The following is a 72,089-nucleotide window of genomic DNA, read 5'->3' as shown; positions in this document are numbered from 1 at the left end:
GAGAGAGTTTTCCTCTCCATTTGACCCCCCTTTTACACCCCTTTCTTGACCATATAAACCAGCTGAGGGTTTTCTTCATAGAGGTTAGAAAAATTCATCTCCAAGGCTCAACCCTAAACTCCATTGTTATAACTCTCAAAACTTCAAAAAACCCTAACTCCTTAAACTTCATTTCTTCTACACCACCAAGCCCTACCACCACTATCTCATTTCCAGCAACAAAGAAGGGTTCTTGAAGGCCAAAGGAGCAGCAAATCCATCCAAGAAGCAACCAAAGTCTAGATCTTCAAGGGTAAGTTACACTTTTACCCTTTTGACCCTTTTTCTTAATCAATATGTAAGCCATGCATGCTTTTTGTGTTGAGCTTCGGCCTTAACTGAAAAGGGCCATATTTTGAGCTCATCTTCACTTCTCATCAAGGGCTCAACCCTGTTTGAGCCCTCCATAATACACTTGCTTCTTTGACCATCTTGTATGTCATAATTTTGCATGCTATTTTTGACCCATGAGAAATTTATTTTCGAGCATGTTGTAAACTGATATAAGGCTTATTTTGAGCCCCTCTTCAACATTGGAGAAGGGCTCAACATTGTTTGGTGTCTCTATGTGTCACTTGTAGTTATATCCCTTATTTGGCCCCATTCTTGCAGAAATTGGTAGCCCTCTTTGCTTCTGTTTTTGGACCTTGGTCCGAACTGAAAGTGACCTTGTTTTGGCCTATACTTCATGCTTCATTCAAATTTTTTTTCCGTTTGGTGATTATTTTGTATACTTCATGTTTTAGCACCTTTTGAGCCTCATTTTGCATCATATTTTTAGCATGTTTGTATACTGATTTTGAGGCTGCCATATACAGTAAATGTTCATATTTTTGGTCCATCTTCAGTGTTGTAGAAGGAAATTTTTCAGTTTGGGTTTAGCTTATACCACTTGCTTCATTACCCCTATCTTGGCCCCTATCCTTGTATGCTATTTTTGCCATACCTATATTTGCTGTTTGGCCATGTTTATAACTGGAAAAGTGCTTATTTTGGGACTGTCTAGCTTCTGTCTTTACATTGCATGTCCATGTTGTGCATGTTTAGTATGGCTATAGGCCATTTCGGATGCCTAATGTTGCATTTCGGGTCATTTCCTTGCATTTCATGTCATTTCGCTTCATTTCGGGACTGTTTTCCCCCTTATTTTGTTGCTGAAATTCCATTAGCATGCTTGCATATCATTTTTGCCATGTTTCATCGCGTATGCATTGCCTCGGTTTGCGTGCCCGTGTGCGCGCATTTCGAGGCACTTCATTTTCTGCCACCGGCATCTTATGTGAGTGTGGCTGAGGCTCACTCATGATAGTATAAGTCCATTTGTCATTTTCCATGTCATTTTCATCGCATTTTGCATTGCCTCGGTTTGCGTGCCCGTGTGCACGCATTTCGAGGCACCTCATTTTCTGCCATCAGCATCCTATGTGAGTGTGGCTGAGGCTCACTCATGTTGGTATAAGTCCATATCATGTTTCCATGCCATTTCATCGCATTTTATCACCGCCTCGGTTTGCATGCCCGTGTGCACGCATTTCGAGGCACTTCATTTTTATCCGCCGGCATCCTATGTGAGTGTGGCTGAGGCTCACTCATGTTGGTATAAGCCCATTTGTCATTTCCATATCATTTCATCACATTTTATCATTGCCTCGGTTTGCGTGCCCGTGTGCACGCATTTCGAGGCACTCCATTTTTATCCGCTGGCATCCCATGTGAGTGTGGCTGAGGCTCACTCATGTTGGTATAAGCCCCTTTGTCATTTCCATGTCATTACATTGCATTTTATCATTACCTCGGTTTGCGTGCCCGCGTGCACGTATTTCGAGGCACATATCATTACCTCGGTTTGCGTGCCTGCGTGCACGTATTTCGAGGCACATATCATTACCTCGATTTGCGTGCCCGCGTGCATGTATTTCGAGGCACATATCATTACCTCGATTTGCGTGCCCGCGTGCACGTATTTCGAGGCACATATCATTATCTCGGTTTGCGTGCCCGTGTGCACGCACTTCGAGGCACCTCATTCGCATTGTTTCTGCCATCACCTCGGTTTGCGTGCCCGTGTGCACGCACTTCGAGGCACCTCATTCGCATTGTTTCTATCATCGCCTCGGTTTGCGTGCCCGCGTGCACGTATTTCGAGACGCATATCATCGCCTCAGTTTGCGTGCCCGCGTGCACGTATTTCGAGACGCATATCATCGCCTCGGTTTGCGTGCCCGCGTGCACGTATTTCGAGACGCATATCATCGCCTCGGTTTGCGTGCCCGCGTGCACGTATTTCGAGACACATATCATTTTCTCGGTTCGCGTGCCCGTGTGCACGCATTTCGAGGCGTCTCATTTTCGTAGCATTCTGTATGTTAGGATTATATTTTAGTTGCATTTCATGCATATCATGCATATTGCATCATGTCCGGAATAGGAGTTAGCCCGGGCATGGGAAACGAGGTACATTTCGTACTCCGAGTGACGGAATGTGTTTCAATTCCCCAGTCACCGACACTCCGGATTATCCATGATGGAGTTAGGTTTTAGCTGTAGTTTCATGTGCATTCATTCTATATTAAGTCGTGCATTTCGATTCCTCGGCCATCATGCCTCAGTATGCGTGATTGGTGGCACGAAGATCGAGACATGCATATATCTGTGCAGATACATTGCTATGCCCCTTTCCTGCTCTCTGTTGCAGCGAAACAAAGGATCAACAACCTTTTGGAGCTTGGCACGCATTTCAAGAACAGGTGTAAACAGAGGCTAATTGGGGCATTCCGGTGGATTTCCGCGCGAGACAACCCGGACATGCATCATCCATCAGAAGCAAGGCAGTCCCTGGCTTGCACGCCAGTTTTATTTGCTTTCTTAGTTAATTCATTAATTAATTAGGATTTTGTAATATTTTGGACTGTAATATTCTTTTATTCGGGACTGTAATATTTGGACTGTATATTTATTCGGACCCTCCGAGTGAGGGCACAACCGTAATAAGTGTGTGTGAGTGTGATGTATGTCTTTCAACCCCACGTCTTTCTCCCTTTTATTTATCCGCTTATGATGGTTAGATTAGGGCATGTTTAAATTAGCATACAGTATGACAGCATGTTTGCATCATTCATCTGTATTGCATGCACCGGGCTCGGCACATCATACTAACTGCATTGTACTTTCAATTCTAAATTGAATACATGATAGTTGTAGCATTTCATATACCATCTTAGAATAGCCGAGCCTGCTATAGTTGCATTTTGCATGTGTTGCATTAGGCATTTTTGTATACTTAGGATCATGCATGATTTCTAATTAACTTCCTTTTTTTGGCTTGGAGTACTCGGTAAGTTTTATGCTTTAGCATCCTTGCATGCGTGTGAGTGACTGCCATGAATAGCATGCTTACCATGAGGCTAATTGCTAATGTGATATAACTGCCTGAATGCCTGTGGGTGAAGGTTGGGTTATCTGAATTGGAATAAATCATCAAATGTTTTAAAGCCTACCTGCGGGTAGCAAACCATTTTCAAAAAACGAACATGAAATGTTTTGTTCCAATTCAGGCGATCCAGTCTATACTTGTATGCTGTGCGCATCACATAGTAACCTAGGCTAATAACCGGAATAAGAACTCACAATGTTTTCAAAAATTGATATCATGGTTAGTAGAGGCCGATCTTTGATCGGGCGAGCGGGGGTGCTCACGAAGTGACCTTCCCCAATCGTACCCAAGTTCCCGAGCCGAGGCAACTTTGGTTATGACGGACACGTGGCCTTTTGGCACCGAGTCAGGGTTTCCTAAATTTCCCATTAATAAAACATTTAGGTGGCGACTCTGTATCTGGCAAAGCAGTCCATGTTTGGCACTTCTTTCAAAAATCTGTTTTCTCAAAACGATTTGCCGGATTTGGACTCTTTGGTTCAGATTTAGAACCGTGACTAACGAAAGTCGAGTCCGAGCTGTAGCGAGGTCCCCCCGCGGGCCATGTTACAGTTTCTGGCGACTCTGCTGGGGATTTAGAGAACTTGACTCGAACTCATGATATCTGTTTATGACTACACTTGTGTGATTCTTTGCATTGCATTTGCATTGGTGCGCCTAGGATACCGTGTTTGCCATCTGCTATTCCTGAACGGTTTGCCGGAGGCTTGTCTTGTCAAGGCATGACCGTAAGGCTGACCGGTTGTGGGCTCTGCCAGTATGGGAACACAAACCCCGGTTTTACCGGGGCACCCTCTTTGACCATTCGACCTAGTGCATATTCGGATCCATAGTGACCATTCCAAATTAGGACAGGTTGCTTACCCGTTTATAGGTTGTTTGAAACCGCTGTGTGCGTAGTGAAACCCTAGCTCCTGACAAAATAGGACAGGGAAACCCTACCCCTTCATAGGGGTGTTTTGGCTCTCACTTATCTGTTATGTGCTTTAGAGTGCGTCTCTACAGGAATGCATGTATCAGTGTATGAGTTTGGGCGTCAGGCCTGCGGGCACCAGTTTGCGAGTTTGGGCATCAGGCCTGCGGGCATTACTATCAGTATTTGGGAGTCAGCTTTACCTGTGGGTATCAGACTCAGATTTTGAGGCCGAATTTTGGGGCAAAATTCAGTAGAGGGCACACTCATTCAACTGTGTTCAAATCTGTTCTAGGAAATCAGGCTGAGATGCTACATGTTTTCTCTTTTGCAAGGTAGTCTGGGAAACATAGCTTCAGAAGGCTCCGATATCCCCTAAGGTTCATCAAACTTGTGCTGATAGACTTTGCTAGGTCAGAGATTCAGTTCAAGGGCAATCAGTGTTCTTTCGCTGAGGCAAGGTAAAGAAAAGCCGGTCAGGGCTCATCTGTTCATCTAATCCGTCAGTCGCCAGTCACATCATCTTTGTTCGGACTCAGCAGACCGTGATGGCACAAGGTTCGGAAGAATTCGCAGCCGTGACAGCAGCGCTAAATCAGGGAACTGCCATGCAGGCTGAGACCAGTATTGAAACGCAGCGCCCATCTGGGGCATCTGCCTCACATCCAGCCTTGGGACCCCAGCCGAACTTTGACCCAATTCCGCCAGTTGAAGACTTGCAGTGTCTGAATCCTCGAGAAGGGTTGGCTCAAGCTCAGGTGCTCAGAACCCTGGTGCAGCCTAATGAGAAAACTCAACCCTTTCATGTTGATGAGTTCAATCCGACTGCAGTGAAAATTGCAAACCTTGAGAAGCAATTCAAAAAGGCACAGGGCCTTAACTCCATTCCTGGCATTGAGGATGGGCACACCGAGGCTTCCATCCGGCTCCCAGACAGATTCAAAATGCCATATATCGACCGTTTCGACGGGTCTGGAGATCCAATGGTACATATCCGACTTTTTTTGGATGTCCTGAAGCCGATGGGTCTGACTAAGCCACAGAAACTCTCTCTGTATGGAAGAACCCTGTCGGGTGTAGCAGCTACTTGGTATACCAAACTGGAGGATACAGTAAAGCAAAACTGGGAAGAACTGGCTGAGGCCTTTGTCGATCAGTATTCCTACAATACCCAAGTTGAAATGACCATCCAAGAGCTTGAAGCAACCCGCCAGAACCCAACAGAGCCTTTTGTGGAATTCATTGCAAGGTGGAGAGCCAAGGCAGCACAAATGACAGATCATCGCCCTTCTGAGAAGGATCAAGTGCAGATGATGGTTCGAAACCTCGAGCATGATATGTTGCAAAAGTTGATAGTCGTTCCACTATTCACTTTCAAAAATTTGCATGAACTGGGGGTTCAAGTCGAGAATGCGTTCAACAGCGGGATCATTCCCAGGACAAGGGAACTGACAAGGAAGATAATTTCAAGGAGTACCAACGCTGATAGTAGCATTCCCAAACCCACCGAAATCAATACGGTCACCACAGCCGACCCTTTTGCCAAACCGAGCCTACAAACAGCTGGCCCAGTCCGAACTCAGGGTAGAACTTTCACCCCCCTCTATATGAGCCTGACTAGCACACTAAAAGCCTTGATGGAAAAAGGGCATCTCAAACCCCTCGATCCTCAACCTCTTCCCAACCCACTCCCAGCCAGACATAACCCCGCCAAGTACTGTGTGTACCATCAGCAGCGCGGTCATGGCACCGACCGTTGCTACCGCCTTCGTCATGAGATCCAAAATCTCATCGACAACCGGACGATAGCTCCACCTTCGGACCCCAATGACCAAACATCTCCTGCCTACCTCAATCACATCCACATACTGCCATCCACCTTTGACCCCAGCATATACATCACCCCGGCCCATCTACCCAAGCCTGAGGTGTTTATCCCAGAAAGCATGGACTTATGCATGATGGGTACACCCGAACCTCAACCATCTCAAACCCGTGAACCCACTACTTCTGAGTTGATGGGAATGATTAAAGATCTTCAAAAAACCGTGACGGATCTGGCCTCCGGAACATTGGCTCCATCATCGACCACACCATATACCGAGAACTTCATGTCAAGAGACTCCCCGATGTTGGGACGGGCTGCATTTGAGGAAAGCCAATCCCTTGGAGGAATGGAGGTGAGTGGGAGGAACAAGATAGCGGCGGACATGGAGCCCAATGAACATCTTCTGTTGGCTGTTGAGGCTTTGAAAGCCGAGGGACTGAACAAAGAGCAAGTCCTCGCAGTTGTTGCAAAAGCTGTGGATGACACTTTCGCTGTTCAAGTTGGGGGCGGTCTGAATCAAAGGGAACATCGGGAGAAGGACTGTCATACCAGAGACGATCCTGCTATCTCTAATCCTCTACTCAGAAGAGATCGGGAAACCAGGCCAGCACCTGCCAATCCCTTTGCTGGTGCGTCCAGTAAAAATCCACAAACCTCAAAATACCCACCTCGAGGCCAGAGGGTGTTCGCACCACTATACATGTCTCTATCAGCGGCCTTTAGGATCTTGGTTAGAGAGGGGGATTTGAAGCCCCTGGAGCCGCAGCCATTACCAAAGAACCTCCCTCTCTCGCACAACCCAGCCGACTACTGTGCCTTCCATCAGCAAACCGGTCATGACACTGACATGTGCTTTCGTCTCCATCACGAAATACAAGATCTGATCGACAATGGGGTCATCCCCGCACCAGGTCCTGCAAAGTCTATCGGCACTTGATCAGTGAACTTGTAGGGGATAATGTGATGTGATTGGAGGGATGAACCACCTGCGGGCAGCGCTCAGTTTACTCCAGATATGGTGGATGGCATGCACTGTTTTGAGCATTGGCGAATGCCGGTTTCCGACTCGGGTATTGGGTCAGTCTTGTTGTTTTGTTTTGAGTCTGTCTTTTTGTTTTGAGTCAGTCTCTTTTTATTTTGGATCTGTCTTGTTGTATCGAGTCAGTCCTGTTGTACAGGAGTCGGGTGATTCCGGGGGGTGTTACCTCGGGCGTCACCATTTTGTTTTGTGTTTGTCTTTTCGTTTTGTTTTGAGTCCGTTTCTGCCAGGGAGCCAGTTGTACCAACAGATTTGAATGAAACAGCAGTAATTTTTGCACTTCTATGTTCGCTTCTGCCGTGTGCTAGTTGTGACGGAATCTAAATGAAATGGCAGTACATTCCACCTGCTCTCTTCTGCACCCCAAAATCATTGCATTTAACCTAAGTTTTTCAAAACTTTTTGAACACTGCGGTGAAAACAAAGAGGAAGGAATTCCTCGGGTTTTGAAAAATTTGATCATTTGAGAGAAAGAGAGGCGTGCTAAGCCCTTAATGAATGAAATCATGCTTGTTAGCGTGAGTACTGAGAAGGACCCTGGCTTGATCCAAACTGGTTTCACACTATCTTCAGCGCGAGCGATTTGTCGCTTTCTTAAAAACTTTCAAAAACAAAATGTTTTGCGCGGTCCCGCGAAGACCTGTGTGGAATCACTCTTGAGATTGTGCAGCCTAGGATTACTCTCAGCCTCGAGACTTAACCCCTTTGCTTCCAAACCTTGGACTTGAATTCAGAAGGTTCAACGGTCAACTACGATGTGAGGCCTGTGTGGCTAGATTTGAAATAGCCCTCGAACAAGAGGCACCAAAGTCAGATCAAGAAGATCCGACCTCGTCAGAAGAAGCTTGCGAAGCTAGAACAGAAACACCCCTCGAACTAGGGGCGAAAATGTCCGATGTGCTCGAAGAACCGAAGACGGATCCTTCTGCAAATTGATACAGCAGTCACTCTCTTGGATACGGATGGCTTCGAGATCCTAAAACCATTTGGCATGGACTTGTTATACTTTTACCCCTTGAGAGGCTCGCTGGGCCGAAAACCCGGAAGGGCGACCCAGGCAAAAGTTAGAGCAAGAGAAAAATACAAAAAAGAAGCAAAAAATGCAAAAGAAAAGAAAAAAAGAATAAAAAAAGAAAGATGCAAAGAAAAGAACAAAAAAGAAAGAACAAAAAAATCGAAAAAGAAATGAAAAGAAAAGAAATGAAAAGAATCGAAAAGGAAAGAAAAACGAAGCTCGCAAGGTTGAAAACCTGCAACAGGCGCCTTGGCAAAAGTTAGAGCATAAAAAGGAGAGGTTAATACCCGAGTGTACCTTAACCCCGAACTACGTGAGGCTTGATTCCCATCTTTGGGATACGTAGGCAACTTCATTCTGAAGTCCAGCCGTAAAACACTTCTCAATCATGTCCATGTAATGGTTCTGATAATCTTTGCCTTCTCTATATCTGAGAGTCTGGTTGCGTTCGTCGCTCTGAGGACTGACTACATTGCACCGCGGTGTCATTCAAACAAGGGGCAACTTCCCGTTGCTGTTCAATGCGCTGCGGTGCTATCCAAACAAGGGGCAACTTTCCGTTGCCATTCAGAACGCCGCGGTGCCATTTCAAACAAGGGGCAACATTCCGTTGCCATGCAGTGTCCTTCAGACAAGGGGCAATTTTCCATTGCCATGGATCCGAGGTTGCGCATCTCAAGAGTAGGTCCCATGCTCGTTGAGCAGTGGTCGTTTGCGAAAATAGTTTTTGAGAATTTTTACTGAGGTTGACTAATCTTCTCGAAAAGTATTCCATTTTCAAAACTGGACCATTTCTTGGACCCAAAAAAGGAAAACTCTCAGTGCTCACTGCCTAACTTGCATGATTTTAAATCAGAAAATTGAACAAGTATGTTAATCTAACTCTCATTTTGGTCAAAATTTTTTTTAGGAGAAAACTAAAACTAAAAAATGGTCAAAATGATGAACTACGGGCACAGTTGAGTCAGGCTTCCTGTCTTTTCCCCATTGTCAACATACTTGCCAAGAAGGGCACTTTACCTGCCAGAATAGGGCACAACTGAAGTTAACAACAAAGGGCTGAAAGCTCTCTCATCCTCCAAGCAACGAGGTATCAAGCCAAGTGCGAAGCACGAACCGGACTGGGACAAGATATTCCACTCCCTTATCTGGGCAGATCTTATCACGTCCAAGCTCCCCAGCAAAGCATCATCAACTGATGTTAGCTGCGGATTTGCCACACACCCAGTTGTAGCGCAACCCTTCCGTGGGAGGAATTCACTAGCTGTGAGCGGAAGAAAGAGAATCTAGCAGAATGCTAGGGGCACGAGCCCACAGTTTGCTGTTCGTCCATCAACCACCCAGGGGAGGGATGAAAAATGAGAGAATGAAGAATAGAGAGATGTGCGATGAGAGGAAAAGTGAGAAGAGGGCTTTTTCAGAAAAACAGAGCTTGAGGGCCGAGTGATGTGAGAACCACAAATGAGAAAGGGTGGGAAACACTACCCGGTAAAACAGGCTCCCTGTGCACGTCTGAGTGTCGTGTCTTTTTGTTTTATCTCGATTCTTGTTTTGAGTCGTTTCGAGTGTTACTCGATGTGTCTAGGTTGTGTGCCTTTTATTTCCTTGTTGAGTCGTTTGCTGTGTTCAGTCGTAGGCTCGATACCCGGTCAAGAGCTCATTTATCAATTTCAAAATAAAATCGTTTTGCGCTCCGAGTGCCGTGCCGTTCTCCACATCTGTGCAAAACAAGATTCTTTCATAAAACCGCAGGGTTCAGCCCAAGTCATGTTAGAACAGCAAAACAAGGACCTATCTGAAGCTATATAAGTTCCGGACTACGAAGCAAAAGAAAATAAGGAAAATTTTGAGCATCTGAGTGTGTTTCACCTTCAGAAAATTCTGAGATTGCATTCCATATGTACCTCTTCAGGCCTTGCCAGTGCCCTGAAGAATGAGTGTGCCTCTACTCCAAGCTTAAGCATGCTTCAAGCCAGAACGGCAATTAAAGCAGCAGCAGCAGATGTTATCTCCCGCCAATATGAACAGGGTGTGCCCCTTTTGAGCTGAGTGTGTTGCAAAGTCCTCTAAGAGGTAAATCAGAGGCACCAGAGTACATATTTGATGCTTCTCTACTACATGGAATGTGAACTTTCATATACACTTCTGTGACATGCCTGCCGCACATCGTTATGATTCATGAATAGAATATGCTTGCTTTCGATTCTGCATAGAATTTGCTTTCAATATTGCATAGAATATGCTCCTGTTTCTTGCATAGAAAATGCTCATATCTTTTGCATAGAAAATGCACTCTTCCATACTTGCATAGAATATGCTCGTATCTTTGCATAGAAAATGCACTTTTCCATACTTGCATAGAATATGCTCGTATCTTTTGCATAGAAAATGCACCTCATTTGCATAGAACATGCATTCACTCGCACTATCTTGTGCACTTACACTTTGTATCTCACTAGCACTGTCTTGTACATCTTGTGGTTGTATCGCACTGTTAGTGCATTTCAATCGCGCTGTTTAGCGTATCGCACTGTCTAGTGCATTTCAAAATCAATCGCGCTGTTTAGCGTATCGCACTGTTTAGTGCATTTCAAATCAATCGCGCTGTTTAGCGTATCGCACTGTCTAGTGCATTTCAAATCAATCGCGCTGTTTAGCGTATCGCACTGTCTAGTGCATTTCAAAATCAATCGCGCTGTTTAGCGTATCGCACTGTTTAGTGCATTTCAATCGCGCTGTTTAGCGTATTGCACTGTCTAGTGCATTTCAAAATCAATCGCGCTGTTTAGCGTATCGCACTGTTTAGTGCATTTCAAATCAATCGCGCTGTTTAGCGTATCGCACTGTCTAGTGCATTTCAAATCAATCGCGCTGTTTAGCGTATCGCACTGTCTAGTGCATTTCAAAATCAATCGCGCTGTTTAGCGTATCGCACTGTTTAGTGCATTTCAATCGCGCTGTTTAGCGTATCGCACTGTCTAGTGCATTTCAAAATCAATCGCGCTGTTTAGCGTATCGCACTGTTTAGTGCATTTCAACCGCGCTGTTTAGCGTATCGCACTGTCTAGTGCATTTCAAATCAATCGCGCTGTTTAGCGTATCGCACTGTCTAGTGCATTTCAAAATCAATCGCGCTGTTTAGCGTATCGCACTGTTTAGTGCATTTCAAAAATCACTCGCGCCATTTTGGGCATCGCACTGTTTTGTGCAGTTTACATTTCGCGCTATTTTACGTATCTCAATCGCACTTTCTTGTGCATTTCGAATCAATCGCACTGTTTAGTGCATTTCAATCGCGCTGTTTAGCGTATAGCACGGTCCTGTGCATTTCAAATCACTCGCGCTTTCTTGCGCATTGCACTGTTTTGTGCACCTTATTTGCATTTTGCATGCATTCCATCGCGCTATCTTGCGCATCTCACCTGTACTTGTTAGTGCATTGTATCGCGCTATCTTGCGCACCTTATTTGTATCGCACTGTCTTGTGCACTCCCCGGTCTAGAAGACCTTAAATCCTCCGGTCTGCGGAGACCTTAAATCCTGCATCTTTATTCGCACTATCTTGTGCACCCCTGGTCTAGGAGACCTTAAATCCTCTAAAGGTGCAATTCCTTTGGTGTTTGTCGTGCCCGAACGACTTCCGGTGGCCCGGTATAGCCACCTGCCTGTGTTTGCAGTGAGTTCCTAGGAGACCAACTGCGACGGTGGAAACTAGAGTTCGAATGGCTCATGCCTAGAACACAAAGGTTCGGGATTTCCGTGACTAAAGTCTGGTTTAAATACCCAGAGGCGTGTCCTCGGCTTGAAATCTGTATGGAAGCCCCATAGGTTGAGATAGCGTGTATGCACCTCATTCTGGATACTGAACCAACCTAGTCTGTTACCCCGTTGGAGAATAGGGAAAGCTGCGACCATGGTCAGGGAAAAAAGTAGTACCTGCAGTTCAACCAAGAAAAAGCGAAAGATCCCCAGCAGCATGAGGTAAGTCATCGCCAATTACCCCTGTGAGGTACCTTTACCTCTAGGCCATTACATTGCATTTTAGTCACTACATTACAGTGCATTGCATGCATAAATCCTCAATTTTCAAACCGGCTTCGCGTAGCGTATAAGTCCAACTTTCAAAACCGGCTTCGCGTAGCGTATAAGTCCAACTTTCAAATCGGCTTCGCGTGGCGTATAAGTCCAACTTTCAAAACCGGCTTCGCGTAGCGTATAAGTCCAATCTTCAAAATCTTCTTGCATTATCATTTTTGCATTTTGCCCCCTGCCTGCGGGCATGCCTGCGGGCGCATCTCTGTTTATCCTGTGTGTTTGTCTAAGTCTTCGGCTTTGTCAAAAATAGGTCGTCTCTGGACTTTGACATTCACTCCCGTCACTTGTGACTTCCGAGTTCTGTCAAAGAGGGGCAACTGTAGACACCCCATTTTTGACCGACCTTAAGACTCAGACGTCACCAATTGAGCGCTTGGTGATGTTGCATAATGTGCTCGTTCAGAAGTTCCAGAATCGCGGCCGTGAGCCCTGCCTCCGGACTTCCGAACCCTCTTCTGTGCCTTGTCTCGGTTTGCGAACCAAACTCGGTTTTCTCTGTTTCTTTTCCTGAGGGGAGGGAGAGGTCCCGTAGACCATCTCTCAATGTCCGTAGGCTACATTTGGTGGCCATAGGCCATTTTTCCCATTTCGGAGTCCGGTTCCCGGTTTTCGGAGCCGTCAGGCCGTGTGCCTCCGTTCGGGACCGCTTAACCATCTCCTATTGCTCTGATTTTTGGCATACTTCCTATTTGCTCCCTTTTGAGGGACACTGGGGGCTGAGAAACCCACTTCGAGGTCGAATACAATTTTCGGTGCTTAACAGCCCATTTCCGGGACCCCGAACTGCGTGTTTTGGCTCCGGAACATTCGTTTTGCAACGGTTTTCGCTCATTTTTGGCAGGTACCTCTGTTTTATCCCGAGGAAGGTCACTGAAGGGTGGGAGGCCAGCAATTGTTGCAGCAACCAGTTATCTCTCCTCCCGAGCCTCCCGGCGCCCGTTTTTCGCACTTCCGGGCTAATGTTGAATACCTTAGAGCTAGCGTTGCCAACTTTCAACCACATATCTGTGATCTACACACCTGGGAGGCCACTAAAAGTTCATGGCCGGCCATTAAGGTCACCTGACCCTTTTGACCCTTTTCTTCCGGGCTAATGTTGAACCCCTTGGACCTTTTTTCTTGAACTTTGAACCACATATCTGTGATCTACACACCTGGGAGGCCACTAAAAGTTCATGGCCGGCCAGTAAGTCAACTTGACCCTTTTGACCCCCTCTTTCCGAGCCATTGTTGAACCCCTTGGGCCCACTTTCTTGGAATTTCAATTACATGGTTGTGTTGTACACACATAGGGCTACCTCCCCAATACCTGGCCGGCCAGAAAATCTGGTTGACCCTTTTGACCCCTAGCCGGCCGGCTAGGGGGTGTGGCCGGCCGGCCACCTCCGGCCAAAGTGAGCGGCCGGCCGTGCTCTCCTCACTGTGCCCTTTCCAGCTGTGGGGCAATATCCCCCAGATATTTTCTGTATCCGGGGGATATTTTGGGAGAGAGTTTTCCTCTCCATTTGACCCCCCTTTTACACCCCTTTCTTGACCATATAAACCAGCTGAGGGTTTTCTTCATAGAGGTTAGAAAAATTCATCTCCAAGGCTCAACCCTAAACTCCATTGTTATAACTCTCAAAACTTCAAAAAACCCTAACTCCTTAAACTTCATTTCTTCTACACCACCAAGCCCTACCACCACTATCTCATTTCCAGCAACAAAGAAGGGTTCTTGAAGGCCAAAGGAGCAGCAAATCCATCCAAGAAGCAACCAAAGTCTAGATCTTCAAGGGTAAGTTACACTTTTACCCTTTTGACCCTTTTTCTTAATCAATATGTAAGCCATGCATGCTTTTTGTGTTGAGCTTCGGCCTTAACTGAAAAGGGCCATATTTTGAGCTCATCTTCACTTCTCATCAAGGGCTCAACCCTGTTTGAGCCCTCCATAATACACTTGCTTCTTTGACCATCTTGTATGTCATAATTTTGCATGCTATTTTTGACCCATGAGAAATTTATTTTCGAGCATGTTGTAAACTGATATAAGGCTTATTTTGAGCCCCTCTTCAACATTGGAGAAGGGCTCAACATTGTTTGGTGTCTCTATGTGTCACTTGTAGTTATATCCCTTATTTGGCCCCATTCTTGCAGAAATTGGTAGCCCTCTTTGCTTCTGTTTTTGGACCTTGGTCCGAACTGAAAGTGACCTTGTTTTGGCCTATACTTCATGCTTCATTCAAATTTTTTTTCCGTTTGGTGATTATTTTGTATACTTCATGTTTTAGCACCTTTTGAGCCTCATTTTGCATCATATTTTTAGCATGTTTGTATACTGATTTTGAGGCTGCCATATACAGTAAATGTTCATATTTTTGGTCCATCTTCAGTGTTGTAGAAGGAAATTTTTCATTTTGGGTTTAGCTTATACCACTTGCTTCATTACCCCTATCTTGGCCCCTATCCTTGTATGCTATTTTTGCCATACCTATATTTGCTGTTTGGCCATGTTTATAACTGGAAAAGTGCTTATTTTGGGACTGTCTAGCTTCTGTCTTTACATTGCATGTCCATGTTGTGCATGTTTAGTATGGCTATAGGCCATTTCGGATGCCTAATGTTGCATTTCGGGTCATTTCCTTGCATTTCATGTCATTTCGCTTCATTTCGGGACTGTTTTCCCCCTTATTTTGTTGCTGAAATTCCATTAGCATGCTTGCATATCATTTTTGCCATGTTTCATCGCGTATGCATTGCCTCGGTTTGCGTGCCCGTGTGCGCGCATTTCGAGGCACTTCATTTTCTGCCACCGGCATCTTATGTGAGTGTGGCTGAGGCTCACTCATGATAGTATAAGTCCATTTGTCATTTTCCATGTCATTTTCATCGCATTTTGCATTGCCTCGGTTTGCGTGCCCGTGTGCACGCATTTCGAGGCACCTCATTTTCTGCCATCAGCATCCTATGTGAGTGTGGCTGAGGCTCACTCATGTTGGTATAAGTCCATATCATGTTTCCATGCCATTTCATCGCATTTTATCACCGCCTCGGTTTGCATGCCCGTGTGCACGCATTTCGAGGCACTTCATTTTTATCCGCCGGCATCCTATGTGAGTGTGGCTGAGGCTCACTCATGTTGGTATAAGCCCATTTGTCATTTCCATATCATTTCATCACATTTTATCATTGCCTCGGTTTGCGTGCCCGTGTGCACGCATTTCGAGGCACTCCATTTTTATCCGCTGGCATCCCATGTGAGTGTGGCTGAGGCTCACTCATGTTGGTATAAGCCCCTTTGTCATTTCCATGTCATTACATTGCATTTTATCATTACCTCGGTTTGCGTGCCCGCGTGCACGTATTTCGAGGCACATATCATTACCTCGGTTTGCGTGCCTGCGTGCACGTATTTCGAGGCACATATCATTACCTCGATTTGCGTGCCCGCGTGCATGTATTTCGAGGCACATATCATTACCTCGATTTGCGTGCCCGCGTGCACGTATTTCGAGGCACATATCATTATCTCGGTTTGCGTGCCCGTGTGCACGCACTTCGAGGCACCTCATTCGCATTGTTTCTGCCATCACCTCGGTTTGCGTGCCCGTGTGCACGCACTTCGAGGCACCTCATTCGCATTGTTTCTATCATCGCCTCGGTTTGCGTGCCCGCGTGCACGTATTTCGAGACGCATATCATCGCCTCAGTTTGCGTGCCCGCGTGCACGTATTTCGAGACGCATATCATCGCCTCGGTTTGCGTGCCCGCGTGCACGTATTTCGAGACGCATATCATCGCCTCGGTTTGCGTGCCCGCGTGCACGTATTTCGAGACACATATCATTTTCTCGGTTCGCGTGCCCGTGTGCACGCATTTCGAGGCGTCTCATTTTCGTAGCATTCTGTATGTTAGGATTATATTTTAGTTGCATTTCATGCATATCATGCATATTGCATCATGTCCGGAATAGGAGTTAGCCCGGGCATGGGAAACGAGGTACATTTCGTACTCCGAGTGACGGAATGTGTTTCAATTCCCCAGTCACCGACACTCCGGATTATCCATGATGGAGTTAGGTTTTAGCTGTAGTTTCATGTGCATTCATTCTATATTAAGTCGTGCATTTCGATTCCTCGGCCATCATGCCTCAGTATGCGTGATTGGTGGCACGAAGATCGAGACATGCATATATCTGTGCAGATACATTGCTATGCCCCTTTCCTGCTCTCTGTTGCAGCGAAACAAAGGATCAACAACCTTTTGGAGCTTGGCACGCATTTCAAGAACAGGTGTAAACAGAGGCTAATTGGGGCATTCCGGTGGATTTCCGCGCGAGACAACCCGGACATGCATCATCCATCAGAAGCAAGGCAGTCCCTGGCTTGCACGCCAGTTTTATTTGCTTTCTTAGTTAATTCATTAATTAATTAGGATTTTGTAATATTTTGGACTGTAATATTCTTTTATTCGGGACTGTAATATTTGGACTGTATATTTATTCGGACCCTCCGAGTGAGGGCACAACCGTAATAAGTGTGTGTGAGTGTGATGTATGTCTTTCAACCCCACGTCTTTCTCCCTTTTATTTATCCGCTTATGATGGTTAGATTAGGGCATGTTTAAATTAGCATACAGTATGACAGCATGTTTGCATCATTCATCTGTATTGCATGCACCGGGCTCGGCACATCATACTAACTGCATTGTACTTTCAATTCTAAATTGAATACATGATAGTTGTAGCATTTCATATACCATCTTAGAATAGCCGAGCCTGCTATAGTTGCATTTTGCATGTGTTGCATTAGGCATTTTTGTATACTTAGGATCATGCATGATTTCTAATTAACTTCCTTTTTTTGGCTTGGAGTACTCGGTAAGTTTTATGCTTTAGCATCCTTGCATGCGTGTGAGTGACTGCCATGAATAGCATGCTTACCATGAGGCTAATTGCTAATGTGATATAACTGCCTGAATGCCTGTGGGTGAAGGTTGGGTTATCTGAATTGGAATAAATCATCAAATGTTTTAAAGCCTACCTGCGGGTAGCAAACCATTTTCAAAAAACGAACATGAAATGTTTTGTTCCAATTCAGGCGATCCAGTCTATACTTGTATGCTGTGCGCATCACATAGTAACCTAGGCTAATAACCGGAATAAGAACTCACAATGTTTTCAAAAATTGATATCATGGTTAGTAGAGGCCGATCTTTGATCGGGCGAGCGGGGGTGCTCACGAAGTGACCTTCCCCAATCGTACCCAAGTTCCCGAGCCGAGGCAACTTTGGTTATGACGGACACGTGGCCTTTTGGCACCGAGTCAGGGTTTCCTAAATTTCCCATTAATAAAACATTTAGGTGGCGACTCTGTATCTGGCAAAGCAGTCCATGTTTGGCACTTCTTTCAAAAATCTGTTTTCTCAAAACGATTTGCCGGATTTGGACTCTTTGGTTCAGATTTAGAACCGTGACTAACGAAAGTCGAGTCCGAGCTGTAGCGAGGTCCCCCCGCGGGCCATGTTACATTAAGCTTTGAATCATGTTAAACTATGAATTTACAAGTGTTTTCCAGAAAATTGGCCCAAGGGGATCGAATTTGATGCATTAAAACTTGATTTTGAGCTTGAGGTTCAAATCTGGAAGTTCTAAATTTTGGACTCCCGCTCGAGCGGGGTAAGTGGCGCTCGAGTAGGAAATTCGTGTATCCAGCACTTTTATTGTGTTTACAGTCCGCTCGTGCGAGGTTTTGCACGCTCGAGCGAGGACTTGTGTCACACGCTCGAGCGGGTGTCGAGCGCCCATCGAGCGTAATTTTCACACATCCAGTACTTTTGCAGTACGCTCGAGCGGGAAAGTTTACGCTCGAGCAGATCCTTTTGTTTTCATGTCCGCTCAAGCGGGGAAACCCACGCTCGAGCAGGACCTCTGTTTTCTGAAAATTTTGAAAATATTTTTAAAGTGCATCTTTGCATCCTCATTCCATCCTAGGCATTCCTAGGCCTAGTTTAAGGCATTTTAATGAGGATATTGATGTAAACCACACCGAGGCAAATTAGGGATTAAGTTATTATTTTCCCAACTGTGTAGCTTAGTGTGTGTTCACTCTGTAACTGTGTAGGGTTGGCATCCGAGGACGCGTACTAGCTTATTTGTTGCCCAAAACTCTGTGAGTAACAATGTTGTAAAGATATGTTCGATTGAGATTATTTTCTGAACAAATGACTGTACTGCTTTATGAAATGACACTGTTTACTGAATGAATGTTTGTCCTATTTATGAACTGTATTCATGGCATCCATCGCAATATACTGTTACTGAACTGTTCCTGCTACTGTTACAGAGATCTCTGTTAGTTCCCACGTTTGGAACCATTACTGATGGCCATCATTGACTGCTCAGTCTGTTAAGACCTACTGTACTATTTTGCTATTGGGTGTACCACATATGACTATTATAGTTTCTGAATTACTGTGTGGCATGATTTATGAGCCACAAACTGAATGACTGATATACTATTTAAATGACTGTTTTCAATACTGAAAGGACATTCATTCTTAACCTCTTTACGCATATGTTATTCACTGGGCTTTAGCTCACTACTCATATATATATATATATATATGTAGGTGTACAGGCACCGGACCGTTGCTAGAAGCGTCAGGGTAAACTCCAGTTTTGTCAAGCTAACCAACGTGCCTCACTGAGAGGTTCCAAGTCCTTCAAGCTAGGGCTTTTGGGGTGTTTTAGTTTTCCCCTTTTTTGTTTATGTTCTGTATAGACTGAATGATGTTGTATTGGACTGTTAGGGATTACGTCCTTGTCCTAAATGATTGTATATATTGTACATACTGTTTTGGTACTGATTGTATATATATATGAAAAGTTTTTTTGCATACAGACTGTCATAGCTCATTGGACATCTTTTAATTACTGTTTTGGCTTCCGCCAGCCCCTGTACTCTGTATTACTATATTACTGTTAAACAGGCCTTCGGTAATCTCGGATTACTAGCCGGTTACGGTGCTAAACCCATAGGGGCGGGTTTGGGTCGTGACAGAGTGGTATCAGAGCGATACTTAACCACGAGTTATACCGCACACAAATGAGCTATAGGATGTCTTAGAAAAGTAAATAGGGCATTGCATGAGCATGAAAAGTGTGTGTGGCCATGACATGAATTATGTGCTAATGTGCTAATGTGTTTAAGTATGTAACTGCCTATGTTTATTGTTGCTATAATTGTCTATAGTGAAATGGATAATTCAAGAACTATTTATGAAACTGAATCATCTGAGGCCAGAATGGCAAGGCTCGAAAGAACAGTGGAAATGTTGACTGAGGCCTTAAGGCTGTAATAACAGAACCAACAGCCCCCACCTCCTCCGGTACGGCCGGAATAGAATGTTAATGATGACATCATTGCTCTAACATAGAAGTTCAGTAAGATGAAATCGTCATCCTTTCAGGGAGGCCTTGAACCCTTAAAGGCTGAAACGTGGGTGCTTGAAACAGAAAAGTTATTTGAAGTCTTTCCGTGTTCTGAAGCACACAAAGTGCTATTGGCTACCTTCACCTTACAAGAAGAGGCTAGAAGGTGGTGGATGCTAGTCCGTGACACCGACACCGTTATGACTTGGGCTCAGTTTAAGGGAGCCTTCTTTGAGAAATATTTCCCACAGTGTGTCAGGGACAGGAAGGTGACTGAATTTGAACAACTGAAACAAGGTACCATGTCCGTGGCTGAGTATGAGACAAAGTTTACTGAACTTGCCTGATATGCACCACACATTGTGGACACTGACTACAAAAAGGCTATGAAGTTTGAAGGCGGCCTTAATGTGGAAATACTGGACAGAATCAATGTTCTGAAACTATTGAAATATGTGGATGTTCTTGACCGAGCAATCATTGCTGAGTCGAACATCGAGGCACTGAAACACTAGCGTCTGAATGGCGTGGTAAAAGACGAGGCTTTAAATTCAAGAAAGGTAGAAACAATTCATCGAATAAGAAGTAAAATACATGGTCAACAACCAGTTCCAGTCAGGGAAGTGGTTCCATACCGCCTTGTTCTGAATGTGGTAAGAAACACAAAGGGGTTTGTTATAAACTTTCAGGTGCTTGTTACAGGTGTGGCAAGGTGGGCCACATGGTCAAAGATTGCCCTTCCACTCCTCAGGGTAATAGTAAAGCTGCACCAAGCGCCGCACCAAGCGCCGCAACATCAACTGCTCCACCAAAACCCAACCCCAAAGCTACTGGGAAAGAGCCTATGAGGCAAGGCTGAGTGTTCGCACTCGTACCGGGAGACGTACAAAATACCGAGACCATCGTGCCAGGCATACTCTCAATTTGTGCTCAAAATGTGTATGGTTTGATTGATTCGGGGTCTACACATTCATATGTATCGCATGTTTTTTGCGAAAATTGAATAGACCATTGGAACCCATGAACTATCTGTTAGCTATATCTTCACCTATTGGGGGATCCATGACTTGTGCTTATATATACCCTGCATGTGAAATTATTGTTGGGGATGTCCATCTGTATATTGATTTATTGCCTCTGAATATTGATCATTTTGATGTGATATTGGGAATGGACTGGTTAACAAAATACCATACTACCATAGATTGTGTAACAAAACAAGTTGTTTTCCGTCCACCCGGACTGCTTGAATTTGTGTTTAACGGAGTAGGAGTAGTACCTCCCCCATACTTGATTTCAACCATGAAAGCTTTTAAATTGATTAAGAAGGGGTGTAAAGGGTATCTATGTTCTATATTGACTGTACCTATTGATGATAATACTGATGTGAACAATATTCCTATAGTTAGAGAATTCCCAGATGTTTTTCCAGATGATCTGCCAGGGGATTTGATTGACAGGGAGATTGAGTTCACCATTAATGTGATTCCGGGTACACAACCCGTATCTAAAGCTCCTTACAAAATGGCACCAACTGAATTGAAAGAGTTGAAAGTTCAGCTGCAATAATTATTAGATAAGAAATTCATCAGGCCCAGTATTTCACCGTGGGATGCGCCAGTCTTATTTGTGAAAAAGAAAGACGGCTCACTGAGACTCTGCATTGACTACCGTGAACTGAACAAGGTAACAGTGAAAAATAAATATCCATTGCCTCGCATTGATGATTTATTTGATCAGTTACAGGGTGCCCAAGTGTTCTCCAAAATTGACCTTAGATCTGGATACCACCAGTTGAAAGTCAAGACAGGGGACATAGAAAAGACTGCATTTCGAACGAGGCATGGACATTATGAATTCCTAGTTATGCCTTTCGAAGTTACCAATGCACCCGCCACATTTATAGACCTTATGAACATAATTTTTAAACCATTCCTCGATGACTTTATTGTTGTATTTATAGATGATATTTTAATTTATTCCAAAGGCATGGAGGAACATGAACATCATTTGAGAATTGCCCTATAGACCCTAAGAGAACAGAAACTGTATGCTAAATTGATTAAATGTGAATTTTGACTTCACAATGTTATGTTTTTGGGGCATGTAATCAGTAAAGATGGAATTTCAGTTGATCCACAGAAAATTGAAGCAGTAGTGAACTGGCCTATACCGACAAATGTTACCGAAGTCTGAAGTTTTCTAGGCTTAGTTGGGTATTACAGAAGGTTTGTCAAAGACTTCTCCAAAATTGCCCTACCACTGACACAGTTGACTCAAAAGGGGATATCATTTGACTGGACCGATCAGAGGGAATCAGCTTTCCAAGAGTTGAAAACTCGACTAGTGACTGCACTGATTCTCACCTTACCCTCAGGTACGGATGGTTATACTGTATTTAGTGATGCTTCTCATAAGGGTTTGGGATGTATTTTAATGCAAAATGGGAAAGTTATTGCATATGCTTCCCGACAACTGAGACCACATGAGAAGAACTACCCGACCCATGATCTATAACTTGCTGCAATGGTGTTTGCACTAAAAATTTGGCGTCATTACCTTTATGGGGCGACATGTGAAGTATATACAAACCACAAAAGTTTAAAGTATTTCTTTACACAGAAAGAACTGAACATGAGGCAGCGGAGATGGTTAGAACTGATTAAAGACTATGATTTGCAAATTTTGTACCATCCCGGGAAAGCTAATACCGTTGCTGATGCATTGAGTCGGAAATCGATTGGAAATTTAGCCTGTTTACGCACCGGACAGAAAGAGTTGCTTTGTGACCTTGAAAGACTTGAAATTGAGATTGTTTTGCGTGAACAAGGTGGAACAATAGCTGTTATTTCTGCTCAACCGGCACTGATTGGAGAGATTAAAAAGAAACAGCAACATGATGACTTCTTGAAGAAGATCATCGAAGAACGAGAATCTAAACCGAGGCTGGATTTCAAATTTGAGAATAATGTGCTGAAATTTTAGGGAAGATTGTGTGTACCGAATGATCCTGAACTGAAAAGAAGAATTCTGCAAGAGGGCCACAATTCAAAATTGTCTATCCATCCAGGAAATACGAAAATGTATCAAGACTTAAAATTGAATTTCTGGTGGCCGGGAATGAAGAAAGAAATTGCTGATTTTGTGTCAAAATGTCTTCATTGCCAACAAGTTAAAGCCGAACATCAATGACCCGCAGGTTTATTATAACCCTTACCGATACCGGAGTGGAAATGAGAACATATCACTATGGATTTTATTGTTAGGTTACCTTGCTCCAGTAAAGGTATGGATTCAATTTGGGTTATTGTTAATAGATTGACTAAATCTGCTCATTTCTTACCTATCAAAATAATTTATAATGCGGACAAATTGGCTATACTCTATATTGATGAAATTGTGAGATTGCATAGAGCACCTGTGTCCATTGTTTCTGATAGGCACTCGAAGTTTACATCGAGATTTTGGCAAAGCTTGCAAACTGCATTGGGTACTGAATTGAAACTGAGGAGTGCCTACCATCCTCAAACAAATGGTCAGTCAGAGAGAACCATCCAGACTCTGGAGGATTTACTGCGGATGTGTGTTCTTAATTTCCAGGGAAATTGGGAAAGTCATCTACCCTTAGCTGAATTTGCCTACAACAACAGCTTCCATTCAAGTATTGGTATGGCGCTTTTCGAGGCTTTATATGGCAGGAAATGTCGATCTCTAATTTGCTGGGTAGAAGTTGGAGATAGGCCTTTGCTTGGGCCCGAGATTGTACGGGAAACCACCGAAAAAATGAAATTGATTCAACAGAGACTGAAACCGCACAGAGCCGACAGAAAAGTTATGCGGATGTCCGAAGGCGAGACAGAGAGTATGAAGTAGGTGATCATGTTTTTGTGAAAGTGACACCGATGAAAGGGCAAACCCATTTTGGGGTTAAAGGCAAGTTAGCGCCGAGATATGTTGGACCATACGAGATTATTGAGAAAATCAATCCGGTGGCATATCAAGTAGCGCTTCCTCCTGAAATTGAGCATATGCATAACGTGTTCCATATTTCAATGTTGAGGGATTACCTTCGGGATCCCTTCCATGTGATTGAGCCTACCCGTGTAGTGCTAAATGATGACTACACTTATGAAGAACGGCCTATTCAGATTGTGAACAGACGGATCAAGAAGTTGAGAAACAAAGAGATTCCGTAAGTGAAAGTTGATTGGCAAAACCATGGTGGTGTGTATGCCACATGGGAAAGGAAAGATGATATGATGAAGAGATATCTTAAATTGTTCGCACTGAACCTTGTTTTCTTCCCAAAACGAAGGTAATTCGAGTTTGAAGGACCAAACTCTTTATAAGGAGGGGAGACTGTGACAACCCTCACCACTGATTAGTGTTAATCCATGATTAAGCATGTTAACTGACTGATTGACTGAATTACTATACTGATTGATTGATTGTGCTAGTTTGAATGCAATCCTATCTGTTGACTGTTAGATTATCTGTTCATGTTTTATGCTTTAAACTACAAATTGAAGGCCTTATCGGCGGCCGAATCTGAAATTGATTGATGTTTTGTGCTAATTAAGATTTATGTGATTTTATGGCATATTTAATTGAAATGTGATTTGGTATGATTAAATTAGATTTAATATTGATAAATTACAAGAGTTGGACTTAATTGCCATTTTGCCATCTAGTGGGCCACTTTACCAATATTGTTGAAAGCTTAGTCTTGCATCTTATTCTTGTTCATCCTTGAGAGACCAAACCGAAAAAATGAGTGAGAGAGGAGAAACTTAGCTTCATTTGAGAATTGGCTTGGAAACTAGAAGAATTGAAGGCTAATTGTGCAATTTGAGCTTGTATATCTTGCATTCTAGACCTAAGGTAGAACATTTACCTTATTATTTGTGAATTTAAGTTAATTCTTGCATGGTTCATGGTAATTTAGTCATCTAAGTCTAGAATTGGTTTACAATGTTGAATTGAGAGCCAGATCATGTATGCATGTATATATTTTGAAGTTTAAAGTTATTTTCATGAAAATTCCTCACATGCATGTCCATATCTTGAGTATAGTCCATGAATTCATCTTGTTATAGAAAGAATTGGCTCATTTGTTCATGTTTTGGAAGCTCGAAGTTGATTTAATTCATACATGTTATGTTTTACATCATGTTCATGGAATTTGTTTGAATTTGTGTTCAATTGAATTATCTTTGGGCCTTGATTTTACAAATTAAGCTTTGAATCATGTTAAACTATGAATTTACAAGTGTTTTCCAGAAAATTGGCCCAATGGGATCGAATTTGATGTATTAAAACTTGATTTTGAGCTTGAGGTTCAAATCTGGAAATTCCAGATTGTGGACTCCCACTCAAGCGAAATTCGTGTATCCAGCACTTTTGTTGTGTTTACAGTCCGCTCGTGCAGGGTTTTGTACGCTCGAGCGAGGACTTGTGTCACACGCTCGAGCGGGTGTCGAGCGCCCATCGAGTGTGATTTTCACACATCCAGTACTTTTGTAGTACGCTCGAGCGGGAAAGTTTACGCTCGAGCGGATCCTTTTGTTTGCATGTCCGCTCAAGCGGGGAAACCCACGCTCGAGCAGGACCTCTGTTTTTTGAAAATTCTGAAAATATTTTTAAAGTGCATCTTTGCATCCTTATTCTTAACATCTTTACGCATATGTTATTCACTGGGTTTTAGCTCACTGCTCATATATATATGTAGGTGTACAGACACCGGGCCGTTGCTATAAGTATCAGGGTAAACTCCAGTTTTGTCAAGCCAACCAACGTGCCTCACTGACAGGTTTCAAGTCCTTCAAGCTAGGGCTTTTGGGGTGTTTTAGTTTTCTCCCTTTTTGTTTATGTTCTGTATAGACTGAATGATGTTGTACTGTACTGTTAGGGATTAAGTCCCTATCTTGAATGATTGTATATATTGTACATACTGTTTTAGTACTGATTATATATATATATGAAAAGTCTTTTTGCATACAGACTGTCACAACTTATTGGACATCTTTTAATTACTATTTTGGCTTCCGCCAGCCCCTGTACTCTGTATTACTATGTTACTGTTAAGTAGGCCTTCGGTAATCTCAGATTACTGGCCGATTACGGTGCTAAACCCATAGGGACGGGTTTGGGTCGTGACAATAACTTTGTAGGGAAGCACTAACAAAGATGATTATGATTGATGAATTACCTTTTAAGCATGTGGAGAAGGAAGGGTTTAGAAATTTTTGTTTAGTTATGGAACCTAAGTTTCTTGTCCTTTCTCGCACTACTATTGCTCGTGATTGTCTAAACTTATTTCATAATGAAAAGCAAAAATTAAAAAAAGTTCTAAGAAAGTAACGAGTATGCCTGACCACTAACACTTAGACATCAATTCAAAATCTAAATTATATGTGTGTCACCGGCCAATGGATTGATAATGATTGGAATTTGCACAAAAGGATTCTAAGTTTTTGTATAGTTCCTAATCATAAGGGTGAGACAATTGGCAAACAATTAGACAAATGCTTGCAAGACTAGGGGATTAATAAGATTTTCACTATTACAGTTTATAATACAAGCTCTAATGATAGTGCTATCGCATTTTTGAAGAGAAGAACCAAAGATTGGCATTCCACTATCTTGGCAAATGAGTTTTTGCATATGAGATGTTGTGCACACATAGTGAATTTAATTATTTGTGATCGTTTAAAAGAACAAAATCACTCAATTGTCAAGATTCGAAAAGCCGTGAAATATGTAAAGTCATCTCCAACTAGGATACAAACTTTTAAAAATTATGTGGAGCATAAAAAGATTACTTGTAAAAGTTTGCTATGCCTTGATGTTCCAACAAGTTGGAAATCCACCTATTTGATGTTGGAGATAGCCAAGAAATTCTAAAAAGTTTTCGAGTATTTAGAAGAGGATGACCTATGATTCAAGTTATTTTTCACGGAGAATGATGGTGAAAATGAGAATGCAAATGATAATGATGGTGGAAGAGGCAAAGAGAAAGGAAAAATATTCATTTCATATCCTAAAAAAGAAAATTTAGAGATAGCTAGAGACTTTGTGAAATTTTTAAGATTTTTTTATCATGTGACTTTGCAACTTTCAGTGTCTTTGCATGTGATATCTAATGTTTTTTTTCATCAACTTGTATCAGTGCAATTTAAATTAGTTCAATTGGGTAAAAGTAGAGATGCAGTGTTGAGTAACATGGCTGATAAGATGAAATTGAAATATGACAAATATGGAGAGAATCTCGATAATATCAATTTCTTGTTATATGTTGCCATTGTGTTAGACCCTCGCTACAAATTAACATATCTAAAGTTTTCATTCAATAAAGTGTATGAAAATGACAAGGTAAAAATTTTAGTGGCGAGGGTGAAGGCAACATTGGAGCGCTTGTTTGATCATTATGTTGAGAAGAACAATGTTGCTAATGTTGCACCTTCATATGCAAGTCAAACTCCTCAAGTGATAGAAGTTGATGAAGAGGAAGATGAAGATCCCTACCTCTTAATATATTTAACCATTTGGAGTCAAAAAAAAGTGTGGAGAACAAATTAGAGTTGGAAAAATATTTGGTTGATGGTTGTGTAAACCTAAGAGTTCCAAACTTTGATATTTTGAATTGGTGGAAGGTTAATGGCAATAAGTATAAGGTTCTCTCTTTAGTTATAAGAGATGTGTTGGCTATCCCAGTTTCTGCAGTAGCCTCTGAGTTAGCTTTTAGTACCAGTGGACGTGTGCTTGATCCATTTAGGAGTTCTTTGACACCAAAGATGGTGGAGACTCTAATTGTGCACAAAATAAGTTATGGTCTTCATCAATTCCAATCAATCTTAGAGAATTTGTGGATGATGTTGAACAATATGAAAAAATTGAGTTAGGTAATTTTTTTGATTTGTGTTTATTTTAAATTAATTATTCAATATTGATTTTAACTTTTATATAATTTTGAAAAATATTAAAAATATTTTTTATCTTTCAGAATTTTTTACATTATCTACTGCACAGGAAACAACTATTGTTGAGGACTAATTTGTCTCCAAGTTAGTTTGGTTTAAAGTTCTTGAGGTTATACTTAATTTTTACTCTTAAATATTATTTTGTTGTATTATTTATTTTATTTTATTTTTTTATAATAATTCTGATGATAGTTTTTTGTTATTTATTTATGTTTTTTTTTGCTTATGTTTACAGATTAATGAAGTTTTTTGATTTTGGTTGAAGCAATTGTGAAGGATTGAAGTTATTGTGGAGTTTGATGAATAAATTAACTTATTAAACTTTTGGATTGTTTGTAGACTTTGATTAACTTTTCACAATTTTTTTTAGAACTATGTTGGATATTGGACTTAGATTAACTTTTGAACTTTTAAGATTGTTTGTGGAATTTTATTAACTTATAACTATGTTGGATGTTGGATGAATTATGTTCGACTATGTTGGATTGTTTGTGAACTACGTTCAACTTAGATTAACTTTTGATATTTTTTTAGTATTTATTGCTTTATTAAATTGTTATTATATAATTTATTTGGAGTGTTAGATTTTTAGTTTATTAGTTTGTTAATGTTGAATGTTGTATTAGGTGAATATTTTAATTTTGACTATTTCAGTTAATTTATAAATTAATTTTTTTTACTCTTTGATTTAAGTTTTGTAATTTGAATTATATTTTTATAAACCGCAAAGGCAAATCTATCATTATTTGCCAACGGAATCACCGATTTTTGATAAGAAAAATGACAAATTATAATGACATTTTTATCAATCCGTCACTCGCCATACGATTTTTATTTTTCTCCTAAACTGCACCGACCCGTACTACACATACCCCTAATATCACCTCTCTAATTTTATATATATATATATATATATATATTTTATAAAAAATTAAAAAGTGTATTTATTTAAGACATCTAAACAATCCCAAACAAAAGTCATGAGTCTACATGAACCCCGCCGCATCTAAACAATCCCAAGCGCATAAAGTTTCTACTTACGGGGATCGATACTTGGATTCTTGGCTTGCTGGTTCGTCAATGGATCTGCAACTAGGGCTTTAACTTCTGCTAAAACCCTACTTCCCAACCTCTTCAAGCTTTTCGAATCTCAAAATGAAGCAGAAAAGCGAGCTTATTACTACTACAAAGATTCTGAAGTACGTTTTGATCGGATTAATCGTGTTCCTCGGGTTGATTTGTCTGTACTACGGTTCCTCGATCGCTCCTGGTTTGCCGAGAGCCGACGATGCTGCAGCCCTAGACGATGGCACCGATCCTGTAATCCGCGGCTTCGTTCCCAAACACGATTACTTTGATGAATTGTTCGAAGATCAAGAGCAAAATCCTGAAGTCCCCAAGAGTATACCTGTATGTAATGTGTTTAATTGTTGTTTGTTTTGGTTGAGTTTGAATTTGTTTTGTTTTGTGTTGTTGTTACAGGTATGTGATATGAAGTATTCGGAATTGATACCGTGTTTGGATAGAAATCTGTTGTATCAGTTGAAATTGAAACCGAATTGGACTCTAATGGAGCACTATGAACGGCATTGTCCACCACCGCAACGGCGTTACAATTGCTTCATTCCCCCTCCTACTGGGTACAAGGTCAGTCATCAGTCTCACTCTTCTTCGTTTGTTTGCTGAGAATGTAGGAAAAAAATTGAAATTTATGAAGTTTAAACCTAATTTCATTACCAACTTAGAAAACTGGAAACGTCATTTGAATTCTTTTTTTCTTTTCTTTTTTTTTTTTAATTTTTTTAATTTTTTAATTGGTAAGTACTGTGACAGTTCTTTTAGGAAATGTTTTAGTTTTTGAGTCAAATGAGGTTATTGTTGGAATTCCAGATCCCAATTAGATGGCCCGCAAGTAGAGATGAAGTATGGAAGACAAATATACCACATACCCATCTTGCGCTAGAGAAATCGGATCAGAATTGGATGGTTGTGGATGGGGACAAGATAAAGTTTCCTGGTGGGGGAACCCATTTCCATGATGGAGCTGACAAGTACATTAGTGCTATTGCTGGGGTATGTGATGTTAACTTGACACATAAAAGTTATAATTTACTCATTCTTCTTGGTATATACTGATGCTCAACTATGGTACCTGCGCAGATGCTTAAGTTTCCTGGTGATAGACTCAACAATGGTGGGAATATTCGCAATGTTCTTGATGTGGGTTGTGGGGTTGCAAGTTTTGGGGCATATCTTCTACCCCTCAACATTATAGCTATGTCTCTCGCACCCAATGATGTTCATGAGAATCAAATACAGTTTGCCCTGGAGAGGGGTATACCATCTACACTAGGTGTCTTGGGGACAAAAAGATTGCCTTTCCCAAGTAGATCATTTGAACTTGCTCATTGCTCGCGATGTAGAATTGACTGGCTTCAAAGGGGTGGAATTCTCTTGCTTGAACTTGACAGATTGCTACGACCAGGAGGGTATTTTGTGTACTCTTCTCCAGAAGCCTACGCACATGATGCGGAAAATAAAAGAATTTGGAATGCTATGTATGATCTTCTGAGAAAGATGTGCTGGAGAGTTGTTTCAAGGAGAGACCAGAGTGTTATATGGGCTAAACCACTGAGTAATAGCTGTTACTTGAAGAGAAATCCTGGGACCCACCCTCCATTGTGCAGTTCTGAGGATGATCCAGATGCAAGTTGGAATGTGTTGATGAAGCCGTGCATTACCCCATACTCAGCAAGTAAGTAGAAACACTAACTGCATTATAACTGATCTCAAATACGTGAAGAACTGCCATCCTACAAACTCCGATACCCAAATCAATGCAGGCCCGTGTTTATTTGTTTTTATATGTTTTTGTTTTTTGGCTGATAACAATTAGTTTTTATGGCGCCAAGGTAGATAAGAATATGTTAAGAGTTTGTAAGGATGTAAGAATGTGTGATGTGTTGTGCTTTTAAGTAGGAAAAGGAAATGATGTTCCAGGAATCCACAGTACCTTGAGGCTGTTAGGTGTTTTTGAGATTCTAGGTTTGAATTATGGATTGTAGAAGGTTGGGCTTGCTTTTATAATTGACAGTTTCCTTGGAATTCAGGTATGGGAAGATGGAATTGTAGAACAGTGATTGTCTTAGATTTTGTTAGTGCAAAGGTTTTAATGTAATAAAAGGATTGTGGTAACCAATGTAATTTTTGGGTCAAAGAATTATGAAATATTTGTGATTGTGATTGAAATTTGTAAATCTTGTACCAAAGAAAAAGGAAATTGAAGGTCATGTCTCCATGAATCTTCTATTACTTTTGAGTTTAATGACTGATGGGATTCCTGGTGAAACTGCTAGTTTTTGGGAAACAAATCAGTGTGTTTGGTTTGAGTTTTTTGGATTAAGTTTTTTGAAAGTTGAGTTTTTTAATTTTCGTATTTTTTTTATTTTTAGTGAATATTTTTAAAATTTTAAACAATTTTTTTTTACTTTTTTAGATGCACCTTACTTAGATGTACCTGAAAAGTAAAAAAAATTTGCGAAAAAATATTTTAAAAAATTAATAAATACATAAAAATACAAAAAATGTACTGAATTCTTGTATTTTTTTTTTTTGTATTTTTGGTATTTAGTGAATTTTTAAAAGGTTTTTTTCATAATTTTTTTTATTTTTTAGGTATATTTATGTTAGGTATGTCTAAAAAGTAAAAAAAATTGTTTAAAATATTAAAAAAATTCAGTAAAAACAAAAAAATACTTAAAACAAGAAAGTAGAATTTTCTGAAAAGTGTTTTTGGAAAAATAGAACCAAGCAAAGTGAATATAACTATTTAGTGATACATAACTGGTATAATTGTGTTCGGAATTTGTTAGGGTTCATGGATTTCAAGTTTGATCATGAACACAGAACATGTAAATTGCTGCCATAGATTAGCTGGAAATATGAGGTTTCTTTTTGTTAGTTGATGTTGATGAATTCACAGCAAACATGACTAGTCTGTTTTTTTGTCTGGTTGTATTTATATCCTAGTTTTTCAGTGAATCTAGGGGCAGTTACTGGTTTTCACGAACATCATTATGACTATATTCATTGTTGTGGTTGACTCGTCGTCACCCCTTGTTATTTTCTTGATCTTTTCTGTTTTTCCCCTTGCTATTTTCTTTTTTTAATGTTTATTACCACTTATTTGATAATTCAGAAATGCACAGAGAAAAAGGGAGTGGCCTAGACCCTTGGCCAAAAAGGCTTATAGTGGCTCCCCCTCGTCTTGGAGAAATTAATGTCAGGTCTGAAGAATTTCAAGAAGACTCTGTAAGTTCCAGAATGCCAAGAAGGCACAGCAGGATTGCATCTTTCTTTTTTATGCTACTGTCTTTTATGCAATTCTGTTACCAATTTTGTGTTGTAAACTCCACTTTTAGTTGCTAAGAGATTCATGTATTGCAGAGTATATGGCATTATAGAGTGACAGAGTACTGGAAGCAGATGAAATCTGTTATACAGAAGAATTCCTTCAGAAATATTATGGACATGAACTCAAATCTTGGTGGATTTGCTGCTGCCCTTAAAGATAAAGATGTTTGGGTAATGAATGTTGCTCCAGTCAACTCATCATCCAGATTGAAGATTGTATATGATCGAGGCTTAATCGGAACAGTTCATGACTGGTATATATGACTGACACATTTGCATAATCTTCTTCCTATAGATGTCTGAATCCTTTTTGTTTGTTTTCATAGTACGTACAACACAGTGTTTTTCTAGTTGTCTTCTGAAGAGCATCAACCATTAAATGGGTGTCTCAAATAATGTGTATGTATGTAGGATGCCTAAACAAAGGTTTCTTTCGTGTCCAATTCTTTGCATGGTGTTGTCCAATTCTTTGCATGTGTATGTATGTATACACCAGATGTTTCTAGGGGGATGGAGATATAATGAACTCCTATATTAACATGCTGAAAAATTAGGAAGACTTGATCTTGTGTGTGGCTCAATGGATGAGTGGATTATTGGCATATGCATGGTTGTTATGCCATAATCAGATGTCATAATCTTATGAATCATGATGACCTGTGGGTAATTTATATGCCAAGTATGCCTCTTTAACATTTGGAATGACTCATGCCCAGTTTGTTGGTGAACAAAAAACATTCCTTTCTTTTTGTCAGAATCTTAAAAGAATCAGATGTCTGTTTGTTTTTGCTCTGCTGGTCTTACTTGAATGCAATTTATCTGGGTATCAACTTTTCTATGCTTGTGTGCCATTATATCTCTAGAATCAGCATAGAGTGGAGCAGTATTTGTTCTCATTGCTTTCTGAGTTGCTGCAAATTTGTCATTTTTAAGAGTTTGTTGATGTATTTACAGGTGTGAATCATTTTCTACATACCCACGCACCTTTGATCTCCTTCATGCTTGGACAGTGTTTTCAGATATTGAGGGTCGTGGCTGTAGTTCGGAGGATCTTCTGATTGAGATGGATCGTATGCTACGGCCTGAGGGTTTTGTCATCATAAGAGACAAACCTTCTGTCATAAACCATATACGGAAATTCTTGACTGCCTTGAGATGGGATGGATGGTTATCAGAAGTAGAACCAAGGGTTGATGCTCTCTCCTTAAATGAGGAAAGAGTCTTAATTGCAAGAAAGAAAGTGTGGGAGGACGGTTCTACAACAATGTGAATATGCTGGTAAACATGCTTACATCATTATATCTTTCGCTTGATAATCTTGTAGAATGCTGGAACGAACTCCACCTTTATGTTATGAATGTTTTAGATGGATTAGAAGGAATATTTAAATTTTAATTCACTGTTATTTTTTAACTTTTTTTAGGTCATAAGTGCATTTAGGAGTTCAATGCTGACTGAATTTGAAAAGAAGGGACCGTGACATCTTTTGAGTTGCCTTCGCAGACAAGAATCCTCCCTCCCTCGGGCATTGGGGATGATAATGAGTTTAAAGCATATTGATATAAAACTGTCTGCGGAGTATGCAGTGAGATTTTATTTGGGTGATATAGATATGCATACCCGTTGGAAACAAACCACCCCTGAAGCAAAACAAGGATTTCCATATTGTGTATTTATTTGGGTTAGATACCAAGACTTTAAAATTTGATTTTAAAGTAACTTTGGCATTTATTACTCAAAACCCTGCCACTGGTCCTGCCCTTGCTTATTCTTTTACTGTTGTTTTATTTTTTGACAATAAAGAGCAACAGAGTACATTGGGACAGTGATCTTTTTGCTTCTTTTCCAGAGAGCTGACCATCTTATTTTGCCATATTAAGGCCAAGGAGAGTGGGAATCTCATTCCCACATACCATGAGAAACCCATAGACTAATGTGAAGTATTTAATTTTATCTTTTTATTAAAAAAAAAAATCCAAACCAAACAAAGTCGTTTGGCATGTGAATTTTTAATTAGTTTTTTTTTTTTTTTTTTTTTGACTATTTTAGTTCCGGCTAAAAGTTTTTGTGAATAATGCTATATGTACAAATTAATATATACACCAGTATATTAACAGATGATGTGACATCATTTGTATGGTTTTAGGTATTTATAATTTGTATAGTAAATGTGGTCAATAATAATATCATAACACTAGTTAGTACACTAGTGTGGACACTATTTGATGCATGTAGCATCACTAAATTTTTGTTGGGTTGGTTTTTTTTTTTTATTATTTATTTTTGTAAAAAAAATAAAATAATTATGATTTGAATGTAATATTTTGTCTTATTAAACTTTTAGTTTGTTTTGTTTTTTTTAAAACTAATTTAGCCTAAAAAATCAACAGTAATGGTTCAGAATATTAATTTTGTGCTCTAATAGTGCATTAATGACATGGCAAAGAAAAAAAAAAATCAAAACTAAAACATCACATCATAATATGTGGGATTTATTGTCAGTTCATTAGAATTGGTTTTAAAGTTCAAGAATTAAAATTTCAAAGTATTTTTCAAAAATCAATGCCAAACAAAGCCAAACCATATAAATTGCATTTAATACATCCTGTAATAAGATTTTCAATTATTTTGTTTGATTCCTATTATTTAAACACAATTTAAAAAATAATAATTTTACATAAACAAACAAACAAACAAATATTAAGGGGTTGTTTGGAATGCTCTAAATAAGTATATTTTTTTATTTTTTTTTATAAAATATGGATTGACTATGGATTGAATTTAAAGTGATGTGATAAAGAGGTGATGTGACTTAAATAAAATAATATTTTTTTTTTAACTTTTTTAAGTTATTACAAATAAGGCCTAAAAAATCTTTCATACTCATTAATGTGACAACTAAGTGGGTCTTTTTTCATATTTTATTTATTTTTATTACATGACAATTCAGTTAGATAAAAAAAAATTAACAAATTAATAAATTTGTATAACATTTTTCTTTAGAAAAACACATAATGACCCTTGGCACAATTTTATCAAATTTAGCTACTACTATATATCAAAATTTATTTATTTGTTTAGTAGCTAAAATTTATTAATTACTTTATAATATGTAAGTAAGAAAAAAAAATTATACTAGTATAAATATATATGTTGTATAATTTAATGTAATATATAATAATAAAGATTCGTTTGTGATGAATTTTTTAATTTTTTTTTATTTTTGTGTGAAAAAAATAAAATAATTATAATTTAAATATAATAATTTTTAATCTAAAATTAAAAAATTTATTTTATTTTTTAAGGACTATTTTAGTCCCGACATATCAAGTCAAACCAGTGCTTAATTCATTCGTATCACTCTGCCGCCATGACTTCAGTTTCACGCAGTTGATTTAAAATAGCATTTCCTTCTTAATTTAGGATAAATTACAAAAATTCTGAGATTTATTTAAATTATAAATTATTTTTTGTAGTTTTAGAAATCACAAGTATGTTTGGTTTGAGTTTGTTAAATTAAGTTTTTTGAAAATTCAGTTTTTTGTTTTTTTCGTGTTTTTTTGTTTTTAGTAAATATTTTTAAAATTTTAAATATTTTTTTTACTTTTTTAAATGCACCTTACTTAGATGTATCTAAGAAGTAAAAAAATTGTGAAAAAATATTTTAAAAATTTAATAAATACATAAAAATATAAAAAATGTACTGAATTCTCGTACTTTTTTTTTTATTTTTGGTATTTAGTAAATTTTTAAAAGGTTTTTTCACAATTTTTTTACTTTTTAAGTATATTTATGTTAGGTATGTCTAAAAAGTAAAAAAAATTGCTTAAAATATTAAAACAATTCAGTAAAAATAAAAAAATACGAAAAACAAGAAAGTAGAATTTTCTGAAAAGTGTTTTTGAAAAACACAACCAAGCATGGTTTTAATTTCATAACAAATAGGTCCTTTTATTAATATATCATCAAGTTAATTAATAATTTTTAATAATGTTAAAATTTTATTTTAATTAATAATTCAGATAATTTTATTATTGTATAGGTAAACAGTTAGAAATTTCACTTTTCAATTAATTTTGTTAAATAAAAACTTCTGACAGATAAGTATTTATAATTTTTCAAACTACATGAGACAATTCATTTTTTAAACGAATCTCAAGAAATATATTTGTAATTTACCTCATAATTTATTAATCCACCTCTCTCTCTGTTTCCCTTTCCTCTCATCCTCTCTCTTATTCCCTTATATTCATTCATTCCGATTACTATTAGTCTCATCTTTTTCCCTTTACCAATGAAAGCATGCTAAAACAAACAGTGAGTTATCTCATCTAGTCTAGTCCAGTCCAGTTCAGTTCCACAATTGAGAATAGTGAACAGAGAGAGGTAGATCTCGCCTACGGCCGGTAGCGGCTTTATAAAGCTGGATAAAAAACAAGTCGATTCCGAAGAAGAATCTCTTCGTTTTAGTGGCGGAGGAGGAGTATTTGGAAGCTATTAGAGATTTCGATGAGTAGCTGTTAGTGACTCTCACAGACTTTGTCTTTCTAGAAACACAGCCGCCAGATGAAAGTTTTCGGTGTTCGTTGGGTCATACCAGATTTTAAGTTCTTATTTTGGAAAAGATCAATTAGGGTTTGTTACGTGCAAGTTAACGGTGACATTAGATTTTTAGGGGTTGTTCGGGAGTGTGCCATATAAGCACACATTTTATTTTTTTTAGATTATATTATTTTTTTATTTTTAAATATATCTTTTTATAAAAAATTAAAAGGTACATTATTCTAAACTACCCTTAAACCATCTCCAACGATTCACCAAAACTGATATCAAATTCAAATTTTGATGAAAAAGCTGTTGTTCACTGCTCCAACGGTTGCACCAAATGAATATCAGATTGAGATTTCATCAAAAAATTTATCAAACTGACGACGAAATACTGATTTCACCAATACACTGTTGGTGACCGTTGGAGGGAGACCAACCGGTTGCCCGGCCGGTTGACCAACCGGTCGACCAGTAAAAGATTCAAACAGTTCAAGAAAAAAGTTCAAATCGTAAAAAAAAAAAAAAAAAAAAAATTTGCCTAACCGGTCAACCGGCCCGTCGACCACCCGATCGTCCCGAAAAAAGTTCAGAAAGTTCAAAAAAAAGTTCAGACAATTCGCGAAAAAGAAAAAAAAAAAAAAATTTTGCCTAACTGGTCAACCGGCCGGTCGACCACCCGATTGTCCCGGGATAGATTTGGTGAAAAGTGAACCGTTAGAGTGAGTGGTATCAAATTTGGTGAAATTGGTCATTTTTGACTCAAATTTTGTGAAAAATTTGAGTCACCGTTGGAGATGCTCTTAGTCTCTGAGTTTGCTCCTCTACGAGTCTGTGAGAGTAGAAAGGAAAAGAGAAAGATAGTCGAGTTTAGCCAGAAGATTTCTAGAGTAAAAGTGTCGATTAATTTTTTTTTTTTTGAGTAAATTACACGTACCCCTAACATCCTAGAAATTATAATCTAAACTTTTATTGGGGTGTTTTAGAAAGTTGGTAAAAAATTAACTTTTGACTTTTTACCAAGTTTTTTAATTTTTTTGGAAAGTAATTTAAGAAGTTGGTAAAAAGTTATTTTTTTGCTTTTTGATTTAATATTTGTTTATGGTGTCACATCACATTAAAATGATCAAAATACCCTTACTCAACTTAGAAAATTTACTTTTTTACCCATGTGTGTGTTTGAACAATTTTTTGAGAATGTAATATTAAAATTATTCAATGTTACCAACAATGTAATACATAGTGAATTCCGAAGAAATTGCGCTCTTCCCTTCTTCTTTTTTTCCCCATTTATTTCTGCTAAACGCAGTTGATAACCTTTGTTTTACGAAGACAAACAAACAGTTTTTATAACAAGTTCAACAGTGCGACACATTCATATCATTTCCCATCAATTGGTAAAGCCCGAACAGGATTACAGCCCAAGTTCACACCGATGTCGCAAACTCATTCCGAATTGATTTCCTAACTTCGTTCATATGTACGTCCTCATCGCCCTCTGGTTTACCATCATCGTCATCACCAACACTTGCAACATTTGGCATGTCGTTGAAAGTAAAAGTCTCTGCATTGGCAACCCTGTTGAAGGCTTCATCGTCGCTGGGGTTACGGCATATAAAATTATGTAGTGCCATTGAAGCCCCAACCAATGGCACTTGTACTTTTCCAAAATCATACTGAGGCATGTTATGTAGGAAACCCCATCGCGCTTTCCATACTCTGAATGTACGTTCAATTACACTCTGTAAGGAAGAGTACACCGTGTTGAAAACTTCGTTTGCATTTCTTGTCCGTCCAATAGCGCGAGACTCTTCCTGGTGGTATCGACATCCCTTAAAAGGCGTGTAATGACCCCCCCCAAAATAAATAAATAAATTAAATTGAATTTGTTTAATGACTTATGTTTAACTGTTTGGTCCTTTTAAAATGTGATTGGTAATAACCACCTTGCGAGTTGTTATTATTTATTATATAGGATTATAATAAATATTTAATAGTTGATTTTATGGTGTGTACCATATGGTGAAAAATTATATATATTTTTTTGTAATAAATAAAATGGGCGTATATTTCGTGGTGAGTAAAATATTATATTTTGTGATGTGTACAAGCAAACGAAATATATTTTGGTGTGAAGAAATAATGATATCATTTTATAAATTAGGTTACAAAATCTTATAAAGTTGCTAATTGTACTTTTAATTATATACATAGAGAGAGATGGATATATATGTATATAAAATAATAATATAATAATCTTATTAAAAGCTTGCACTACCGTATTCAACATGAAAGTATTCCACTTTTTGAGGAGAAGCATATCCTTAAGGAAATTAAAGCCCTTGAGCCTGAGCTGGCGACTGCAAAAGAAAAGCAGGACAAAGCTAATGAACATATCTCTCTCTCTCTCTCTCTCTCTCTCTCTCTTTCTACTCCCTCATTTCTCTCATCTTTCTCTAAACACCACCATAAACCCTTAATTCTTTTCTTGATCTAGCAAGATCCATTGAGTTGTTGACCATAGTTCATAAGGTCAAATTGAAGAACACTTCAAGAATTTCATTTTGACCGGTGGAGATCGAATTTCGGCAACGTCGAATTTTGGAGTTTTCATTCATTTTCACTCCTAAGCTTGAGGTGGGGATTTTTCCTACACTTCTTTATGCACTTTTACTTGATTATAGGGAGCTTAGAGTTATATATAATTTAATTAAAATTTTTGAAAAAATTTGTGATTTATTTTCTTAAAAGAGAAATTTTGAGAAAAATAAAAAATTGATGCCCAAATTGCGAAAGTGTAAACTTGGAATATGTTTGTAAGGTTATGAAAGAGTTATGTTTTAAATTTGAACGAAAACGGATTTCGATTTGATTGGTTTTGAAATTTTTACCGGTTTGTGACCAAAAGTGCATTTTTAGCATTTTTAAAGAAAACAAAGGAATTACGTTTAACTTTTGGAGATTTTAATCAAAATAGGATGCCATAATTGAATAATTCTTGGAGAATGAGTTTGGAAAGAAAATGATGTTTTCTTGGGCATTAACGACAATATTTTGCTTAATGTATCTGTTGGAATAAAATCAACACGGTAAGAAATGGACTTTGAGAGGTTACCGGACGTGATTGTGATATGAAAACTAGTGTAGTTGTTCATATTTGATGAGATATGGAATAGATTGTATTTATCGAAATTTTTAGAATTTAATTGTTTAAACATCTGTTTAGAAATATTTGTTTTGGGCCATCGGTAGAGGATAGCCATGATGGTTGTAGAAATGCATGAGACTTAGGTAAATTGAGCCACATTCCTCATTTGTTGTATTGGACATTGCATTACATTCATTTCATTGGAAATGTATCTGTTTTTGAGAAATGTTTGGAAATATATCTATTTGCGAAAAGGTGAACACTTGGTGAATCTGGGTAGGGGGTGTGGAACCGCACGGTTAGGTGCCAACCTTCCAGTTTACTAGTAAAAATGATAGTGGGAGTGCATTAGGGCCTACTTACAGACACTCACCTAGATATTCACAAAGCCTGTATTCATGTAACATATATGGTTTAAAATGGAAATGGTTTTATATCTGTTGTTGCATCTCAACATTGCATGCTTTATAAAAAGAGAGATAAATTGTCTTATCATGAGCATGGCATGAACATACTCCTCTTTAGTCTTGTCATGGTTCATATATTGTGTAGTATATCTCTACTGGACTGTGGCTCACCCTATAAGGGAAACCATTTCAGGTATAGGTGCTATGCCTCCGCCAAGGCATTGACTTGGGAGGACTCAGAGCTGAGGCTTCATTTTTGTTTTACTGTTATTTGTTAAATGTAAGCCGAATGCTGTATTTGCGTTGAGTTGAAACTCCCTTTTGTGTAACCAAGAATGTTCTTGGATAAATTTGTAAGCTTGTAGGGTACTTATTATCTGTTTGGTTTCCATTTCATACTTGTTGTAAAATGTATTCTTGGGATTGAAACTGGGGCATTGAGATGTGAATAACATATATTTAGCATTTGAGATTTAATGAAAATGGATGTATAGGATAGTTAGCTATATATATGTGTTTGTCTATCAGGTGGGTTTTGTTACATAAATAGATATACCCTGCCCAATTTTCGGGGCTTTATAACTTGGTATCAGAGCGTACCGAGTTCAAATACTTTGGGGACGTGGGGAGTGGTTAGTACCACAGTGGGTTTATCTCGCTTGATAGAGATATCTGTATGATGAGGTGCTAGGTGATAACATGCTTATGTGATTATTTGGGTATGGGGTTTGATTTCTGAGATGTTGATTGGGTCTGTGAGTTCCTGGAAGTCTAGTAAGAAGAACACTTGATCACTGCTATCTCTGATTGGAACTCTAGCAATGTCATGGGATAGTCATTATCTAGAAAGAGAATCTGTATGTGCTTATGTGACTATGTGCTTATGTGGAATGAATTAACTGTTGTCCATTGCCTTAGGACGTGAGTAGGTTAGCTTCGGCACAATTGTGATTGTATCAATCACAAGTGTTACCTTTATTAGGATGTCAGGACGTGGAAGGGGCAATGGTAGGCATGGTAAGCCTAGGAGGCACGAGATGCCAATATCGGATGAGATTCCGGCGCAGGAGGAGGGGACAGGGCAGGCAAATATAGCTGAGCCAGCTGGGTAACAGGCCATGGATGCTTTGGCACGAGAGATAGTAAGGGCACGAAACATACTGAGGGCTGAGAACTTAGCACAAGCCCCAATTGTCCCAGTTATAGAGGCATGACCACTCTTGCTAAAAAGGGAGTTCTTTCGGACCAATCCAGATGTTTTTGTGCGAGATCTTAAGAAGCCGCTGAAGGCTGATGAGTGGCTAGAGCAGACGGTTAAGACGTTTGAGATGCTAGACATTGAGGACGACGCTCTAAGAGTGACTTTGGCATCATTTCAGCTGAAGGGAGAAGTGGATCAGTGGTGGAAATAAGCGCGATGACGTATTGGGAAGACTTGGGAGGCCTTTGTCAACACCTTTCAAGAGAAGTATCCGCCTGCTACTGTTAGAAAGAGGTTGAGGGAACAGTTCAAGAACCTCAAACAACAACTTGGCACACTGATGGCGAAGTTCGAGGCCATTTTTGCTAGTTTGTCCAGATTTGCTCCTGAGCTTGTGGCGACAGAAGAGCGCCGTTGTATCAAGTTTAAGATTCGACTTAGAGATAAACTTGCTTACTGTGTGGGCGGGTCTATGATGAGAGAGTACAACTGTCTTGTTGAGGCAGCAGCACATATGGAAACCCGGTTAGGAGTTGGAGAGAGGGAGATGAGGGGTTTTAGGTAGAGAGGCCAGGAGATGCAGGGTGAGGCCCGAGACAGCAAAAGGCAGAGGGGTTTTACACCACAGTAGTCTCATGGGGCACAGTGTAGGTCCACTTTTCCAGTGTCGAGTTCAGGGACATGAAGAGGTGGCTAGAGAGGTTTTTCTTGTTTCAAGTGTGGCCGATTAGGTCAAGTCATTTTCTTGCCCACAGAAGGGGAGGAGGATAGCAGTCTACCCGTCTTCAATTCACCCACCGAGATAGAGTCAGGGAAAGGGACGGTCTTTAACTTGCTTTCAGTGTGGACAGGCAGGACACATGAAGAGGTACTGTCCACAGTTGGGTGGCACACCTGGTCCATCTGGATCGAGGCAAACTCAGAGTCACCAGCCAGTATAGTCGGCACAGGCCTCGAGGGCCACTCCGGGAGCCTCTTCGGCTTAGTCTGTACATCCGGCTTATGCTTCGAGAGGGGAGCAGGTAGATCAGAGACCTACTGGGCGTGTGTATGTTGTTTCCACGCCAGAGTTAGTGCTAACACCTTTGGTTGTGAGAGGTACATTCTTGACCTGTAATTTTATTGTCGATGTATTGATTTACATAGTTTTTCTTTCATTAATACCAGTCAGTGTATATAAGTGTATTTGGATTGTTTTGCTTCATTTTTCTTTTGTTAAGCCATGATTTGATTCAGGTCAGTATGGAATCAATGTCCAGTTCAGAGTTCAAAATTCCATCATTCTCAAATTTAGTCAAACAAAATTGTTTTCAAGCTCAAAGTGTTATGCCAGTTACGCCATTGATGTACACGCAAAAAAAAATGAAACTGATTTTATTGAAGTTAGGGTATGACATCCCCGATTACAGAGACACAAAGAAGAAGAAGAAGAAGAAGAAAAAAAAAAAAAAAAAAAGAGAAAGAAATGAGGGATCTTGTTTTTGATAACGGCCACACTCTGACTTTACTTACTCGACTCTTTTGCCGAGCTCTTCCTTTTTTTGTCGTCTTGGGTGACCCTTGAAGGCCCTGCCTCAGTGCGTACAGGACCGCCGAGAGAGTTGACTCCTTGCTGGCCGTCAAAGGCGAAGTACGAAGGTGCTCCGAATCGAGCCATGACGGTGGTCTTCCGTTTCAACTCTTTATTCTCCGCCTTCAGTGCTCAAATCTCTACTCCCGCATCTTTGTACATGCGTTGGAGCATAAAAAGTTGGGCATTTAACTGATGTACCTCATTGGTCCTATTTTGCAGTCGGTGAGACAATTTGGTAACCGCAGTCGCTGTCTCCATACAGGATATCAGTGTGAAGTGGTTGGCCTTAATGTCAGATTGAGTGGCCATGATTTGCTAAACTGACATCATGGGAAAGTTAAGAAGAGTAGGAGCAGGGGCACTCTGTTCAGGAAGGTTAAGAAGGGTAGGAGCAGAGGCACTCGGTCTAGGAAGGTTAGGAAGAGCAGGAGCAGGGACACTCGGTCTAAGGGAGCTTGGATCATTGAGGTCCTGAACGAGAGTGAGAGGATGAGATGAGGCCATGTGTAGTGAGAAGTGTAAAAAGAAAGAAATAAGTCATAGAGAAATAACAGAGAACAAACTGAGTTTTGGGGCAGTTTTTCTTCTCTGTTCAGTCTCGATGTTCTGTCTCTCTCAAGGGGAATGAGAAAGAAGAAGGAGAAAAGAGTGATTAAGTAGACGAAGGAAAGTAATGAAGAAGAAGAAGACAGAAGAGAAGAAGACAAAGAGGGAGAGAGAGCCGGAGCGAGCTTACAAATCGAGGAGGTCTGCTTTTGTCAGCCAGCTGACGTAAAAGCAAGGCCGCGTATCAAACGCAGTTTTCGAAGGAAGAGAGAGAAGCAGGAAAGTTGTTCGAATATATGTATATATATTGTATATTTATGTATTATATACATTTATTCAACTATTTTTGTTACAAGAATGACTTTGTTAAGTGGTCTGGTTTGGCATCTAAGAATGGAGAGGCTGAGCCCGAGGTGGGGGGTTCGAAACCCTGTATCCCTACATTCGTGTTTAATTTCCTTTTTGTGTGTTTTGCTTACGCGTGATGACGTCAGCTAACAAAATATTTCGTCGTAGTAACGGTATATGCTCGCTGACGTCCATAGACAGAATGTTCCTTGTTAGTAATGGCATATTCTCCAAATGTGTCTGTGTATATGTACGTATCTGTGTATTTTCTCCATATTTGTTCGTATGTGTCTGTGTATCTTTTGTTCGTATTTGTCCCTTGGTGAAAATGTTGTGGAGACACCACGGGGTTGAGGAGGCGACTTGGGAACGTGAGGCTGAAGTCCATGAGAAGTATCCGGACCTTTTTATCGATGTTTGGGAATTGTGATAGAAATGTTATTTTGATATTAGGATGTACATTGTATATGTTATGGAGTAGGGTGAATCTCTTATGTTTAATTGGGAGGTTGTGTTATCATGCCATAATTATGTTTTTACGGTTGTAATTGATTTTAATTCAGCGACGTTAATCTATTTATTAACTATTTGGGAATTTTAAAACTGTTTCGGTGTTAATCTTTATATGTGTCTTATTGTGATTGGCTTTGTATACTTCTAAAGTGAGAGGTAGACTATTCTGTTTACTGGCCTAAAGAGCAGTATTAATATTTGTCAATTAGTGAGTTAGTATAGTAAGAGTTGTTTAATTTGGGTTTGATCTCGTGGGTTATCGTAATATTAGTGTGATGTAGAATAGTGTTGGTAAGGTATTGTCAGTCTTGTGACGGTTGCGGTCACTATTTGAGTTGGTGGTTAGTACTTTTGAAGAGTTATTATTTCATTTTGTTAAGGTCTCGGAGTAGTGATAGTTATTTTGGCATTGGGATGCATTGCGTATTAGGCGATGGAGATAGTTCGTTGAAGTTGGGTTATCACCAATAAGGTATAGTGTCTTGGTATTCTGGGGAGTCGTTTTGCCAAAATTTTGTTATGCTTAAGGGATTAGATCCTATTTCGTTGCTGTGGGTTATCGATGTGGATAGAAGAATCACTTAATGGTTCATACTAGTAAGGATTTTATAATCAATTGTTGTGCAAATGTCATGATTTGATTTGTTACCGGTGTGACTTGTTAAGGCTCATGTAGTAGTCAAAGAAATTTTGTTGATGCATTAATAAGTACCTAAGTGAGTCTCAATTTATCGATCTTCAAACATTGCTGAAAAACTACAACTAGATGGTAGTGTTTAGACCCATTTGGATGTAAGAGAACCTGTGTATTGTTTGTAAACTTGGGTCCAACATTCTACGGCTATTGTACTATGTTACTGTGTATGACTAAAATTTTGGCTTCATTCGAACTTTGATAAGAATATGGATTGTTCTTTTGTGTGAGTTATGTAACAACAGGAAAGCATTCTTTCTGTGAAAATTAAACTTGAACAGGTCACTTTAGAAAGAGTTAGCTTGTAATCATAGACCTTTTTATCTCAGTTATGCTTGAATTCAACATTACGAAAAGAAGATGACACAAACTTGAAACTAATGTCAACATTCTTCACATATTCTCCTTTTTAGTTTAATTTATGGAATAAGAAAAGGAAGGTTTTGGCAGGTGGGGAAGAGCATCAGCAACACGTAAAATGAAAATAAACTTACTATGAAGTAAAAATCAAAAATTAATACTGTGCCAAACCAAAATTGAACATAACTGACAAGACTCTCCCCATTGTCAAGGAACTCAAACTATAATCGTAAATACATATTTAAATACTCTTATATATGTACTTTGAATCTTCCATAAAAACAAATGAGAAGCAAGCAAAATAAGAATAATAATAATCATAATAACACCCATTAGGCTTTTGGTATCAGTCTACAAAGTAAATAAAGATGTACACTCTTAACTTGTGAGAAGCAGATGTTAAAAATTAAATGGGATGTCAATATAGGTAGCTTTGAAAATGGTTGAGTTAGTTTAATTTTTTGTATGGTCAATAATAGATAAAGAGCTGAGATGCATAAATAACAGAACTGCCAAGGCTATAAGGCAGTCCATGCAATCCTTGTTAGGCTTATGTGGACCAAATTGAAACTGTTGGACATGAATTAAATTAAATTTAGTAAGAGGTTATATACTAAAACTATAGATTACTATTGGTATGCCGTATGAGATGCCATTCAATTTGGATTTTGAAATTCTAAATGAATTTTATGAATAGAAATGAACAAAGAGATCAAGCCAAACTAAGGATTTATTTGGTGTAATGTTTTTCAAATTAAAACTTGGTAAATTCAAACATTTAAGCTAAAAGTAAAATTTCCCAATCTTCCCAGTAAGTAACAACTACAGTAATCATGAAAACATTTTATTTAACAAACAAGAACCCTACATGGGGTGTAGGGATAACCTCTAACAATCAAGTTTCTTAGCAGTGTACATTTTTATAACATAAGCATACATCCTCTGTTTTCGGGTTTTTTTTTTGGTCTCTTTACAGTGATTGATAGAAAGTCGCCAATAGCAGCGGCAGGAGAAGGAAATAGCAGAACAGAGATGGATTTGTTTGTTTGTGTTCATAGAACACCGAAGCCAAAAGTCAGAAATACAACATGAAATGGGGTAGGATCTGACAAGTGGAAGGCAATATCGAGCAATATTACGGCATACAAGTGTTATACAACAGCTGATCCCTTTTTTTTGGATCCAATTTTCCATGAAAATGGTTTTGGAAATAATTGTAACTAGACAACAACAGAGCAGGGTTTCTGGGATTACCTGATGCTGCAGATCCAGTGATGACGAGGACGTGGACGTGGACGCGGACGGGGACTTCGGAGGCAGTGTCGGTGGCCGACGGTTTCGTCGTGGGTTGTTGGAGGGAGTTGTAGAGGAGAGCAGAGGCAAGAAGGAGGAAATCACAGCAGAGGCCAGAAGAAGGAAATAAACAAGTGTTTTTCCCTAGCTCCCAAATTGTTAACATGGAGGATAGTTATGTAATTTCATAGGGTTGCGTTTTTATGACTTCCCAAATGGTTTTGTTGCGTTATAGCTGCCATGGCTTTTTTTCTATGCTGCAAAACGCAGCTTTTTACTCTCTTCCCAGATGGCCACATTATAATTTAATTTTTTTATTAGTCCATTGTTAAATTAATTAATATAAAAATATTAGAAAAAACTATAAAAAAAAATTACTGGTAGATGAGTAGAAAAAATCTACAAAGAATTACAAAAATTTATTTAATATATATATTATTAGACTATTAAACGCTTAGGTAATGCTATGGTATACAAGCTTTTGTGGTATTAATTATCACAAATATTATAATTAGATCATTTTCAATCATAACTAAAAATAATAATTATAACCAAATATCATAAGGTATAACCAAATATCTTTTGAATCATAACTAAAATAATGTTATAATCAATAGTTATAACTAATACCATAATAGGTTATAACCAAAGACCATGACCGAGACATGTAAAATTTTTCTAAATGGTAAATTATTTGTCAATTTTATATATGCAAACAAAGGTAAAATAGGTATTTTAAAAAATTAATTTTTTATATTAATTTTTTTGATTAGTTGACTTAACGATTGACTTGGGGTTTGCACGGGTCGGATTGGGTCGGTTATACCCTCAATCCGTTAGCTGAACCGAATGCATTGAATTAGAAACTTGATCATCCATTGTCGACCGATCTAGTATTCGAAATTGACCGCAACAAACCACTCGGTTTGACGGTCGGCGCGGTCAGTGGTGTGTTTGAAAGACAACCCCTCCCATAAAACAAGTCTCAAATTCAAACATGTATATAAACACATTGATTCAAAGATTTAAACATGTGATTCAATCAAAATAATAAACAGATTCAAACATGAATGAGTTGAGAGATAGAAATAGAGTGAACACTAATTTTAGGAAAAAAAGAAAAAAATTCCGTCGTTTAGCGCCATCCACAATCGATCAACTCCATCATCATCACCATGGCTTTTGCTCCATTGATCTGCTAAACTTTGTCACTATCGATCGCCATCGTCTTTCCATTGCCGCTCTGCTCTATGGCCATTAAGGTTTCTATGAGACGAAGATTGAATAAGGAAAATAGGGTTTGTTGAAGAAATCGAAGATTGGGTTTGTGGGTAAGAAAGAATCAAGGTGAGGGGTTTCATGGGTTTACCGAGAAAGAGAGTGTGTATAAGTGTATTGGGAAGTGAAAGAGAGGTAAACATCAGTTGTTACACACAGAGTTTGTATTGGGAAGAGAGAGAGAGAGAAAGAAAGAGAGAGATAGAGGGAGTTAACCCAGGAGTGGATGGCAACCTGGTAAGGGCCTGGGGTTTAAGCCCCTAGGTCCTGGGTTCGATTCCCCTCTGGGCCAATCTCTTGGGCGTAGCACAGTTGGTTAGGAGGTTGACCTCATGATGCCTAATCAGCAGCTTGGTGTGGGTTTAATGCTCCCCCGCTGTGCGAGTCCTGACTTAAGCGGAGCTTGTCTTGGGAGGTCGGGACAAGCTTCCAGGTTATAGTCTCTTATTCGGAACGGACAACAGGACACCTTGGTAATCTCCTCAAGGGGCGCTGCCTTGGACTTGCGGGAGAGTAGGAAGATTTTCCTGTAACAAAAAAAAAAAAAAAAAGAGATAGAGGGAGTTTATTGGGAACAATAAGACAAATTGGTAGAAAGACAGAGAGAGTTTGTATTGAAGATGAGTGACAGATCGGTAGAGAGGGAGAGTAACATTGGTTAATGGGGAAGAGAGAGAGAGAATTGAGAAGTTAAAGATAGAAATTGAAAAGACAAGTCTTTGGTTTTGATGTAGGTGTAGTAATGAGGTACAACAAAAACAAGGGCAAATTACAAACACCCCTCGAGGTTTGGTAAAAATACAGATTTCCTTCTGAGGTTTGAGAAATTACAAATTGTCTCTTAAAGGTCAAATTTGCATAACAAATTAAGGGGGAATCTGTATGAAAATAAAAATCTCAGGGGACAATTTGTTATGGAAATATAAACCTCAAGGGGCGGGATGTAATTTCTCAAACCTCAGGGGAAATCTGTATTTTCACCAAATCTCGAAGGGGTGTTTGTAATTTGCCCCAAAAACAAGCTACGTGTAAATTAAATATTATTAATTAGTGATATATATCGGTCGATTGGATATATACGGGTTTTCAGTGCCTAAATTGTCAGCCGACCGTCAATTTATGAATATACAAGTTTCACAACCGTGGCCAATCGTTACTATTTTCGAAATCGACCATACACATTCAGGTCGGCTCGAATCGGTCAAGTTGAATGGGTTAGTCAGATCCGTGCACACCCTACGGTTGACTAACAAAAGGATTAAATTGTAATGGAAATTTAAACCTTAAGAAGGGGAATGTAATTTCTAGAACGTAAGAAGGGTATTTGTATTAAAGACAAACCTCAAAGGTCACTTTTAATTTACCCAATTTTTTTGGGTGAAACCATCAATTTTTTTTTAGCAAAATATAAATATTTAGATATCAAATATTGAATGAAATTATTGTCCCAACAATTAATTTTTATTTGATATTTAATCATTTTATTTTTATTGAAATTGATATCTGAATACAAATAAAATTACCCAAATAATCTTTGGATTTCACTGCTTTAAGAAAAATTTCTAGCTTCATTTGGTAAGACTTTCTAACTATGATTTGAGAATATGAATTATATTTTGAGTTTGTATGTTTCGAAATTATGATTTGAGTGTAGAAAATTTGTTTGGTTATGATTTTTGAATAGAGTGATGAATTGAGTGTAGAATTGAGTTTTGAAAGTTTGATTTGACATGTAAAGTAAGAAATTTTGTTTGGTTATGAGTTTTGGAAAGAATTTTCAAAACTTAATTTCAAATTGTTATAACTCCTAACAACACATACTACTTTCACACTATTAAAATTCTGATCAATACTCATAACCAAACTCTTTTTAAAATTCAATTAAAAAATTTTATTATTAACAGAAAATAACATTAATCAATTTTTTAATTGAAAATACTACAAAGGAAATATTTTTTTTTCAAAATAAATATTCAAAAAATTTAAACCATAAATATTTAAATAATTTAAATATAAATAAAAAATTTAATAAGTAAAAAATTTAAATAAATATTCAAAAAATTTAAATCGTAAAAATTTAAATAATTTAAATATTCAAAAAATTTAAATTATTTAAAATTTTAATATTTTAAATTTAAAAACAACTCTACACTTAAATCGTAACCAAACACATAAAACAAAACTCAATTAAGAAATTATTTTTAAAACTTATAACCAAATACATAACTTGAAACTCTACACTACTTTCACAATTCTACACTCAAATCGTAACCAAATATATAACAAAAAAATTTAAATATTTAAAAATATTTTTATAAAATAGATTTTGAATTTATTTTTATATAATATTTTAAAATTTAAAAAATTAAAATCATAATATTTAAAAATTTAAATATTTAAAAATATTCAAAAAATTAAAAAATCGTAACATATTTAAATATTAAAATATTTAAAATCTTAACAAAATTAAAATATTGATTTGAATTGAGTTTTGAATTATGTGTTTGGTTATGAATTTTGAAAAGTAATGATTATATTTTGAATTGAGTTTTGAGAAATAGATATAGAATTATGATTTGAAAGCTCAGAAGAAACACCGTACTCAAAATCAATTGGTGGAACTATAATTTGAGAGGCATATCAAACGGAATTTTTTTTTTTTTTTTTTTTTTTTCATACGAACGGCAGAAACGTGTGTGAACATGACACATGCCATGCGTGCTTTCCCGCTTTTGCCGTTCCCCTCCAATCTCAATCTCAATTCCTCCTGGGGCATATATATATATATATATATAAAGAAGAGGTGTAACTGAAACACGAGACTCTCTCTCTCTCTCTCTCTCTCTCTCTCTCGACTCTTCCAATGCCGGTTCTTCCCATTTCGTAACACAATCAAAAACCAAAAAAACAAATAACATATATAAACTGAGCTATAATAATCTCGTGTTATCTCTATTCTTGAGGTAATTCATTCTCCAGATATCTTGAATTTTTTCATACATTATATTATATATTCCTATTATATAACCTCCTTTATGTATGTTCTGATCATGATGTACACATAACACGATCATTGATCTAATATATGTATGTATTCATGAATATCTGTTAATCGAAGCAACATACATTTGAATCGAATCTATATAATTGACCATTAATACTCCAATTCCATCATATCCTATGACAGGGTTTTATAATTTTGGGATCAATGTATCAATTGGATATCATATTTTTCTTTTGAATACATCAATGGTAGTGATTTCTGATACTTTGGAAGAATTTGAATGATTTTGCCATTGATTATATTGCTGTGTTGGCCAAATCATTCATTCCTTGTTAATGATTCGGTCTCGTTAATGCTTTGCTTGTATGACACTGGAATACTTTGATTTTTTGTCAGTGTCGTAGATGATGGATTCTGGGAAGCTCACTGCATTAACTACAAGCGTTAAAGATCACATCTCCACCCATTCTAACGATGGCTCAAAGGAAATCACACCTAAGCAACCATTTATAATTGGTAAGGCTATTTGACATTATTTTTCTTGAAATCTGATAGCATTTGTCATTTTTAAATATTATTTGTCTTCTTTTGTTCATATTACTGGCTTCTGCGTTGATTGAGAGAATTGCTAGCAGTGATTGCCCGTAAATTTCATACAATTTCAGAGGTGTAGTGCACTTTTAACACTCACCATTTGAATGCAAAAAAAAAATAAAAATGGCTGAGTTTAGTGTATATGACTGACTGGGGAGAAACAGAGTGGGCTCTGTGGTGCACCAATGAAACACATATGGTCAGTCAAGCAACTGGTGAAATTACACTGACGCAATGCAAACCCACATACACAGTTGCAAATAATTAGTTTGAAAAGAAAGCCAAAATAGTTTGTCATATTTTTTTTTTTATGGCTTCTATGTGTTTAGGTTATTGGATGCTTTTAAAAAGTAGTTGTTGATTAAGGCCAGGGTACCATTATTTTAATCCTTCACGAATTCCTCATCCATTTTCAAATAATCAGATGGATTGACTTGACTGGCAGTAGGAGTGTCCAAGTTTACAAATTACATTGCTTATATCTGGGCATTCATGTCAGCTAAAAAATCTAAATATTGACATGTGATTTATTTCATGAGAACTTCAAAAAATGGTGATACTTTGGTGGGAGTTAGACTTCATATTGCAACTTAAAATAATTGGATAAATTTAGAGTGAGTTACCTAATTCTGGGAAGTTGTATTAACAATTGTACTAGAAAGCAACACCAAATTAACTTAGAGCTTTGCCAGAGGAAACGGAAAATATTTTAATGCCTTCCTACTATTAAATTTCTGGGATATTTTCTTTATGCTGGTGTTCCAATAATTAGTATTAGTTTTTTATATCCTTTGTCAATACGGGCATAATGCTAAGAGAATGTTTGTGATTTGTTGAAATTAAAGGTGTTGCTGGTGGGACTGCATCTGGAAAAACAACAGTTTGCAATATGATTGTTTTGCAGCTCCATGATCAACGGATTGTTCTTGTCAGTCAAGTATTTTCCTGGCTCTCTTCTGGCTGTTAAGTACTACTAAAACCAGTAGTTATTTCTTACTATTACTGCACATATATTACAAACTTGAGTGATGTGATTTGCTTAAGACATCTGTTCTTACTGCCAATCATCTCAATCTAATGAATCTGTTTTAGTTTTCAAATGCGTAGATTACTACACAAGGGGTTGTATCTACGTATGATGTACTGTTGGGAATGTTCAAGCTGCCTATATTATGTCTTTGTTTTGTATCCTTGCAAGAAACAGGTTCTTTTTCTAAAATTTTATTTTTAGTATAGATTCATTCCCTTCCAAAATTTAAACTAACAGCTAACAGATAGATATGTTCAGTTCAGTTGTGTGTGTATAGTCATCAGGTTACTTCTTCGTTCAATAATGACAAATAGGGCATTGCCAGAGGCCCTAAATCTACTATATTTAGATCCCCCCCCCCCCCCCCCCCCCCAAAAAAAAAAAAAAAAAAAAAATTTGCTCCACAAGAACACGAACTAGGATGTTAAATTCTGTAAGAAAAAGAATAAAACTACAAAATTATCTACTAAAGAGGGCATGGAGAACAGAAAACCAGGATTTAAATTCTTGCTTGTCATTGGATTATACAGTTTCCATCTTAGATAATTTTCCCTTTTAAACCTCATGCTAATCTTCAAACAATACAGAAAAGGTACTTCTGCATCTTTTTATTTATTTTTGGTAAGTAAGAGATTTATTATCACCATATCAACTAGTTCCAGTTGTTCCTAACAACCACAATTTCTTTTGCAATTGAATGTTAGACAAAGAAAGAAATGGAGAAATAAATTCAGACATTTATCAAGAAAAATCCATATAAAAGTTTGCACAGATGCTTCTGATTAATCTCATCATAGACCTCACATCTATTCAGCTTAACCATAGGAATGGAGTTATAGTCTGTACCTTGTTACTTATGATGTTTTTTTCCCTTTATATGCATGACCTTATTTTTTTTAGATTGTGTTTGACTCTCATCTTGTTTCAATGCATTGTCACAAACTTGTTGATCCACATAATTCTGTGATTCTTGCAGGACTCGTTTTATTACTCGCTGAATGATAAACAATTAGAAAAGGTCCATGAGTACAACTTTGACCATCCCGGTAAGGATTATGTGGAGTTTTTAGTTCATAGATGGCATGACTGCATAGAGTTAGATATATCTGATATGCTTATTGGTTTTCATTAGACATCTACATATACTGTTATAATGCCTCTTCACATTCTGGATGTTTTGCAGATGCTTTCAATACAGAACTTCTCCTTTCATGCATGGAAAAATTAAAACATGGACAGGCAGTTAACATCCCAAATTATGATGTCAAGAGTCATAAATGTGTTGAACCAGAACGCAAGGTACTAACCTACATTTGCCCAAGTCAAATTTCCTTAGTGCAAGAGATTTGGAAGAGGTTCAGATTTTTTAGATGATCTTAATGTGATTTTGAGGCATAATAACTTGAAACCACTAGTGGGGTCATACTTTCAATCAAGCATTATGTCTCTGACCTGTGAAATCATATTGTTGATCTTATGATGGTACATCTCTTCCTTGGTTCATTTTACATATGTTAGAAAATGGGTAGTCCAGCAATAGCATATAAGGCTAGACTGCCCATGTGATGGTTCATGCATATAATTTAGCATAAAATTACACGGAACTGGAGTTGCAAACAGTGACAAGATGGTTACTTGGTGTGCTAAGATGCAATAAGTCACATACACTTGGTTCCTATAATTTTGCTTATGCCACTGTGTCTATCTTCTTCTTACAAGGGTGATAATAGAGTTCCAATGAGAACAAATGAATTTAATCAATGGTGCCATTTTAATCAAATGTAGGTTAATCCTTCAGATGTCATCATTTTGGAAGGAATTCTAGTTCTTCAAGATCCACGTGTCCGTGATCTCATGAACATGAAGATCTTTGTTGATACAGGTTCTTATTTTGGCCTCTATTTCCCTAGATTCTCTCTTTTATGTGGTTCTCCAAATTATAGAATATGTCAATGGAAAAGAAATTATAGTTTGTTGTAAATAAGTTCAAAATTCAGATATTTGTCTTGGAATGTTTTTTTAATTCGTTTTGACCCTGAGGCGAGGAAAACAGAACACAGAAAAGAAGAGAAAGAACATGAAAATTACCTTATTTGAAAGCTCATGTGTCCAAGTGCCAAGTGGGCCTCTAAAGCGGCACAACACGCTTCAGCTGCCCCTGTGTGTGTGAAACAAACTAGTGCATGCTAGGATGGCCCTTGGTTCTCTTTGAATTAAGAGAATCTTTCATGACTTCATTTATTAAGGTATTGCTTTTGTCCTCTTTTTCCTATGTGGGACAAGGCTCCATAAAAGCAAGTAAAGATACAAGAAGGGAGGTTTTGAAAACCCACCGCAAAAACAACTTTGAATATTTGAAAATATTTCAACAAAACTCACAGTGGTTCACAAATTTTATGATGACACAATACCTTCTGGAAAGAGGAATTTTTCAGTGCAATATTCTACTCTGTTAAATTGCCTGATATATAACAAAGTAGGCAGCTGGGGAGTATTTCTTCCATCCATACGAGAAAGATGACATTAAACTCCACCATATGTATACTAAGAATTCAGTTCTGATTTTATGAGTTAAAAACGAATGTTAAATTTTATTTTTACCATATTGTCAAAAAGAATGTTTAAATATTTATGATTCTTTCTCAATTTTTTCTCTAAAACAGGAATATGTTTGCTCCCTATTGCCCCAACCCTCTTTTTCTGTGTTCTAGCCAAAACATCATTCCTGCTGATGCTCAAGCTCACTTTTGCATTTTTTCAGCTGTGTTCTCTTAAGCAATAACCCCAGTTATGATTTCACCAGTGCAGATTCTGATGTGCGGCTTGCGAGGAGGATACAACGTGATACAACTGATAGGGAAAGGAACATTGAAAATGTGCTTGATCAAGTCAGTGGACTCATTTAACTTTTATAATGAACGAATGACATTCAAGTACTTTTAGTAACCACTTCTGGTCTTTTTTGTTTACTTTTTGGGTTGGCCAGTCATGAAGCATGCTCTATCCTTTTTGCATATTGAAAAGTGCATTCTAGTTATGCCCTTCAAGTCACGAGTCTCATACTTGTTATTCTTATAAATGAGCAATCTGGTGTAGAAGCCAACTGTAAAATGACAAAACCATGAAAGAGCAAAAGACATTACCTATGACATATAGATATCCAGCAATAATCATATCTTTTATGCAAGATACATTCACAAAGAAGAATAAAGATGATTTATTTTTTCTGCCACACTGTTCTTTCAATATAATTTTCTTCATAGGGATATGGGGTTTTCCTTAGTTTGTAGCAAACTGAATGCAGTTGTAATCCATATCATGTGCATAAGTAACTGTTCATAGCTGTAGGCAGGTAGTGGATGCCAATCTATAGGCTGCTTTTAAACAACTCAGTTAATAGGCTTCTTATATTCGAGTTGGCTTAGAAAAACCTAGGGACATTCCAAACTTCTAAGAGATGAGAAAATGAAAAAGTGATTAACTCCGCAGCTGTGCTCGGTTGCCTCTATAACTGATTCTCATCTGTCTATGCTTCAATTCTCATTCAAAGCTATTTTCTTCATTTTCACATCATAGTTACTTACAATGACATTTTTTTGAAGTGCCTGCCATCTATACTTTGAAAAAAAAATGCGAGATACTGATTGAGATATTATTGTTTAATGTTGATGTTTGTAATTTCATTCACTTTTAAAGATTGTCCTAATTTTGAGTGCTAAAATAATTATTCAATATTCTCACCAAGCAATATAATCTGATTTGCAGTACACTAAATTTGTTAAGCCTAGTTTCGATGAATTTATACTTCCATCAAAGAAACACGCAGATATCATCATCCCTCGAGGAGCAGATAACGATGTTGCAATTGACTTGATAGTACAACATATTCGTACAAAGCTTGGCCAGCATGATCTATGTAAAATATATCCAAATGTTTTTCTTATATATTCAACATTTCAGGTAACAAGTTCGATTTCAATTTGGTCTTGTACTCATAGGCTTGCAACAGGGTTCAACTTTTCAGTTCATTGCAATTTGTTAACCTGTATGTCCTGGATTGTTGAAGGAAGAAATGTTGGCATATTATAATCACCGAAAGTCTTAGTTTTTTTTTTTATTAGCCGAAAGGCACTTGGGTCTGTAATCATTGTGATGCCCTCAGGGATCATCTTGTAATTGTCTTGTTTGTAAACCCTAATCTTCATGTATAAATAAAGGGTGATATCTCATCATACCCTAAGCTGATTATTCAAAGCTTCATGGTATCAGAGCTGAACCTATAGGGTTTCGGCTCACCCTCGTTGGCAGACCTATTCACCAACAACACTCTAGGGTTCGAAGCTTACCTGGGTGGATCTGCCTTAGCCGTCTTCCTCAGTCGCTCTTCCTCAGTCGATCTGCCTCAACCGTCTTCCTCAGTCAGTCTCCTCATCTCCTCAGCTCTCTCTCTCTCTGTCGCCATCGTCGCCCATCATCGACCATCGCTAGCTCATCGTCCCCGTCGCCAGCTCATCGTCACCATCGTCGGCCGTCAACTCTCTCTCTCTGTTCGTCCTCAGCTCGTCTTCCTCAGCCGTCTTCCTCGTCGACCTCCTCTGTCGATCGTCACTCGACCGACAGCACAGCAGCTTGGCGACCTCCTCCAGCCATTTCGTCGCTCGTCTTCTCTGTTCGTCCTCAGCCTCTGATCACTGTGGTCTATAAATATATATATATATATCTATAACTATATATATATATCCGGCTCTGTTTATATATATATATATCAGGATATATAGTTATATATATATATAAAGACATGTATAAATAAATCAATTTAAAAAAAATAAAAAAAAAAAAATAAAAAAAATAAAAAAAAAATAAATAAAAAAAAATAAATAAAAATAAATAAATAAATAAATAAATAAATAAAAAAAATAAAATAAAATGAAATCAAAAAATATATATATATAGATAAAAAAAAAAAAAAAAAAAAAAAAATCATCATTTCTTAATTTTTTTTTGTTATGTCTTTATAGTGGTCATTGTGCCTGTTATCTCACTACCACCTTCCGGGTTTGTAATTTCTACTAGTTTGTTGTGGGTTTGGTAGTATTGTATCCATGACAGATTCCACTAGTGTGTCCTCTTCGTCTCAAACACCAAAGAGTGAGAGTCTCATTCTACCTACTACCATGACTGAGAATCCCAACCCTAGTCTGAAAATCACCACCTCTCTATTTAATGGTCAGAACTACCTAGCATGGTCTCAAAGTTTGACTTTGTTTTTGAAAAGCAGAGGAAAGATGGGGTATGTTGATGGCAGGATACAGGCACCTAGTACCACTGACTCAGGTTATGACCAATGGGAGATTACTAACTCTTTGATTATGAGTTGGCTTATCCATTCGATGGTTCCAGAACTTGGTGAGGGCTACTTATCTATGGAGACTGCCCAGGACATTTGGGAAGCTGTGGCTGTTACCTATTCCCGCAAAGGAAATTTTTCACAGGCCTTTGAGTTGCGTCGCTCTATTGAAAGCACACTTCAGGGGGAGCAGACTGTTCTTCAGTACTTCACTTTCCTCACCAACGGCTGGAAACGCCTTGACCACCTGGAAGACTATAAGCCCGTTTGCCCTACTGATTCTGTCGGGTACAAGAAGTTCATTGCTCGGGAACGGGTCTTTAAATTTTTGGCCGGCCTAAATATGGAGTATGATCCAGTTAGGGGTCGAGTTCTAAGTATGGACACCCTTCCTTCACTACAGGAGGCATTTGCCTATGTACAAAATGAGGAAAGTCGTCGGTCAGCTATGATGTCCCCTGTCTCTACTGACCGTTCCGCATTACTGTCTACTCCTCGAGATGGCCTCAGCCTGCCTCCTCCGTCTGCTGCTAAGGAGTCTGTATTCTGTGATTATTGCAAGAAGCCGCGGCATACTCGTGAGACATGTTGGAAGCTTCATGGGACTCCATCTGGGGGTCGAGGTGATCGGTCAGGTTCTCGAGGAGGTCGGTCAGGCCACTCTCGAGGACGTGGTTCCTATTCCCGGGCTCATCAGTCTAGTGCCGTGGATACCCTTGATTCTAATTCCACTTCTGTTACCCAAGCTTCTGATACTGAGTTGGAGGATGCTTTGCGCCAATTGTTGGACCGCCGATCTTCTACTGCTCTCAGTACCGCTTCCTCGTCCTTTGCCCGCTCAGGTAACTTAGCATCTGTTCCTTGTGCTTTCCTGTGTCATACATCTTTGCCTTGGATTATTGATTCTGGTGCCTCAGATCATATGTCTGGCTCCCCTGATCTTTTTTCTGCCTATAAGCCCTCTTCAGGTCAGGACAAAGTTAGGATTGCCGATGGAACTGTTTCTTCCATTTTTGGAAAAGGTTTAGTCCAAGTCACTCCCACCATGCATCTATCTTCTGTTCTCCATGTTCCCAAGTTTTCTGTTAATCTGTTATCCTTAAGTCGTCTTACCCAGGATTTGAATTGTTGTGTGACGTTTTTCCCTGATCATTGTCTTTTTCAGGACCTTGTCACGGGGAGGACGATTGGCAGTGGTAGTGCAGAAAATGGTCTCTACTTCCTAGATCAACCGGACAAACTTGCTTATTCTTCCACCGCGTCTTCTACTACCCCCGCTGATGTATGGTTGTGGCATCGGCGTCTTGGGCATCCCTCATTTCATTTACTTAAGCATTTATTTCCTTCTAGTTTCGCAAATCATCATGTGTCTGACTTTCTTTGTGAGTCTTGTCAACTTGGAAAACAACATAGAGCTTCTTTTGCTCCCAGTTTGAATAAAAGCTTAGTTCCTTTTTCATTAATACATTCTGATGTTTGGGGTCCCTCTCGTGTTCTGTCTGTGAAAGGTCATCGCTGGTTTGTTACATTTATTGATGATTTTTCTCGTGCTACTTGGGTGTATCTCATGAAAGATAAGAGTGAAGTTTTCTCTGTGTTTCGCACTTTTCATAAGATGATTTGTACTCAGTTTGGGGCCACTATCAAAATATTTCGTTCTGATAATGGCGGGGAATACATAGATTCTGGGTTAGGAAACTATTTCTCTACTCATGGCATTATCCATCAGACCTCTTGCACCAATACCCCTCAACAAAATGGGGTGGCCGAACGCAAGAATCGGCATCTTCTTGACATGGCTCGGTGCATGTGTTTTTTTATGAACGTGCCTCAACCCTATTGGGGCGACGCTGTTCTCACCGCTGCCCATCTTATTAATCGTCTCCCTACCCAGGTCTTAGACAAACAGGCTCCGCTTCACGTCCTCCTCGGTTCTCAGTCCTTGTTTTCTATTCCTCCCAAAATATTTGGTTGTGTCTGTTTTGTCCATAATCACTCTCCCTCTCGTGGTAAGTTGGACCCTCGCTCCCTCAAATGTGTTTTCCTTGGTTATTCTCCTACTCAAAAGGGGTATAAATGTTACCACCCTTCCTCCCGTAAGTGGTTTGTGTCCATGGATGTCACTTTCTTTGAATCCCAGTCCTATTTCTTGTCCTCTCCGGTGTCACCGTCCTCATTTCCGGGGGAGCCTTGGTGTGAAGTGAGTCCTGTGTCTCCTATGGTAGAAGTGAGTCCTGTGTCTCCTATGGTAGAACCAGTTATTCTTGCACCCCCCTCTTCTACTGGAACTATAGAACCCACTGTCACCAAGAATAAGGATGGGCATGTTTATGTCCGGGACATCGACAGAAAACAAGTTAACTGGATACAAGGGACTGTTTCTGCTACTCCACTGCCATCTCCTGCTTCTGATGAGAGTCTAGGTAACTTTGAATCTCGTGAGTCCATTGATCTTGATGTTCCTATTGCCAAAAGGAAGGGTGTGAGATCTTGTACTCAACATCCTATCTCACAGTTTGTATCATACTCTCATTTGTCATCCTCATATAGAGCGTTTGTGTCCAATATTTCCTCTGTTAGCATTCCTAACCATTTTCAGGATGCTCTTGCTATCTCTGAGTGGAAACTCGCCATGATTGAGGAAATGAAAGCACTTAGCAAGAATGGCACTTGGGAATTGACTGAGTTACCTACGGGCAAACGACCTGTGGGCTGTAAATGGGTATATACTGTAAAACACAAAGCAGATGGGTCTATTGAGCGTTACAAGGCAAGACTTGTGGCAAAAGGGTTTACTCAGACATATGGCATTGATTATCAGGAGACCTTCGCACCCGTGGCTAAAATGAATTCAGTCAGAGTACTTCTCTCTCTCGCAGCTAATCTAGATTGGCCGCTTTATCAGTTTGATGTCAAGAATGCTTTTCTCCATGGTGACCTCGAAGAAGAAGTATATATGGACATTCCTCCGGGTTTTGAGGATCATCAAACAGAAGGGAAAGTATGCAAACTTCGGAAGTCATTATATGGTCTCAAACAATCTCCAAGGGCTTGGTTTGAAAGATTCACTCAGGCTATGTTTAAATATGGTTTCAAACAAAGTCAGGCAGATCACACATTGTTTGTGAAACATTCCTCATGCGGTAAGACTACAGCGCTTATTGTTTATGTAGATGACATAGTTCTTACAGGCAATGATAGTGAGGAAATACCTCTGTTGAAGAAATACTTAGCCAAAGAATTTGAAATCAAAGACTTGGGAAGCTTGAAGTATTTTCTGGGAATTGAAGTTGCTCGCTCTAAGGATGGGATATTTATCTCACAGAGAAAATATGTGCTTGACCTGTTGAAGGAAACTGGGATGCTTGGCTGCAAGGCATGTGCCACCCCACTGGAACCCAATCAAAAATTGGGAGATGATGCAGGAGGAGAAGTTGTGGATAGGGGGAGCTATCAACGATTAGTGGGTAAGCTCATTTACCTATCTCACTCCCGTCCTGATATTGCTGTTGCTGTCAGTGTAGTTAGTCAGTTTATGCATGCTCCTCATCAGATTCACTTTGAGGCTGTCATGAGAATCTTGAGGTATCTGAAGTCTGCTCCTGGTAAGGGTCTGTATTTTTCAAAGTATGACCATCTTCGTGTAGAAGCCTATACAGATGCTGACTGGGCCGGGTCAGTAACTGATAGGAGATCAACGTCAGGGTATTGTACATTTGTCGGCGGCAACCTAGTTACTTGGCGGAGTAAGAAACAAAATGTGGTTGCCAGGTCAAGTGCAGAAGCTGAGTTTAGAGCTATGGCACAAGGTGTGTGTGAACTTTTATGGATCAAATTATTGTTGAGTGATCTAGGTATTGCTCAGACGGACTCCATGCGGTTATATTGTGATAATAAGGCCGCCATCAACATTGCTCACAATCCAGTTCAACATGACAGGACAAAACATGTTGAGATTGATCGCCACTTCATTAAGGAAAAACTCACTAGTGGTACCATTTGTACTCCTTTTGTTCAGTCTGGTGAACAACTTGCTGACATTCTCACTAAGGGAATTGGGAATAAACCGTTTCATGACATATTAGGCAAGCTGGGCATGAGAGATATCTTCGCTCCAGCTTGAGGGGGAGTGTTGGCATATTATAATCACCGAAAGTCTTAGTTTTTTTTTTTATTAGCCGAAAGGCACTTGGGTCTGTAATCATTGTGATGCCCTCAGGGATCATCTTGTAATTGTCTTGTTTGTAAACCCTAATCTTCATGTATAAATAAAGGGTGATATCTCATCATACCCTAAGCTGATTATTCAAAGCTTCAAGAAAAAGGTGAAAACTTGATTGTTGTTTCACCTTTTGCTGCAGATACGTGGGATGCACACTCTTGTACGTGATGTCAGAACAACAAAACATGACTTTGTTTTCTATGCAGACCGACTCATTCGCTTGGTATAAAAGCTTCATAAAAAATATCCCCTTGACTAATTATTGATTTCTCTTCAGGGCAAGGTGTAGTATAATGTGGTTATGAATTGACATTTCAGGTTGTGGAACATGGCCTCGGCCACCTTCCTTTTACTGAAAAACAGATCATTACTCCAACAGGTAACTGTGATTAAATTATCTGCTTTCATATTCTCATGTAGAAAGACCATTCTATCTCTCTTAATAAAGCTAACAAAAGAGGCCAACCAACTTGCTGATAAATTAAGTAATTGCACCAGAGGTCTGGTAGGACTCTGATCTCCCTTGCACACACAACCATGGAAGAGGGTAAAACCTTCCTCCCCCGTTGTCTTCCCTTCTTCCTTAACCCCCAACTGTGTAGGCCATAACGCTTCAGAAAGAGACACACAAAAGAAAAAAAAGTTCACAAACATTTAGGACTCCCAACCAACTATATCCTCGAGAATTGTCATCTCATATCATGGTTATTTGTCATCCATAATGTATCCAAGATCCTCTGGAGGTGGTGGTTTTGTTAAATTATTTGAAATCAGTAAAGTAACTTGTATACCTCTTTGTCTACTTGCAGGATCTGTATATACTGGAGTGGTTTTCTGCAAAAGGTTGTGTGGGGTCTCTATCATCCGAAGGTATTTTTCTCCAGTAATCTAGTGAGTTGTTAGCAATGAAAGCTTGCATCCAATATATGAAACCTGCCCTGGTTGAAGTGTGGATACTAATTAACTTCTTCATGAGATTGCGAAATTGGTGTTCTTTAGTTTTGCAGCATCACTAGAGACTAGTGTAATGTAGCCTGGTTTTATATTCATGCTTGTAGCATATATCATCTACTTTTTCCAATTAATGTATTATGTTACTTTGAACAAAAGAACAAAGAACATAGTAGAAAGGTAGAAATTAATCTACTAAAAGAACATACGAGCATTATGTTACTTTGAACAAAGGAATAAAAAACAATGTACAAACTACATGACTACAGAACCATGATCTCCATGCCCAAACTACATGGAACCTCTTAATGCTAAAGAGAATTGGATATACAATACTAAAGGTCTTTTGATCTTGTTGTGTTCCTATGAAGCAACCCCCTTCATTAAAATCGGCAGAATTTAGAAATTCGTCTTTAATATAAAAATATATTTAATGTGTTAAAAAAATAAAGAAAGCAGAGATCAATGAAAGGTTTACTTTGCGTGAAAATTGCCTCAACCAAAAAGCTGAAACCATCTGATCTAGAACAAGAGATAATATTTGTTGTTGTTTCAACTACAGTTGCATTGCATGTGTTCGTCATTGTTACAGTATATAGAAAAAATTAATGAGTTTGAGTACTTACATCTGAAATTTTCCTGAGATCAGTGGGGAAAGCATGGAGAATGCACTAAGAGCCTGTTGTAAGGGAATCAAGATAGGTAAAATCCTCATCCATGGAGAGGGTAACAATGGCCGACAGGTTTGTGGAACCTACAAAGATGCATTTAAGCTCTCTCTCTCTCTCTCATTCTCTCAACTGCTTCTGTAAGATTTTATGCCTGCGACATTGCTGCAGTTAATCTATGAGAAGCTACCAGCTGACATTTCAAGCCGCAATGTGTTATTGCTCGACCCAGTTTTGGCTTCAGGTAAAATAAATTCCAAACATACTGTAATTCTTCCAAATATGTTCTCATAATACATATCCAGTGTCTAAAATTTTTTTATTATTAGGAAATTCTGCAATCAAAGCTGTTTCTTTGCTGCTGAGCAAGGGCGTAGCAGAATCCAACATAATCTTCCTTAATCTCATAGCAGTGAGTGATTTTGATGTTTAATTGTTTTCTCTCCAGATAATTTGAAGTTCTACAGAATTATTAATAGTTTTATTTCATTTTTGAAAATTTTGAAATTACCACGCAGGCTCCTGAAGGAATACATGCTGTTTGTAAGAAATTCCCAAAGCTAAAAATTGTGACATCGGAGATTGACATGTCACTGAACAAGGATTCACATGTGATCCCCGGCATGGGGGAGTTTGGAGATCGCTACTTTGGTACAGATAACAATGTCAATCAAGCCCTTGACAAAACACCCTAGCAAGCAATCGACTTTGAACCCTAATGACACCTGAAATCTCTCTCTCTCTCTCTCTCCCCATTTTTTATGTTAAGGGATGCTGAGTAATCCATTTTTGTTGGGGCTCCCAATAATACACTTCTCATTGTTGGAGGTGAAAGTTTTGTTCAGAGTAATAACGCTTCATGTTGAGAATATGAAATTTTGTTTTTGCTTCGAAGCAACATTGACCTATTGATCATGTAAGAAAATAAATCGAAACCAAAAAAAATTCATAATTTCATTGTGCCGAACTTTCCCTCTAGACCTTCATGCTTTCGAAAAACGGTAACTCATAAACCTTATCAAATCATCAATGTAGCTTGCATTTAAAATAATTTGGAAAAAAAATAAAATGCCCATTTTTTCATAAAATCAAACAAGTTTCTTCAAGATTTCATGCGAAAACAAATTTTTTTAGTCATGCTATTTGTTGTTAATAGTCAGTGCTGAATATTTTTTTGGGTGAATACATAGTGCTGAATTAAAATCCCCATTACAAACTTTAATTAAAGTGAACACATTACATTCTACCAATTAACTTAATTGGATTCTAAATAATAGCTTCTAAAAAAAAGGGGGGGGAAAAAGAATAAGAAGCAGCAATAGCAATAGTGATGGTAAATTTGGGAGTTAAAAATTAATTGGCTTAATTATCATTTTTTTGTGTGCATGCGCATAAAATGTCACTAATTAGTTATGTTATGCTATGAAATTATTATAAACATAATTAAAAATGAATCCATTCTATTTTATCCATTCATTTAAGAGAAGTTATTTAGTTGTTCATGTGGCTGGAGCATTGCTCTACATCATATAAATCATGACACTTGTCATGTTGTCTCTTCATAGGAGACAAAAAATAGTGAGACGTACTATTTTAACCAATGAATTGTATGTCGGAGTACCATTTAGATTTGTTCCTAGAATAAACTATAATTTCTTTTCACTTAATTGGACTCTAAATAATAGCTTCTAAAAAAAATAATCTAAATTTGAGGGTTAAAAATCAATTGGATTAAAAAATTTGAAAGCCATAAAATGCCTCTAATTAGCTATATAATTAATTCCATGAAATTATTATAACCTGTGAATTCTCCTCTTAAATAAAAGGCTTCACATTTTTAGAAATATAGGTCAACATATATACAGTTATAGATGGTGTGACCTTTTGTTAATAGGTTTATATTAAAAAATATATATATTGCTAAAAACAGCCACAAAAACCATATCCACAGTCAAATTTACAGAATTCAAAGGTTAAAAATAAAAGCATGCACTTGTATAAATAGATATATGTATGAAAGACAATATTGTACCTTACCAAAAGAAAATGGAATGTGGCAAGATGTTGGCTCTTGCAATTTTTGTTTCGTCGGTTCTGAGTGTTGTTGGAGGAGCTGAGGTGAAGGGTTTGCCTCCGTGTAATTTTCCAGCAATATACAATTTTGGTGATTCAAATTCAGACACTGGCGGTTGCTCGGCTGCACTTGCACCTTTGAGATCACCAGATGGAGAGACTTTCTTCGGAAAGCCAACAGGGAGGATTTCTGATGGGCGTCTCATTATTGATTTCATGGGTAAAAAAAAAAAAAAAAAACTCCATTGAAAATGTGTTAGTTTCATGATATCAATTTAGCATTGAATAATTTTGTCATTGATAAAATAAAATTGCTTTGTATGGTCTTTTAGGATATCAATTCATATTGCATTTATAATATAAAAAATTGCTCATCTTTAGTTTTATGGTGTATGCAGCTGAGCAATTGGGATTACCATATTTGAATTCATACTTGGATTCACTTGGAACAAATTACAGTCATGGTGCGAATTTTGCAGTAGCAGGTGCAACTATTAGGCGCTTGAATAATCATCCTACTCCCTTCTATCTCGGCATTCAGACCACACAATATGAACAATTGAAGGCTCGAATCACCGATCTTTACAACCGAGGTTGTTCTGATTAATTAGTGTTCATTATTATTCCAAAACTAAAAATGTTTCATCTAATTAAAATTCATCAAAATTTCGTCTTCATTTTTACTCACAAGATATTATCATCATCAGTTAAGAATATAAGCAGACTTCCGAGACCCGAACACTTCTCAAAGGCTCTTTACACCATTGATATTGGTCAGAACGATGCTGTTAGGACAACATTTTTGTCTAATCCTCTAGAACAAATACCGGACATGATTAATCAACTTGCACAAGCAGTTCAGGTATATTGTACTATTTTTTCAAACCAAAAACAAGTGGGGAAAAAAATTGCAATTAATTCTAACAATGTCTATTGTGTGATAAATGTTGTGACAGAATTTGTATAATAAAGGGGGAAGAACATTTTGGATACATAATATCGGCCCAATTGGTTGCATGCCAATAGCCCAAAATTCAATTCCAAATCGAACCGCAGAGTCTTTTGATCAAAATGGTTGCCTCAATAGGTGGACCGAAATGGCCATAGAGTTTAATAAGCAGCTTAAGGACAAAGTGATCAAATTAAGGAAGGAACTCCCAGAAGCTGCTCTTACATATGTGGATGTTTATAGAGCAAAGTATGAACTAATCAGCAACGCCAAGAACCTTGGTAATCATCTTCAAGATCAACATCATCAAAGTTTCTCAATTTTTTAATCATACTAAATTAAATCCACATGATAACTTATACTCTATTTCGTCTGTTTGTGCACTCTTCATTCTGTTTATACTCATATTTCCTAACAACTTCAGCTTTTGAAAAACTTGCTAATCTAATTTTTTTTTTCCCAACAGGATTCACCAACCCACTTAGGCAGTGCACTAAACATCATGAAACAATAAATGGTATCAAAGTAGAAGTTGGTCTATGTAGAACTCCTTCAACATATATCAGTTGGGATGGCACACACTACACTGAGGCTGCTAATCGTTTGATTGCTAAAAGCATACTCAACGGTTCATTGTCTGACCCTCCACTTCCAATAACCCATGCATGCCATAAACAAGTACCCATGTAATTATAGCTATATACATGTTATAAAACAAATTATTTTCATTTCGAGAAACAATTTTTCTATTGATCAGAACTTCGGAAGTTCACAATTAAAGCAGCCAATGTCGAGCATACCCATCACTTTGGCTCTAAGCTAAATATTTGGGTAAGAAGAAAAAGTTAATGATGTAAGTAAAATTAGATAAAAGAATAAGATTCACCCAAAAAGATACAAGAATAAGGTGCTAGAGAATGAAGTGATTTTATAATTTTACTTATCACACGATATAACCGTACTTATCTTTCAATTTGATTTGTGCTCATCACACAATGTAATAAATGACTCTATTTACCACTCCATATAACCATAGTTAACAATTTTTTGGATATAATACCTAAAATTACTTGTTTTGTATCACAATTAAACCCAATCATATAATTTTGCACCATAATTAGACCCAATCATATAATATGAAAGAGGGTATTTGACACGAAGACCACTTAATAATATGTCTAGTTGATACGTTAATTTATGTGTTAGCAAAAATTTAGTTTGAGTCAAATCGACAAGATAGAGTCGACAAGAAAACTAATTTTTACAAACAAACAAACTGATCAAGCAATGTGACTGATGTCCTATGTCTTGACAGATTCAAGGACTTCTTTAGAGGTTGTTATGTGAAAAAACAAATGTAAACAAAATGAAATTCGATTGAATAACACTCAAACTTGTCACCTAATTTCAATAATCAAATTACAAGTCTGAAAATAATTACAATAGACAGAGTCAAACTGCGTATAAAAGTGGAATTGCAGATGAACTATTCCTAAGTTGAGATAAACTATTTCTAGATAAATTACACTACTCTTGGATTTCACATGAGTTGTGATTGAAGGTCCTTTGATCTTCTCTTCTTTACCTTATTATGGACTTCACCCACAGTTTCCTTTAAGAACTGCTCTAGGCAAGTTCTTCCTCTAAAGCCACGTTGCAACAAACATGTTGAGAAGTTACATCTATCACACCATATGACAGTCACGTTACTTTATTTTCATAACTTCCTTTAACCACTTTCCATGCCTCCTGCTCAAAGCATAACAACAACAACAACAATAATAATAATGATGATGATAATAATAATGTGGCCATAATTTAATTATAAAAAGATGATTCATGGTCTAAATCGATAGATAAAAATCAACAAGCCACAATCAATAAAATTAAATTTGGCCATAATTGATAGACCACGACTAATTAGATTAGATTTGGCATATTGACATGCCAAAATCGATAGAAAATAAAATATGAAGTGAATTTTCCCTTAAATGATATAAAAGACAAAACCTGGATCAACCCATATTCATTAAATATGTTAAACAGGAAAGCAACCCAAGAGGGGGGTGAATTGGGTTATTAAAAATTTGGTCCAAAATTAAGGTTCAAAAGACTTAAGAAATTAAATGCAGCAAATAATCAATAGATTCACAGAAAGTAAAAGGAAAGGAAAGAAAAACTTAACACAAAGATTTATAGTAGTTCGGTTGACCGGCCTACGTCCACTCCTTAAGAGTCCTCTTTGAAAATTTCTTCACTATGAATCGATGCACCACTAAGCTTTTCCCAACTTGTGGATTTTTACAAAAGACTTACTTCAATTTGTTGAGGATCTCTCAACGAAATTCCTCACTTTACAAGTGTTTCACTCAAAAACTAAGGAACTAGACAAAAAGGTTCAACTGTCCTCTTTTACAAATACTATCTCTCAAAAGATGGATATGAAAGTGTAAGCTCACAAGTAAATTTTGCACTCACTTAGATCTGAAAATGGGAGAACAAAAGTGGAATCTCAGAGATTGAAAATGATGCTCTGTACACTTAGTATATTGCAGTGAGTTTCTTGTGTTTTTCTCATATCTGGAAAAGATCCATCTTTATAGCCTTCACCAGATTTCTCACTTGGAGCAGAAACACATACGCATGGGTCTTCTAGCCGTTGAAACTAGGCAAGGAGAGGGCTTTCCAGTTGTTGGAAGTGGAGTATGGGTGGTACAAGCTGTTATCTGACTATTGGAGGTGGAGCTTCCTCAAAAGAGGTGATACCCATGCTTGGGATTCAAAACTTGGTGGATGGATATAATGTTGTCTCTATGCTTTTTCTTTTCTTGATCTTGGGAGTGGTGTGAGTGGAGAATTTTTCCTTCACTAAGTTAGAGATTATTGTCCCAAAGTTCCTTTTGATTAGAATAAGATTTGTCTGATGATGATGTCACAAAGACCCTCTTTGAGTTGGAAGATGGCGGCTAGGTTTTTTACAACCCAGACATAAAGGTGTCGACCCCTGCAGATTGGGTGTCGACCCTTTGCTCTGTCTTTTCTTTCCTGAGTTGATTTACAGGTGTTCTTGGTGTTGACCCTTATCTTATTTGGTGTCGACCCTTGCGGCTAAATTGTATACTGTTTTTTGGTGTCGACCCTTGCTGCTATTGGTGTCGACCTTTGCATCTAGAACACTTAGACATTTTTTCAGCTTCTCTCTGGTGTCGACCCTTAGACCTGTGTTAGGCAAAGATACAGTTTTGCAACCAAGAGCTAAGGCTCATGTTTTTGAAGACCCAAAAATTATTGAAACATTATAGAGTCATATAACATTTAGAATCATGAAGCACATGTATTAATTTGAAAACTTCAAATAATAAGAAGAATAAAACATTTGTCACTAATTAAAATCAATAGAAATTCAAGTTTGAATAACCTTGGGGCTAACAATCTCCCCCTTTTTTAAGATGAAAAATATCTAAAGTTTTCAAACTATAAGTTTCAAAAGGAAGGCATTTAAAGGAGTTTTGTAAATAAAGGATTTTAAAAAATGAGATCAAAAACTCCCCCTATAACGAGGGCTTCATGGCCAAATAAGAAATATATATATATATATATATATATATATCAAGGCAATAAAACAATTTGATATAAAACAAGCTCCCCTGTCAATGTGCATTGAACCATTCAATTGTAAAATTCATTTTTTTTTATTTTCATTGAATGAAATCATAAGTATTGAATGGAATCACAAGCTCTTTAAAAAACAAGTTCCATAAGTTTTCACGAGCGTGTGTATAAAAGACATCCATAACAAATCATAACTTACTATCGGCATGTTTCATATTATTTAAAAAGAATTCATCAAGATTCATATAACTCAAAGATTGTATAATGTAACTAATTGTCCAAAATAACACCAAACATTACCTTTCCAACTTGTCTTGCTAAAAGGAGTTTTTAACCTAGACATGCATAAACATCTATTTCATCTATTTGCTACCCTTGTGAGAGATACAAACTGTGCAAAATATATAACAAACCAACAACTAAAAGGATGAAGTAAGGTGGTTTCCAAAAAGTGTAAAAAAACTAACAACAACGATTCTGGATTCTTCTCCCCCTTTGTCATCAACAAAAAGAGGGGCTCAGCTTCAGTGAAAGGGAGGAGGAGTGTGGGGCCAATGTGGGGCAGCTTCGCGCCACCCTTGGGCAAACCACAGCATAAATTTGCGAATTTGCTCACCCAAATCGTTTTTCCAGCGCTGCTGAAATATTTGCCTGAATTCTTTGTTGGAGGCTTTGAGCCCGTAGACGACAATTACCATACTCTCGACACTTTCTTTAGCAGCGATAATAACTTGCTCTTGCTACAGCTTTATGCCGTCAATGTCTTTTTGCATTGCAGTCTGTTGAGTGACAAGTTGTAGAACTAAGGCGCTCAACTCATCGATCTTTTCTTCCATGGCAGAGGATGATGAGGCAGGGATAGCGTGAGAAGATGATGGAATGTCAGAGGCAGGGATGGAAGAGGAGCCTAGGTTTAGATTGTTGAGCCTAGGGTTGATTGAAGCAATCCCATCAAAAAGGGGACCCTGAACCAAGGAATCAAGATGGTCGATTTTAAGAGACAGAGAGGAGAGATCAGAAGAAAATGGTGGAGAAGAAGGATAAGGGGAGGAGAAGTGACGGGTGGAAGAACTGGGAAGGGAGGAACCAAGGGTAGAGAGACTAGGTTTCTTGGTTTTGGTCCAGATTCGGTTGATAAGAGAGTATCCCATATTACGCAGAGTTTCAGCCCCATACCGAGAAGAGTCTCGAGAGACTTTTTCTTCCCTCTTGAGGTCAATTTTGAAATGCTTGAAAAGTTTTATGAAAATCATTCCGAAAGGAAGGGCCTGATTAGTTTGTTTGTGAGCATTAACAATACAATGAGTTACGAAAAAACCAAAATCAATGAGGCAACCAGTGGCTAGGGCCCAAATAAGAAAAGTATGACCATAAGTGATGGCATCGAAGCGGCCAGAACGAGGAGTGATGTCGTCTGTGATGATGTGATAGAGTAGTCTCATTTCAAAGGAAAGGTCTTTCCCAGAGATGGTGATATGACTATTTAACTCGGGGTTATTTGTGAGGAATCGAAGACCGGTAAGATGAAAGTAGTGGGGTACATGAAGAGCAACAGTTGGTGTGACCTT

The 72,089-nt window shown here is 38.3% G+C and overlaps 3 protein-coding genes and 1 long non-coding RNA gene across 5 annotated transcripts; 3 read left to right on the top strand and 1 right to left on the bottom strand.

Moving 5' to 3' along the window:
• Positions 1-28,730: 28,730 nt before the first annotated feature.
• Positions 28,731-33,994, top strand: LOC114323088 (S-adenosyl-L-methionine-dependent methyltransferases superfamily protein). Its single transcript, XM_028270562.2, has 8 exons — positions 28,731-29,162; positions 29,235-29,399; positions 29,643-29,825; positions 29,913-30,507; positions 31,951-32,063; positions 32,199-32,419; positions 33,120-33,443; positions 33,589-33,994. The coding sequence occupies exons 1-7, from the start codon at positions 28,908-28,910 to the stop codon at positions 33,433-33,435; spliced, it is 1,848 nt and encodes a 615-aa protein (XP_028126363.2). The 5' UTR covers positions 28,731-28,907; the 3' UTR covers positions 33,436-33,443; positions 33,589-33,994.
• A 3,892-nt stretch (positions 33,995-37,886) lies between these two features.
• On the bottom strand, positions 37,887-47,035 carry LOC145805714 (uncharacterized). Of its 2 annotated transcripts, none has more exons than XR_014347933.1 (2): positions 46,755-47,035; positions 37,887-38,542 (listed from the first exon to the last, which is right to left on the bottom strand). It is a non-coding gene; the product is annotated as an uncharacterized LOC145805714 (long non-coding RNA). The 2 variants fall into 2 exon arrangements; XR_014347934.1 differs by having other exon boundaries at positions 37,887-38,524; positions 46,755-46,946.
• Positions 47,036-51,479: 4,444 nt separating this feature from the next.
• On the top strand, positions 51,480-64,783 carry LOC114323087 (uridine kinase-like protein 5). The gene is made up of 14 exons (XM_028270561.2): positions 51,480-51,591; positions 52,515-52,606; positions 53,676-53,745; positions 53,883-53,998; positions 54,485-54,581; positions 55,508-55,587; positions 56,465-56,659; positions 62,408-62,491; positions 62,587-62,647; positions 63,078-63,138; positions 63,869-63,962; positions 64,059-64,131; positions 64,217-64,299; positions 64,406-64,783. Exons 1-14 carry the CDS (start codon positions 51,480-51,482, stop codon positions 64,580-64,582), a joined length of 1,395 nt encoding a protein of 464 aa, XP_028126362.2. The 3' UTR covers positions 64,583-64,783.
• Positions 64,784-65,933: 1,150 nt separating this feature from the next.
• Positions 65,934-67,599, top strand: LOC114323127 (GDSL esterase/lipase At5g14450-like). The gene is made up of 5 exons (XM_082922082.1): positions 65,934-66,180; positions 66,359-66,553; positions 66,668-66,822; positions 66,917-67,190; positions 67,376-67,599. Exons 1-5 carry the CDS (start codon positions 65,934-65,936, stop codon positions 67,597-67,599), a joined length of 1,095 nt encoding a protein of 364 aa, XP_082778208.1.
• The last annotated feature ends 4,490 nt before the right edge of the window (positions 67,600-72,089 follow it).

The sequence above is a fragment of the Camellia sinensis genome, chromosome 1 (genome assembly GCF_055761805.1).
Source record: "Camellia sinensis isolate YWXY chromosome 1, ASM5576180v1, whole genome shotgun sequence".
NCBI classification, from domain to species: domain Eukaryota; kingdom Viridiplantae; phylum Streptophyta; class Magnoliopsida; order Ericales; family Theaceae; genus Camellia; species Camellia sinensis.
Note: the sequence above shows the minus strand (reverse complement) of the source record. Positions and strands in the feature narration are given on the sequence as shown.

Coding starts and splice junctions, on each gene's coding strand:
- LOC114323087 (XM_028270561.2), top strand. CDS start 51,480: ATGATGGATTCTGGGAAGCTCACTGCATTAACTACAAGCGTTAAAGAT. Junction 63,139..63,868: donor GGGGTCTCTATCATCCGAAG/GTATTTTTCTCC, acceptor TCCTGAGATCAG/TGGGGAAAGCATGGAGAATG. Junction 64,300..64,405: donor TCTTCCTTAATCTCATAGCA/GTGAGTGATTTT, acceptor ATTACCACGCAG/GCTCCTGAAGGAATACATGC.
- LOC114323127 (XM_082922082.1), top strand. CDS start 65,934: ATGGAATGTGGCAAGATGTTGGCTCTTGCAATTTTTGTTTCGTCGGTT. Junction 66,181..66,358: donor TCTCATTATTGATTTCATGG/GTAAAAAAAAAA, acceptor TGGTGTATGCAG/CTGAGCAATTGGGATTACCA. Junction 66,554..66,667: donor CACCGATCTTTACAACCGAG/GTTGTTCTGATT, acceptor TATCATCATCAG/TTAAGAATATAAGCAGACTT.
- LOC114323088 (XM_028270562.2), top strand. CDS start 28,908: ATGAAGCAGAAAAGCGAGCTTATTACTACTACAAAGATTCTGAAGTAC. Junction 29,163..29,234: donor AAGTCCCCAAGAGTATACCT/GTATGTAATGTG, acceptor TTGTTGTTACAG/GTATGTGATATGAAGTATTC. Junction 30,508..31,950: donor CATTACCCCATACTCAGCAA/GTAAGTAGAAAC, acceptor TTGATAATTCAG/AAATGCACAGAGAAAAAGGG.